Source organism: Callorhinus ursinus, unplaced genomic scaffold, assembly GCF_003265705.2.
Source record: "Callorhinus ursinus isolate GAN/ISIS: 27379988/994484 unplaced genomic scaffold, GSC_fseal_2.0 scaffold51, whole genome shotgun sequence".
Lineage (NCBI taxonomy): Eukaryota > Metazoa > Chordata > Mammalia > Carnivora > Otariidae > Callorhinus > Callorhinus ursinus.
In genome coordinates, this window is record NW_027397113.1 from 2,523,835 (window position 1) to 2,592,684 (window position 68,850).

At 54.6% G+C, this 68,850-nt stretch overlaps 2 protein-coding genes and 2 long non-coding RNA genes across 11 annotated transcripts; 2 read left to right on the plus strand and 2 right to left on the minus strand.

Annotated features, from left to right (window-relative positions):
• The first annotated feature begins 7,304 nt into the window (after positions 1 to 7,304).
• LTO1 (LTO1 maturation factor of ABCE1) lies at positions 7,305 to 25,325 on the plus strand. Of its 7 annotated transcripts, none has more exons than XM_073883348.1 (6): positions 7,305 to 7,498; positions 8,794 to 8,899; positions 10,312 to 10,382; positions 13,312 to 13,429; positions 13,738 to 13,850; positions 14,353 to 14,492. In XM_073883348.1, the coding sequence occupies exons 1-5, from the start codon at positions 7,392 to 7,394 to the stop codon at positions 13,804 to 13,806; spliced, it is 471 nt and encodes a 156-aa protein (XP_073739449.1). In that variant the 5' UTR covers positions 7,305 to 7,391; the 3' UTR covers positions 13,807 to 13,850; positions 14,353 to 14,492. The 7 variants fall into 7 exon arrangements, 6 of the variants coding, with proteins under 6 accessions (XP_073739449.1, XP_025734288.1, XP_073739450.1 ...); XM_025878503.2 differs by having other exon boundaries at positions 7,305 to 7,441; XM_073883349.1 differs by having other exon boundaries at positions 13,738 to 13,846; positions 14,353 to 14,490.
• A 24-nt stretch (positions 25,326 to 25,349) lies between these two features.
• CCND1 (cyclin D1) lies at positions 25,350 to 35,273 on the minus strand. The gene is made up of 5 exons (XM_025878501.2): positions 34,896 to 35,273; positions 33,133 to 33,348; positions 32,436 to 32,595; positions 28,553 to 28,701; positions 25,350 to 25,865 (listed from the first exon to the last, which is right to left on the minus strand). The coding sequence occupies exons 1-5, from the start codon at positions 35,091 to 35,093 to the stop codon at positions 25,701 to 25,703; spliced, it is 888 nt and encodes a 295-aa protein (XP_025734286.1). The 5' UTR covers positions 35,094 to 35,273; the 3' UTR covers positions 25,350 to 25,700.
• A 10,065-nt stretch (positions 35,274 to 45,338) lies between these two features.
• LOC141370934 (uncharacterized) lies at positions 45,339 to 48,893 on the plus strand. The gene is made up of 3 exons (XR_012375433.1): positions 45,339 to 45,436; positions 48,192 to 48,368; positions 48,764 to 48,893. It is a non-coding gene; the product is annotated as an uncharacterized lncRNA (long non-coding RNA).
• Positions 47,969 to 52,487, minus strand: LOC141370933 (uncharacterized). Of its 2 annotated transcripts, XR_012375432.1 has the most exons (4): positions 52,204 to 52,487; positions 50,845 to 50,896; positions 49,473 to 49,640; positions 49,261 to 49,376 (listed from the first exon to the last, which is right to left on the minus strand). It is a non-coding gene; the product is annotated as an uncharacterized lncRNA (long non-coding RNA). The 2 variants fall into 2 exon arrangements; XR_012375431.1 differs by lacking the exons at positions 49,261 to 49,376; positions 49,473 to 49,640 and adding an exon at positions 47,969 to 48,081.
• Positions 52,488 to 68,850: the final 16,363 nt, after the last annotated feature.

Here is a 68,850-nt window from a genome sequence, read left to right on the forward strand (position 1 = left end):
CCCGCCTCGCCTGGCACAGGATCCCATCCCCAGGGGACAGCGCTCAGCACCTCGGCCTGTCCCGTCCGAGGCCCTGGGTTGCCACTCCGTCGCCTCTTCCCAGCAGCGCTCCCCAAACATCCTGTGTTCAGTGCTCGCTTCGGCAGCACATATACCAAACATCCTGTGTTCATTTCTTAGGGCTCCCATCACAAATTACAAAGAACCGGGAAGCTTAAAACAAGAAAAAATTAATTCTGTCTGGAGTCCGGAAGTCCAAAATCAAGGTGTAGGCAGGGCCTCACTCCCTCCAGAGCCGTTAGGAGAGGATCCTTCCTGCCTCCTCCAGCTTCTGGGGGTGCCCAGGCATCCCTAGGCTATGGCTGCAGCCCTCCAGCATCTACCTCTGTCTTCATGTGGCCCCTCTGTGTGTCTGTTTTTCTGCGTTATAACATGACACCTGTCACTGGATGTAGGGCCCAGGTAGGTAATCCAGGATGACCTCGTCGCAAGAGCCTTACTTCTGCAAAGCTACTTTTCCCAACTAAGGTCACATTCCCTAGTTCTGGGGGTTAAGACTTGGACACATCTTCTTGGGGGCATCATTCAACCCATGACAGATGGAAAGACATGAGTGGTGTTGCTTTCTTGGAAAGGGTGTGCACGTTACAAATCTTCCCAGAGGCTGCCGGATTGCATGGTCAGTTTATCCAGAGGCAACTTTAATGCACACTAGGGCACAGTCAGTCCTCACAACCACCTCAACTGAATTTACCCATAGGGGAGACTGAGAGCTGATGGGGAGGGTGCCAGGTCAGGGTTTACCCCCCAATGACACCAGCCTGGGTCTGCTAGGGCCCTGGCAGGTGGGCTCGGGAGAGCCCCGAGGCAGGCTGGGGGTCACCTCCTTCCTTGTCAGCTGCTTTGTCCTGTGGTTCCTGAGCCCCAGGTGGAGTGCCTGCTGCCCAGGTAGTCGGGGGGGCGGGGAGCCCAGGCCCAGGTGAAGCCTGGATTCAACACCAGCCCTCGGGAGCTGGGCAGCTGGGCCCAGACGGAAGCAGGCTGATGGGGAAAAGCTCCAGAGCCTCTGTGCTCTTCCTGGGAGACCTGGAATGAAGTCTTCACGATCATGTTCCTCCATCAGAGCTGGGTAATGTCCGTTGGTCTGAGCGTGCATCCTCTATATGTGATCTGAGGGCTCAGAGCTGGACACGGGCACTGGGCCAGGACCTGCTCTAATGGGGCCTGGGTAGGTAGAGGCTGGGGCAGGTGGTAATGGAGGGCCATGTGGTCTGGGGCGGCCAACCCTGGGATGGCTGTAACATCTGCCCTTTGGAAGCCAAGTAGCGCCCCCCCGCCTCCCCCCACCAGCCAGCCTCTGTGTCCTCCACCCCGAGGAACTCTGATACATCAAATCCCTCTCCAAGGCACGTTTTTAAGGATTACGAATGATAACCTAAGAAAGGGTCTGACACACAGATAAGTGGGTCCTTATCATCGTTATTGCAGCCTGGCTGGGGAAATGGAAGTTCGGGATAAGAACGTTCCAGCCGGGTCGAAGGGCCGCCGGGAGGGATTTCCCGAGTCCGGGCGGCAGGTGGCTAGGAGCCGCGCTGGGAGGAGCGGCCGGAAGCGCAACGGCGCCCCCCAGTGGCGGGTGCCCTGGCACGGTCTCAGCCCTCCCGCAGACTTGCGCGGTGGAGACGAACCTCGGACGCTGGACCCCAGGAGTGCTGCGAAGGGAGGGGAAGGCTCCTTCCCTTCTGCGCCCCAACATCAGATATACACCAAGAAGTTACCATGTTGCTAATAGTCATTAATATATTTATTGCATCTCCTGCATGCCAGACACTCATTCTCTTATCAACCCTGCAAGAGGGTACGGGCTGTGTTCCTCCCAGCTGAGCAAACTGAGGCCCCGGGGGAGGTGAATTCCACTAATGCCCAGCTGCGAGACTGCACTTCAGATCCCCAGAAAAGCTGGTTTCCTGGAATAGCACTACACACTGAGCAGAGGAGGAAGTGGAAAAAGGGGTTCCCATACTGGGTGTCTCCCCCCACCCCTCAAGGATTACAGGGACCCCCAGCCTTGCCTTCCGATGTCACCGCCCTGTTGGGAGGGGCATAGTCAGGCCAGGAGAAGGAAGTGGCAAAGCTGGCCCCACAGCAATCCGGGCTGTGGGGACGGAGCCCAAGCAGGAATGCCGGCTCCACAGAGGCAGGAAAGGAGGGAGCTCTCCCAGGCGCGGGAGGGATGGAGGAAGCCAGGAGGGGCAGCGGGGAGGGAAAGCCCAGAGAGGGGTGCTGGGGCCAGAAGGGGCCACAGCCCTGGGAAGTCAGACACTGGAGGACCAGAGCTGAGGCCCTCTGAAGAAAGGAAGGGGTGTCACAACGCAGAGACCCTCTACAGCCTCTGCTAGGGGTTTGTGAGCCCTCACGCCTCCTCTCCAGGAACAGCAGGTTGGGGGTGGGCATCAGGGCTGGGTCCTGCCTTCACAGCCCCATGTGGCCTCAACAGGACCGCTCCCTCTCTGAGGGGCCACGGTGGAAGGCCACCCTCTATGGGGGTGACCCTGCACTCTGTGGTCAAACATGCCAGGCAAACAGCCCTGCTGGCCTCTGGCCTCTCCTCCCTCCCCTGGCCCCGGGGGGCCTTCCCAGAGAGCTGCCAGCCGAGTTCTTTCACTTACTCACTTAACACCATCTACAGAGCATCCACTCTGTCACAGGCCATTTGCAAAGGAAGCTTCGCAAGTTTGGCATCTGCTAATATTCAAACATTCATATGTTCTTTTAGAACTGTATTTACTTTGAAAATCACAGTTTTGGAGGCACCTCTGCCCAGCCCATACTGGAGTCTGTGTAAGCGGGAATGAGCCCTTCCTGGCAGAAACCACGAAGACGTCAAGGTGTGTGTTTGGGACTGCGGCACAGCCAAGCCTAAGCAAGGTGCATGGGAGAAGTTGGTGCTCTCTCAGTGAAAGGGCCGAAAGCAGATCTTTGTGCTACTTTCCCCCAAATAGTCTCTGCTTCTCCATAAGCATATGACTCCCCTGAGACCAACCGAGCATTACAGAACTCTGGTGGGGCCTACTTGCCCAGACTCACCTTTTCTCCTTCTTGCATTTGGAGGCACTGGTTAGGTCCCTGTGGGTCCCAGGGCAGTCAAGACCATGGAGTGATTAGGAGCTTGGGGGCACTGGGGTCACAGGCTCTGGCCCAAATCTCAGAGCTTGTCCCAGGGGTGGAGGCTGACCCCTGCTGGCTGGGGCCCTTCTGTGGGTGTGAGTGCTCCAAGAAGCCTCTTGGTCACCGGTCACAGCACCAGACCCTCAGTCCCATCGCAGGTCTCCTACCGTTTGGCTGCAAGAGATTCCTGAGCAGGCAGGTAGAAAATGGCCCTCCTGGGAAGGCACACTGGTCCAGCCACTGTGGACAACAGGATGGAGGTTCCTCCTCAAAAAGTTACAAATACAGCTACTTTGTTATCTAGTAATCACACTACTGGGTGTTTACCCCCAAAATACAAAAACACCAATTCAAAGGGATACTTTTGCACCCCAATGTTTAAAGCAGCATTATCTACAATAGCCAAATTATGGAAGCAGCCCAAGTGTCCATTGATTGATGAATGGATAAAGAAGAGGTGGTATATATACACAATGGAATATTACTCAGCCTTCAGAAAGAATGAAATCTTGCCATTTGCAGGGCGCCTGGGTGGCTCAATTGGTTAAGTGTCTGCCTTTGGCTCAGGTCACGATCCCAGGGTCCTGATGGAGCCCCGCATCGGGCTCCCTGCTCAGCAGGGGAGTCTGCTTCTCCCTCTCCTCCCGGCTTGGGCTCTCTCTCTCACTATCTCTGTCACTATCTCTCTCTCTCTCAAATAAATAAATAAAATCTTAAAAAAAAAAGAATTTGAAATCACTTTTTTTTCCTTCTGATTACGAAAGGCACTTTTGCTCCATGACTAAAAGAAACATCAAACACAGAAACACCTACGGGAGAAGAGAAAGATTACTTGTAATCTCATCAGTCCATTAGCCAGAAATGAGCACTCCAGCTCCGTAGCTAAGGACAGAATTAATCTGCAACAGGTTAGGGCTCCTACCCTTGCAGATTATTTTTAAACATATATCAAAACTGGTTGAGAGACCCGCAGTTTTCTTCTTTAACCACCATGGGAACAAATGACACTTTTTTTTTTTTAAGATTTTATTTATTTATTTGACAGAGAGAGAAACAGCGAGAGAGGGAACACAAGCAGAGGGAGCGGGAGAGGGAGAAGCAGGCTTCCTACGGAGCAGGGAGCCCGATGCGGGGCTTGATTCCAGGACCCCGGGATCACGACCTGAGCCGAAGGCAGATGCTTAATGACTGAGCCACCTAGGTGCCCCAGTGCATTTTGTTTTTAACTCGCTAATAAAACGGTTGTGATTCTGGGTTAGCAGTATAGATCTACATGTTCAGGTTTGGTTTGGTTAGTTTTGCACGCTGCCGAGTATTTTGTGGCAGATACATGTAGAATGTAAAAAAAGATCAATTCTAGTAAATGAATACTTTCCAATGAACTTTGAGGAATTTCGTTTTTCACTTTAGTGATATCGATTTGGTTCTCTTTGAACTTGAACAAGAATATGTGAAACATTACAATTTTTTGAAGTGTATTCTATTTGATATGGTAAATTCCTAGGAGTTGATTATATCATCCCCTTTATACCTTTTGTTATAAATTAGGTATTTAATAATAGTGTATTGAAGTCATTAGAATAAATACAATCAAGGCAGCTTTCAGAGATCCTAAATATGGAAGCTCTATACCTTTGAAAACCTTTTTAGTTTTCATTGTACCTATACAAATTTATCATTTTTTTAAAAGATTTTATTTATTTATTTATTTTGACAGAAAGAGACGGAACACAAGCAGGGGAAGTGGGAGAGGGAGAAGCAGGCTTCCCGCGGAGCAGGGAGCCCGATGTGGGGCTCCATCCCAGGACCCTGGATCATGACTGAGTCGAAGGCAGACGCTTAACAACTGAGCCACCCAGGTGCCCCCAAATTTATCATTTCTTATTCCATTCAATTAAATGCAGAAATTTCAGTTCCTAAGATCTCTACATGAGCAAATATCAGAATGTTTCCTCAAAAAACTAAGATAACAAGGAGAAATGCTAATTCGGAGTTTTTCTACCTACTTTTTAATGAATTCAGTTGCTAAAAAGGATGCTGAATTTGAAACTTATTTAAGGATTTTGAAATAAATTATATTTGTATGTTCAAATTCCCTTTTTCTACCCTGGAGGCTCTCTTTTTAAAGTCTGATTCCCTATTTGAAAATGAAGCAATTTGTGAACAAGTATTACAAATCCAAGGTAACACAACCAATCTTTTACCCTTTAATGTTAAAACAATCTGGGTTCAAGACAGTATTTTAGGAACATAAGCATGGAACACATGGCAGGGGAAGATCTTTCCAAAGCTTTATTTTCAAAACAATAGTTTGAATGAATAGTGTTGATTTTTGTTACACATATAATCTTTCAAAACTTTGCACAATTATTGAAAGTTTGAAATTAAAACTCGTACTCTATGTACTTTATTTTTATTTTTTTAGAAGATTTTATTTATTTATTTGAGAGAGTGAGAGCACAAGTGGGAGGGAGGAGCAGGCTCCCCGCTGAGCAGGGAGCCAGAGGATGATGCAGGGCTCATCCCAGGACCCAGGGATCATGACCTGAGCTGAAGGTAGACACTTAACCGACTGAGCCACCCAGGCGCCCCTGTATATGTCTTTATATCCACGGGTTTTATCCTATACCGGTCTGTTTCTCCACCACATACTGTTTTCCCATGCCAAAAGATGTAGCTTGTTTCATTTTCTTTCAGCTGTTGAGGTTTATGTCTAAAAAATCTATTTTATATATGTAATAATGAGAGAACCTTTCCCTTATTTGGGACATTTTTGTAATACAATGTTAACTTTCATTAACCCATTAATAGGTGGGGATAAGGGTATAACATTGTACATATATTATTATTTTTATGTGAAAATTTAAAGGGAAAAATGTAACAAAATTAGCAAAAATTAATTGGTGGCAGGGCGCCTGGGTGGTGCAGTTGGTTAAGCATTGGGCTCTTCTTCGTTTCAGCTCATGTCATGGTCTTGGGGTCCTGGGATGGAGCCCCTCATCTGCTCTGTGCTGAGCACTAAGTGGGTTTGGGATTCTCTCTCCCTCTCCCTCTGCCCCACCCCTGCACTCATGTGCTCTCTCGCACACACTCTCTCTCTAATAAATACATATATTTTTTAAAGAAATATGCCTGATCTTTAAAAAAAATTAGTTGGTGGCCAGAGTGGTGGGAAAGCAGATTTGTTTGCTTCCTAAAAACGAAAAGATATTTAATGAACAAAATATACAAAGTCTATTTAATTTCATCTTCTTAAAAAAAAAAGTTTTATGGGGCTTTTTTATGTTCCTAAGAGTAACTAAAGTTCACTGTGCAAACAGGGACTACTACTACTCAGAAAAAAATATAAAAGAGGACATTTAAAAAATTAATGTAATTCCAAAATCTAGGTCTAGTCACTGTGGACATTTTGGTGTGTTTTCATTCTTTTTACAAGCGTAATTGTTTAATGTAGTTGGGCTTGGAGGATACGTAGACTTTTTTTCCTTGAACATCAGGAGCATTTTCCATGATCTTACTTTCGCCTCAAACATGATTTTTGGCGGCTGCTGGAGTCCTCGGGGTGCATGTGCAGACCGTGCTGCAGCGAACATCAGAGTAAGTCCTGGAGGTTAAGTTCCAAGGTCACGGGCACAGACACCCCCTTCTCCACGCTGCCTGCCGCACCGGTGAATCTCGCACTCAAGCCTCTGGCCCATCTCTTCGTCCCTGTTAGGATGCACTCATTGCTTATCCTTTTTGGTAAGTTCTTTATAAACCAGACACATTATCCCCTTAGCTGTAATATTTAGGACAAACACACCTCCAGATTGCTCCTTAGCTTTAATGTTATCACCACTTTGGGCATGCGCGAGTTTGCATTTTCCCGTAGTAAAATACATTGGTTTTCCCTTCAAGATTTCCTCCAGGCTCTTCTTGTGGAAAAACTGCACCTGCACGCTCACCTGGATGTCCCACGTAGACTTTGAAGCTTTTATTTGGCAAAGGTTAAGTCTCGACTTCGCCGGCCCCGCCCCCGGCGCGCATGCGTCCGGGCCCTCGCCGCGCCGGCTGGGCCCTCGCGCGCGCCGTCCTTACCCGGCCTGCCCCGCGCCGCCGCCCCCGGAAGTGGCTTCCCCTCCGCAGCCGCGGTGAGTGCGTGCTCGAGCCTCGCGGGTGGCGGCGGCTGCGCGGGCCGGGGGAGCCCGAAGGGCCCGGCGAGCCGGGTCGGGCGGGGAGTCGCCATGGCCGGGAGTCAAGACATGTTCGACGCCATCGTGATGGCGGACGAGAGGTGGGTGGCGGGGCCGGGCCAGCGTCTTCCCTCGGGTGCGGAGGCAGCGCGGGCCTGGTGAGCCGCGGGCGCGGCTGGGGGGGCGCGTGGGGGGGCGCCCCGGGGCAGCGACGGCCGCGGACGCGTGTGGGGCCGAGGTGCTGGGGCCGCCGCTTTACTTCTGGGCGGCGCGCCACGTGCCCAGCTGCTGCCCCAGGCCCGCCTCCCGGTCCGGGCGGCCCCGAGCATCTGCTCGGCCTGCTGACTGCCCTCCTCTGGGGACGCGCGGTACTTGGGTGGGACGGACCTTTGCCATCTGGGCGCTGCCCCTTTCCCTTGTTCCTTAGTGGTGGGACATACGGCAGCATTCATGGACATGCTGATGAATGTGTCAGCCGTCATCCTTCTCCCTCCGGAGCCCCTGGGGAGTGCCCAGGGCCGTGACAGTGGGGACCCGCGAGTTGCCTTGTGGCCGTCTTCCAGTGCCCGGCCCACTTGAGACACCAGTAGACATCAGTCCTGGAAGAGAGCGAACATTTAACCCTCGGTCGCCGACATTTATTTAGAGCTTTGTGTGAACCCAACAGTGAGCTCAGGGTTGTATCCCCGTTAACTATTTTAGCCCTTTTTGTGAATTAGATCCTATTATTCACCGTGTTTTACGGATGAGGAGGCAAGATCACTCCCCAGGGTCACAGAGCCAATAAGTGGGAGCATACACTGCCTCACTGGGGACTCCAGCAATCTTCTGTTTTTGGTGATTGCAGGTTAAGATGGTCCCACTTCCACTGTTGAGCCCTCAAATCCCAGCTGTCCCTATATGCTGGGCACCTCTGCCTTCGTATATTTTGTGGTGATCCGATGGCGTTTCTCCCTTGTAGTGTGCTGAGTTATGACGGAAAGCCCTGTGAGTGTGGCAGAGAGTTTTGAAGCACTTGATGTAGTCGTGTAGGTTAGACTCCCAGAACTGTGGCTCGCTAACCTGGCTCCATACCAGAGTCACCTAGGAGGTTTCAAAAAAGTAGATTTCTGGGCCTTCCTCTAGACTCACTGAGTAGTATCAGGGGCCGAGGCCCTTGGATTCGTGTCTTTAAAACTTTCCTCTATGTTTCTGGTATCTTACCAGGTTTGGGATTCACGAATTTGGCCAGAGGCAGATGGGGCTTCGTGAGGTGTGGTGACTTGCTGGCAGAGACTGAGGGGTAGAGCTGGGATCGTGGCCTATGCCTTCAATTCGATACTGTTTCTACTGTACCGTGTCTTGTCTTGCAGAGTCTGGGTAATATGGGAGAGAAAATTCCTGGAAAAATTTTCTTCCAGGAAACACACTGTCTTCTCCCGTTTCTTTGATCAAGCTTGCTTTTCCATCACAGGTTTCACGGGGAAGGATACCAGGAAGGCTATGAAGAAGGCAACAGTTTGGGTATAATTGAAGGAAGGCAGTATGGCACGTTACATGGAGCCAAAATTGGATCTGAGGTAAGTGGGACCCCCCCTTATTTTTAGAAATGAATCCTTTTCACTCATAGTTTATAGTTTACTGTGATGATCAGTATGGTAGAGCCAGAACTTGAGGCCTGTTTAAATGGCAGTGGACTAGAGAATGTTGATGGAGCAACAGTCTTCATCCAGAAGGCCAGCGCATGTTGCCGTACCAGCACACCTCGTCTGTGCTCCACAGATACTGTGGTTTTTACACGTGGAAGGTCTGTGCACCCCCGTGCCAGGCAGGCCTGTCGGCACCATTTTTCCAGCAGTGTTTGCTCACTGCTTGTGTCTGTGTCACACTTCGGTAATTGTTGCATTTCAAACCTTTTCATTTTTATATTCGCTTCGGTGATCAGTAATCAGTGATTATGACTCACTGAGAGTCCGACGAGGGTTAGTGTTTTTTAGCAATAAAGTATTTTTTACTGAAGGTATGTACGTTATTTTGTAGACATATTGCTGTTGCACCCGTGGTAGAGTACGGTGTGGTGTAAACATAACTTTTCCTACGTGCTGGGAAACCAAGCAGTTCACTGTTGCGGTGGTCCGGAACCAAACCCGCATCTCTCTGAGGTGCGCCTGCGTAAGGAGGATGAAGGGGTACGGCCTGGGGAATGAGAAAGCCGGTGCTCGGCCACCTCAGTTTACGCCAGCGTATCATGGTGCTTCCGCCACCTGAGTCCTTACCCTGTGTCACCCCTTCCCATTGAAGTCATCTGAAATCCATAGTCGTCTTCTCTTCTGGCCTTTGCCCTCGCTGGGCCCTCGCTACGGAGGACCGGCCTCGCCACGGAGGGCCTGCTCTGAGTGACAGCCTGTGGCAGTCAGGACTGCAGTAGATGTCTGCCGGTGCAGAGCAGGACACCACAAACTGTGTGGGCCTCCGACAACAGACGCTGGGCTGGGTGGTTCTGGCTCCGGGCCTCATGGTGCTGGAGTCCGGCCTGCAGCCATGGGAAGGCTCGCCTGGGGCTGGGAGAGCCACTTCTGAGATGGCTCACTCACACAGCTGCTCTTGCCGCGTGGACCTCTCCCTAGCGCTGCTGGAGTGGCCTCGTGACGCTTGGGCCAGTGATGCAAGACAACCAGGCAGGAGTGACGTTGTCTGCTACGCCTGAATTCAGAAGCCACGCGCGGGGCCACCCTGCTGCAGTCAGAGGGGACCACACAGGACATGCAGACCCAGGGGTGGGGCTGGCGGCACCTTCTGGGAGGCTGTTGCCCCACTGAAGGCTCGGCCACCTGACTTCCGTGGTCTCATGTCCAGCAGGTGCTTCCAGAACCACAGCGTGAGAAGCACCACTGCCCTTCCTCCCCACCTTTAGTTTGGGGAGCTTGATAATTAGATACAGTGGAGCTTGTTGCTTATTAATTTCATGCTGAACTGTTTTGTGAATTCACAGATTGGGTGCTATCAAGGCTTTGCTTTTGCTTGGAGATGTCTCCTGCACAGTTGTACCACTGAGAAAGACAGGTAAAGTTTAAGACTTCTTTCTTTTTCATTGTGTGGAGCAGGAGTGTGGTTCCATAGCTTACTCTGACTTGGGGCAGTTCGTGCCTCAGTTTCCTCATCTGTCACATGGAGAAAATAGACCCACAGTCAGCTGCGAGCACCCTTGTCCTTGAATGTTGTCACATATTCACAGGAAATCGTAACTAGCGCAGAGCTCATTTTCAGTGTCTGGTGAACACGCGTTATTACTTGTCAAGCCTTCTTGGAGCCCTCTGCCTTTTCCCTGCAAGCATCAAAGCGCCAAGTGGATTTTAGATCTCCTGCCAGTAAAATAATGTTGAAGTGGATTCTTTCTTCTTGTTCATCTTTCCTCGGAGCTTCTAATAAACGCAGTACGGTAGCCTTGGTATGACTAGGGTCGGAAATGGTGACTCTGTTGTCACTAGGTTTTTAGTGCAGCCAACGAGGTGTGCAGGTGAGATAAGGTGGTGTGTTTTACATGTGTTTGGTTCTTGGAGGCACTGAGTAAATGCTAGCTATTTTTTGGATCATTTGTAGTCTTTTTAAACTGTTCTCGCCGTGTGCTACCCGCTGAAGCCCCCGGGACCCTGTTGCACATCTGCTTCATTCTTAACCTGGGAACGAACCCTGAGGTGAAAGGCACGGGCGGCCTGGCCGTCCGGCTGCTCCTGGGAGCCCAGAGTCCGCTTCGGCTGGTGCCCTGCCTCATTCTGATGTCTGCTGCTTTCGCCTGGTCTGGGAGGGGCCCAGGGAGAGTGGATGACAGCAGGGAAGGTGGCAGTCCCCTGTCCGAGTGACTCGTCTTACTTGAAATATTTTGAATTTCTAGAATTTGGGCGCCTCTGTATTCGAATGTGAGGACAAGGGTGCTCGCAGCTGACTGTGGGTGATGCTGAGATGGCCTGCCCTACCCTGATCGAGTCCCTGGGCCGCTCCGGCGGCATGACTCACTGGCAGTGGACCAGATGTACAAGGGAGCTGAGGCGCACCGGGCTGGGGATGGTCCTCTGAGGACTGCGAGAGCGGGGGATGGCGCTTGGCAACTTGGGGCACCACTGGGTGGCAGTCAAAGCTGAGCTTGGCTCTCCGCTCCGCGCTCCGGTCCACCAGAGGACAAGCAAGGCCGTCCTTGGAGCTCTCCCTCAGCCTCCCCTTCTCCGCGACTCCGACACATGCCGGCTCCTAGAGGAGCGCCATACCCTGCGCGGAGGGTCGTACACCCAGGGGCTGCCACCCCGGCCCCCCGAGCAGGGGCCCCCTAATTTCTTAAAGCTGCGCACTCTGTCTCAGCTAGAGGAGGACCCGCGCCGGTCGGCTGGGGGCTGGCAGAAGCTGTCCAGCGCACCTCGCTGCTGCCCCCTCCCCACCAGCGCAGCTCGAGGGTCTCCCTGAAACTCAACCTAGAAGCCTGTCTCTTAGGGCTGTGGGTCATGGTTTTTTGCATTCTTATGTTAGTACAGCTTTTAAATAATGGTAGAAGGCTGATAGAGGATCTTCTGCTTCTTTATCTTCAAGTAAGGAAAAACCCCTATCTGTGTTATCATTCAGTAAAATAAGGGGCTTTTAACGCCAGAGAAACCACGGAAGGCAGTATCTCAGACTGAAGGATGGTGCTTTATATCAGACGACCGTGGCTTCTTGATGGACTCGGAGGTGCCCCCCCGCCCAGCAGCCCGGTGGAGCCGTGTGCAGGCCAGCGTTTGGCCAGGGCTGAGCTCGAGCTCTGCTGTGTTGTTGGATCAGCCGGGAGCGGGCACACCCTCCTGACAGGCACCGACTTTGACAGTGTGACGGGCCGGGTGTGTTTCGAGTAGCTTCACTGACCAGAGAAGAATAAGTTGCTACTTGCCTAGTTAAAAGTGGGTGGTATTCTTATCATGCTGGAATACAGCCGTTTCCCACATGTCGGCATCTGCCTTCCATCGCCCTGGAAACCGAGTGCTTCATTGCTTTAATTTACTTCCTTTTGACCTTTTACAGTTTGTATTAGAGAGGTAGCCATCTTGTTCTCATAAACCGACTTGCCATCGGCAGACTTCCTCGTGTACCTAAAAACAGCAATTATGAGCAGGTATTTAGGAGATGTTGGTTGCTTTTGATTCATCCTGGGGAAGAGTTCTGTTGAATTTCCATTAATCAAATACCTAGCATCCTTCTGACTCTCAGATGACCCAGTGTGGTCTAGGGGAGGGTGCTTGTCAGGATGTGCACATCTGGGAATGGTCTCCCCCACCCCCAGGTGTGAGCCCCGGTAGCCAGGGTCCCATGGAAGCCAGGAGGCTTCATGCTTTTACTGAACACCTACCCTGTGCTAGGTTTTGGGCTTTACGGAGGTTACTTCTCTTGAAAGCCGTGAGGTGGCTGTTAAGTGTGCGTGTTACAGAGAAGTTAAATACCCGAGGGCCTGGGAACCACCTCACCTCCCAGCAGAGCTTTGCCTTCCTGGGAGAGGGAACGGGACCCAGATACCAGACGCCGATTCCTGCCCTTGGGAGGGAGGGGCTTGCTGGTCTACCTGCTGCTGAACTCCCCAGGGCTGTGAGCGCGACATTTCTGGGTCCCGGAAAATCCCAGGCCTACAGCAGGCTAGATCGTGCCCCAGCGCTCTTTTCTTGCCCGGTTTTGTCTGTTCCCACGTCTGTGACCCAGGCGAGGTCGTGGCGGGTCGCCTCAGTTGCTTGCTCCCTGGCTGGGGTACAGGTATATCCATAAGCTTGATGCGCACTTGATGTTGAGTGCGGGGTGTGGGCAAGGGCACGTTGCTAGGTAAATAAATACTGAGTGTAGTGAGAAAATTATGCACCCGGCTTCTGGACTCAGGCATGCTTAGCACGCCCATTGCTTTCAAGTAAGTGGTCAGCGTCGTTGTTACATAAGCAGAGCCCACTGTGGAGAAAGGACTAAAAGTTTTTATTTCTGTGCTTTACAGCAAAAAGATGAAGGCCTTAGAATCGTTGATTGGAATGATTGAGAAGTTCCCTTACGATGACCCTACTTACGATAAACTTCACGAGGACTTAGACAAAATTAGAGGGAAATTTAAACAGGTTTGTCCACTGCATGTCCCTCTCTGATAGGAGTGCCTTTCTCCGAGCCAGCCGCGCGCAGTCCCGCGCGCTCACATCGCTCGTGGTCTCGAGGCTGCTCGTGCCCTTTGCGTGGTCCACAGAAGCACATCATTTTTGTGTTTCTGTGTGAGAAAACTGAAGTTGGTCTAGAGAATGAACAGTCGTTAGAACTTTAGGGGTTGTGTAGACACGAAAAGCTGCAGGTAGAGAGAAAGTTTTGTTCTAATTTGTGAGTAGAAATATATAAGATTTAAAAAAAATACATCTTTTTTCTTCTGTGTTTTCAGCTTTGTTCATTACTAAATGTTCAGCCGGACTTTAAAATTAGTGCGGAAGGTTCTGGACTTTCATTTTGAGGATGACAGATGAACAAAGATGAAACATCAAGGAACAGATGTCCGTATGTTAAGTGTTTAAAAATGTGATTCAAGGCAAAACAATGATGGAGTATTCATTGTTCTGTGGGGAGGGTTCCAGTTTGGCCGGTGAAAGGGCTTCCTTCTCCCTGGGGGCTGCCTGTGTCGCCTGGGTGCCCCCTGTGGCCCCTCCACACAGGCTCAGCCTTTGTTGGGCCCTGTCTGCTCTGCAGTCTGAGTGAGTCCCTGCCAGAGCCCTCGTGGGGCTGCTCGCTCCCGGTCCAGGGTTGTTGGCCTGTGGTCCCCTCCAGCTGGGCAGGCCTGGCCGGTTCTAGACCGGGGGTGGCTCTGGCTAGGATTACCCCCCGAGCCTGGACTTGGCGCTCAGAAGAGCAGTTTTTTAGGAACTGAGAGCACCAGGGTTGATGTGACGTGAGTTGGGGGGCGGTGTGCCAGGACTGACATTCACTGGCCCCGAGGATGTGCAGGTGCTGGGCGCTGGGCTTCCCTGGTCTGTGTAATCCCTTCAGTGTTCCCACTTTACAGATGAGGAAACCGAGGCCCGCAGGGACTGCCCAGTCCAAGGGCATCAGCAGCAGAGCTCGGACTCCAATCCTGCGCCCGCCTGTCACCACCATCTTGTGCTGCCTGTCCTGGAACGTGCGGTCACAGCCATGGAGTGGGTCACTGCTCTCAGGCCCAGGGTGCACGGGTCCCCACTGTGCTCCGTGGAGCCACGGGGAGTCACTGTGGCCAGGTGACACGGCACCTGGCTGAGAGGGGCTTCAGAGGGAGCCTGGACATATACTTTGCAGTGTTTCCAGATGGGGGTGAGGCTTTGCAGCATTAAAATGGTTAAGGCGGGAAATACTTCAGGCTAAAGACAAAATGTTGGGCTGCTGCTATCTCTGCAGAGTTTGGGAGCCTTGTGTTGAGGACACTGTGCATCTCCTGTAACACGACTTCTCTTGTCTTCTGCCCGTACTTCGCAGGCATCTGTATCCACGGGGAGGTACTGGGGGGTGTAGGAGGTTCCATCAGTGGTTCTTGAGCATCTCTCTCTGCCTGTCCCTGTGTGCACCCTCCAGGGGGGCGCCCCCAGCATCACTGGCAGGTCCCGCCTGCTCCCGTCTGAGGCAGTGTGTCTGAAAGTCACGCGTGAGATGAATAAAGGGGTAACCGGGAATCTGTTCCAGTTTGTAACATCATCCTGGGTCGTCTGAGTGGCTGTTGCTGTGCTGCCCAAGCCAGTGGTCCTGAGGCCCCACCGGGAGACTCAGGGCTGGGGGCCCCGCAGGAGCGGGTGTGGGTGTTTGCTTCCCTCTCGTCCGCTTCCCCTGGCCAGTGTGCTGAGGGAGAGACCGGGCACGCCGCCGCTGGCGTGTGCGTCCCTGAGCGCGGCCCTGGCCTCGGCCGCCGGAGCTCCTGGGAGCTGGCGTGCTCACGGCCGCAGAGAGCGCCTGCCCGCGGCCTGAGCCCACGGCCACCAAGGCCAGCAGCGGGCCTCCCTTGCTGGTGGGACGGGTCAGGGGGTGAGGAGGGGGCGACTGTGGTGGTTTTCCTTGGCGGATTGTTGTTTTCTAAGTTCTCTATTGTGGTAATATGTTATTTTACAAGTGGAGAGAAAAATAAATAGCCAGTTTTAAAGCAACAGGCTGTCTGTGGGAGCGTTTATAACGTGATATCCAGCAAATTCATTCCTTACTCCAAGGTATCTGGGATCCAGGTCCGAGGGCAGGCGCGCATTGGGTGGGCAGACCGCTGCTTCCTGTTGCGTTTCTGTCCACCCGTCTCATTAAAACGTGTTGTAGACACGGTTCCTGCGAGAGAATGGTGCCCCGTGATGAACGTTAGAGGAGGGGTTCATTCCTCCTCAAGGACCCTGGCTCAGCCACCTGTCAGCGGTTGTAACTGATCCCTCCTGCCCAGACTCCCTCTCTGTCCCCCACAGTCTCGGCCTCCCGTTCCAGGGGAGAGCTTCCTTGGAGCTCTCTGGAGTGGGTTTTGTTCCTTTATGATGGAACAAAAACATTGGTTTCCCAAAGCTTTGGCCTGCTCTCTCCTTGTTGGAAACTCCCAGCATATTCTGTGCCACTGTTGGTCCACTCAGGCCACCATAACAGACACCACAGATGAGGCTCACTCAACAGACAAGTACCATCTCCTGGTGCTGGAGGCCAAAGCCCGAGGTCCAGGCGCGGTCAGGGCAGGGTCCTCCTGAGGCCTCTCTCCTTGTGTGTGGACGGCCATGCTCTCCCTGTGTCCTCACGGGGTTATCCCACCGTGTGTGTGTCCTGTAAGGACCTCAGTCAACACTGGATCAGGGCACACCCCGGTGACCTCATGTTACCTTGATTACCTCTTTAAAGACCCCCATCTCCAGATATGGTGATGTTATGAGGTGCTGGGGGTCAGGATTTCAACATTGGAATTTTGGGGACACAGCCCGTAGCAGCCACCCTGAGCAGCTGCTGGGAAAGAATGTTGACCTAGGACTTAGGAGAGGAGAAAACATTTCACGTGGAGCTGCTTCATCGAATTCTGGAATGTGAGTCATCGGGACCAAGGGCAGTCTGTGTACAGGCCAAAGTGTCCTAGGAGAGGGCCATGGTTTACTTTTTATTTCATATTCATCATGCTTTTTCTCCACCCAGGGTGAGAAAAGGATTTGGAGGCACTTGGGGAGCCTGTAAGTGGTGTGTTCAGAATGAGGGAAGGGGAAGGTGGGCAGGGAGGGCTTCCTAGAGGAGGTACCCTTCACCCTGCTGCTTTGTGAGCTCTCATGTGACCTCAACCCCACAGACCATTTCCCATCCTATCTGAGAACAGCAGTGTAATTTGGAGAGATCGAAAACTGTAATTACCCTGTGAGGTCCTCCTAATTCCTACAGTAATTCCAGTCCTGAATGAATGAAGTGGGGAGCTGGTCTTTGACTCAGGAAACTGAAGTCACCAAGCGGGGATGGTTGACCAGAGACAAGTGGGCACAGTGTCCAATTCCTACAGGATTGGAGTCCTATAGTTGAGGGCCCTGCCACGGAAGGCTGGATGGCTTGTCCAAGTCCATGTGACTTAGTGGCCCAGCTGGGGCTTTGCAGATTCCTTGTCCGAGAAGGAAAGTCACTCCTAACTCTTCGGGGACTTCTAACTCCTTTCTGATTAAAATCTTCCTTCCTTGGCATCAAGGTCCTTGCTGGTCTGTCCCTCGGGGGCCCTGCGGAGACAGCGCTTTGGCCTCGTCTCTCTAGGGCCCTGCTAGATCAGCTGGGCCTTGGGTGGCAGGGCTAGAGGTTCTGTCTTGGGTGGTACCCAAGCATGACCTCATTTCCGCTGCTCAAGAGTGATGTGCTGGGGAGCGCAAGCACCGTGGACATGCTCGCTCACTGAAGCCTTATTGATGGGTTGGTTCCATCTTTTATACAAGGATTTACTGAGCACCTGCTGTTCCCTGTGGGGGAGTGCCCCTGGGATGGCGGGGTGCTCACTGAACCCCCCCCCAGCTTGAGAGCTCAAATTCACCTGTTTCAGGTTGAATTGTTCCCCCCTCCCCCCAAAAAAGCCATATTGCACACCTAGCCCCTGAATGCGACCTCATTCAGAAGTAGGGTCTTTGCCGATGTGATTTAGGCATAAGTTAAGATGGGTCGTATTTGCGTGGGGGAGCGTGACTGTTCTCGTAAGGAGAGGAGACGCATACAGGGAGGGGATGCCGTGCGAAGGCGGAAGCGCAGGCAGGGCTGAGATGGGAGTGATGCAGCTACAAGCCAGAAGGGGTGCTAACCAGCAGCCACTGGAGGCTGGGAGAGCGTGGCCCTGCCCACACCTTGATTTCAGACTTCCAGCCTCCAGAACTCAGCCCCATCGTTTATATTGGGATTATACTGTTAAATCTGGAGAAGGTAGAAAACACATACACATTGTTACAGTTAAGAATCTTTGAGCACCAAACGACAGGAAGCCCCTATCAATGGACTTAAACAGAAGGACAACAGTTGTCTCCTGGAACAAAAGGGGGGATCTCCCTTCAGGAGAGGCTTGATCCAGCAGTTTGTCCAGAGAGCTGGTACCTTCTTTCTGCTCTGCTGCAGGACTGGCCTCAAGCTCAGAGTCCACCCCGTGGCCTACAGCAGCCCCGTCAGGGTGGTGGAAGAGCCACACTGGTCCCTGGAGTCTTGAGGGGGAGAGGGGAAGGCTGTCTTTTTCAGAAGCCTCAGAAAATGTCTCTCCCTGTCTCGTTGGCTCTGTTAGATTTCACATTCACCCTTGAGCCTGCCACCCTTCAACCTTCCCACCCCTGGGGGGCGGATGTGCTGTTGGGTTTGAGCCCGTCAGCGCCTGTCCTGGAGCTGGGGATGGGGTCATTCCCACCCAAGCCACAGAGCAGAATGGTCAGCACCAGGCAGGGGATTGGGGCTGGCCCGAAGAACAAGAACTCTCTGCTTCGTGAGCCCAAAGAGGGAAGGAAGTATGGCCTTGGCCCTGCCACCCGGAGAGCCGCTGGTTTGGGGGCCTCTCTTTCCACACCTGGATGACGCATGGGGTGATGCTGGCCTTTATTGAGTGGTGACTGTAGGGCGCCGTGCTAAGTAACGCACACACTCGGGCTGTGTAGCCCTCACCCCTGAAAGCGCGCACTGAACTGAGGTTACTGAGCCCCTGTTCTGGGCTGGGTCAGGTCAGAGAGTCCAAGCGAGATGCAGACAGTGCCCTGCCCTCCTCCGAGGCTCCCTTCTTGTAGACACAATTACCCCCATTTTTCAGATGAGAAAATCAAGGTGCAGAGAGGTAAAGACACACAGCCGGAAGGTGGCGGGGCCGAGATCCAACCCCTGGGTCTTTTCCACCAAAACACGTATGTGTACTGCATGCACGTATGTGTGTGAGCTTTCTTTCTACGTGGCGGTCACCTCACACCCCCGCTGCCAGCGGGCCTGGCTGTCCTTCTCCAGGCCCACCGGCCAAGACACCGGCCTGACTTCGGGGACTGCTGACTTGAAGCCTGGGACATTGGTGGACCTGACCTCGCCCCGCTGGGCTTCCTGGCAAAGCTGGGCCCCAAGTGCATGCACTGGCCTGTGGGTGAAAAGAGCCGCGTGGAGGCTTCGTGCGTTTTACTTATTTATTTATTGAATTAAAATAACGTTTTTTAAAGATTTTATTTATTTATTTGAAAAACAAGACAGAGCACGAGCCGGGGTGGTGGTGGTGGGGGGGGCGGTGAGGGGCAGAAGGACAAGCAGCCACGCCGACAGATAGGAGGACAGGCTCTAGACACAAATCTGGCCCTGGGCCCGGCCCTGGCAGTTTCCTGGCTGTGTGATCCTGGCCCAGTTACTGTCCCCTGTCTGGGCTCTGGTTTCCGCAACTACCACAGGAGGCTGAAACCGCCACCCTCAGCCCCTGTGCGGCCCACTGCCCATTTGGGCACACAAGGCCCGACCGGCTCGCGGCTGTGCTCATTCGTTTGCCGTCGTCCGGGGCTGCTTTTGCCCCAGGGCGCAGTTGAGCAGGATGAGAGCCTGTGGCCAGCAGATCCTCGGCCCCTCGCTCTGACCCTTTTCTGTAGAATCTGCCCGCCCTTGGCCTAGAAGGCAGAGATTGCAGCCCTGACAACACAGGGCCCACTCACCAGGTGGTTTCAGGATTTAGGGGGAGACTGTGTGTTGAGCCCTGAGCACAATGCCTGGTCCCCTGTTTGTGCTCGGTGAGCAGGGGCTGTGACTCTCCTGAGCTGGACGAAGGCCAGAGCTCCAGGGGTTGGGGACTGGGACGCCCCGCTCAGAGGGAGGCCATGCGGGGACAGCTGCCCGCCCCCACCGCCCGTACCGAAAGGGGGAAGGGTGGGTGGTCCCAGCCTCCCTGAGAGGCTCAGGGCTGCCTGAAGCGCCCTCAGGAGGGCTCTGCATTCCTCTCCCCCACCCTCCTTGCATGCCCCTGTGAGTGGCCGTGACAATGCCCCGGATGTGGGCCCCAAGGCCCAGGCCGGAGCTGCCCGCCCACCGTCCGCTGGCTATTGTCTGCCCCGGGCCTCAGTGTGGCTCAGGGCTGGGGGCCAGCGGGCCAGGGGGCTGTGGGAACGGATTAGAAGCCCTGGGCTGCGGCCCCCTCTGCATAAACTCCTGATCAAAGGCATTCCTGGGATGACAGAGCCCTGTGCGCTGCAGAGGCCTGTCCGGCGCGCGGGGCGCACGCCCCACACCGTCAGTCCGCCAGGCACATGTGTCCCTCGCGAGCCCATGCTGCGGTGCCCGCCGTTGGGAGTGGTCTGTGGTGTGACTCTCCCCCACCAAACGCAGAGCCAAGGCGTGCAGGCAGCGAGGCTTCCAGGAGGCTCCGGGGGCCACAGGCTCGGATGAGTTCTGGGAACCTGACATGGTGGCTGTGGCCGTGGCCCCTAGGAGCCCGGCAGTGCCCACCTCTGCAGATCTGACTCACCTTCCAGCTCGGCGCCGTGTCCTCATGACACGGGGATCTGCCCACCGCACCCGGGGTCAGGCAGGGCTGCCGCTCTACAGCTCACAAAGCAAGCTGGGCCTGGCCGGTGGGCCAGGTGGGCCATGCTGCCCTTTCCATTCTGGTCCCGTTCCCGCTTCTGAGCACCTACCATTTGCCAGGCTGGGAGTAGGGCCACAGAGAAGGAACAGCAAGGCACCTGTCCTCCAGGGTTCATAGCCCAGAGTGGGGAACACCCAGCTGTCATGATTCCTGGACCTCCCAGAGCCACCTGCCAGGGCCAGGGGTAGGAACGCCTGCAGGGTGCCCCCCGAGGGGAGGGGGGGGCACTTCAGGCACAGAACTGGAGGCAGGAAGTAGTTTGGTGTGCCTGTAGTCCCATGGGTGCAGACTCGGGGCTGGAGAGCCCGAGGCTGGGGGGAACATGAGCGAGGGGGGAGAGACGGGGGTGAAAGGGAGAAGTGAGGTGAGGGGAGAGGTGGGGGGTGGACGGGGGTGAAGGGGAGAGCTGGCTCAGGTCTCAGGACCATGGATGGAGCTGGAAGGAGCGAGAAGCCCCTGAGCGTTTGGGCACAGGTGGTTGGGAGGTAGGGCAGGCCCCAGGTGAGGCAGTGGGGCCCAGCGAGGACAGGCTTTCGGGCTTGAGAGAGGGGCAGCAGGGGGTGACTTCCTCCCAGAAGTCCCTCAAAGGCTGTTTATTTTCTCTCACAGATGCTTGGGGCAGCCAGACCTCCCACCATGGGACAGGGTGGGTGCTTCGCCAGGTCAGGCCTACAGAGTCCTTTCCTGGGATCTTCCAGAAAGACCCGAGGCAGGGTATGGGGGACTCCAGAGCTCTCCTCCCCACTCCCCACTGCCCTCTGCACTGCACGGGGGCTCCGGCTCTCTGCCCACCCCCCATGCCTCTCTGCCTTCCCACTGAACCCGCAGACCAGTTCTGCAGGCCTGGCTCCCCCACTTGCCCGCCCCGATTTCTGCTTGAACCTGATGCAGTGAGATTGTTACCTCTGCTCCCCTGAAACCGCTCCTCAGGATACCCCTGGCCTGCCCCTGGGGCTGGGGGCCTCCCCCGGCTCTGACCGCCCCTTGGTCTGCTGTGCCAGAGGCCCTTTCGGCGTACCTGCCCAGTGTGGGGCTGCTGTGGGGAAAGCAGCAATCCCAGTCCGAGTGCATCCACCCTGCTCCCAGGCACTCCAGTGCGTAGCCCATCCGGAGGTTTCCCGCTGGGAGGAGGGGCACCCTGTGGAGCAGGGCTGTATACAGCAGGAGCTTCATAAAGGCCCCAGCAAATTGACCTGACAAGGAGTGATATCCTTGGCATGTGACCTGGCTTCCCTTCTGAGCACTCACCACCCGACAGCCCGGGGTGGGGGGGTGAAGACACACTGGGGACCCCAGACTCTGGGAAGAGGCCCAGGCCCCATGGAGCCGGCCCTGAGGCCTGCTGCTGCCTTCCCTGTCCACTCCCCACCTTGGGCTGGAAACGAGGCCGGCCACGTGCATCTGAAGCCGAGGCGGACGTCACAGGTGTCCACTAGGTCTCCCAGGTCACTGGGTCCGTGTGAAAGGCCACCGGACTGAAGCCCAAACATGCGCTCTGCTGTCCTCCCCAGGCTGGGGGTGCCTCGGGGACCGGGACCGTGATTCACCAAGAGCAAACAGCAAGTTTGCGCCAGAGGGTTAGGGAAAGCTGGCTTGTTTATTTTCTTATCTGCAAATAGCCGGGGGGCGGGGGGGCTGCTGGGGAGACGTGGGCTGGGAGCCCATCCTGATCTTGCCACTGAGGTGGTGGGAGCCGCCTCTGCAAGGCGTCCTGACCTCTTCCCAGCCCTTCCCCCCATTTCCTCGAAGCCAAGAGCATCACATACTCCCTCTGTATCCCAGGGGACCTCTGGCAAAGTCAGGAGTCATTTTCAGTTGACAGTGAAACAACCAGAGACAGTCCTGTCATCTGGTGGGTGGAGGCCAGGGGTGTGGCTCAATGCCTCACAGCGCACAGGACAGCTCCCCGTGACAGAGGAGGATCTGGCCCCAAACATCGGCAGTGCCAAAGCGGGCACCCCCGGCTGCCTGCCACCCCCCCGGCCCAGGACCCAGCAGCTCGGGCCCTGTTCCTCTGCCCCGCGCCCCAGGAAGCAGGCAGGCACCGTACTGGGGTTTTACCAATTTTATTTCTAGACTTTTCACGTTTGTCTTTTGTTTTCTGCTGGAAACGTGCCGGTTACATGTCTGTGCCACAGTGTGCAACCAAAACACACACAGACCAAAAGCGCCCACCCACCAGAGACCCTCGCAGACTTGCTGGTCACAGGACAGACTCCGCTGTGCTCCCCAGACCTGCCACCGGCCTTTGGCCTTTGAGCACACACAATGTTCACCCCCCCCACCCCCCCACGAGGACAGACCGTCCCTCAAGGACCCCGTTTGGTTCAGACAGAGATGCCGCAGCCAGAACGGATGAGGTAAGCAGAAGCAGTGTTCCTGCAGGGGCGGGGCGGGGCGGGGCCAGGGCCTGCCAATGGCCAGGGAGCACCCAGGCTGACCCAGCTGGGGGCAGGGGCCGCCCGTGGTGCAAATCCTTTTGGTTCGGCAGCGTGCTGGGCAACTCGGGCACACAGCACTGTTAGCTGGCTTCACTGAGATCTGGAGTCTTTTTTAAATTAGCATTATGCTGCAATGAGGAGAACCAACAGAACACTAGTACATAACGACAGATGCAGCACCCGGAACTTTCACCAAGTCCAGAAGTGATTCCGCTCATCCCGAGTGACCGAGTCCTGCAGCACAGCACCGTGGTGGCACGTGACGACACACTTGTTACCATAATAATAATATAATAATGCAACTTTCATAGCTACACGTAAAGAACAATACAGCTGTAGAAACTAGGACGGTGGCACGCCCCAGTCGGGTGGACAGCCCAGGGTTACAGGCGCAGGGAGAAGGAAGCGGTCGCGGCCCCAGGGGCGCCAGGCTGCGTGCTCGCTCGCGGCCCGGAGCCCACCCCACCAGGCCCGTTTCGCGATCCCGGTCCGCGTGTCCTGGGGAGCAGGAGGCCGCGGGTCAGAAGGAGCCTGACCGCCTGGTCTACACATGGCTAAGAGAAGCATGAGGTATCGTGAAACAGGAACCTTTTTGGAATAGAGCAGTAAATCACATTAAGTCAAAACTGATCACATAAAAAAAAAATCTACAAAAAAAAGGCATCCTTAATACATTTTTCTATGAGAAAATTAAAACTAGAACATGGCAGTATATGACATTGTAAAACAAAAACAAAAAAACTGATCTTCCAATAGCAGCAAAACAATGTGAAAGAGATACAGAAAAGCAATGTGAATCGGTTTCCAAACTGTGCCGGGAAGTCATCGGTAGCAGCGAATCGGGAAACTGAGCCGCAGCCTGCCCGCCGCTTGGTCCCGCCGTCGGCCCTCCGCACGCCCACACGCCCCCCTGCGTCCCCCGCCAAGCACCAGCCCTGTGCTCTCGCCGCCTTCGACTCTCCCTACGTAGTCATTCCGAAAAGGTACACAGCCAAGATGTGCAAGTTGTCTACTGGTTGCTAAAATTTTTTCAAAAGGGGACAATATGTTGGGGCTGGACTTGTTTTTGGGTACCCTAACCTTCTGTGGAACCCCGAGGCCTCTCAGATGGGGTTCCCATTGGAACACCACCAAGACGGGCTGAATCAGCCAAATCCATGCTCTCTGTGTTGTTCCTCAGGATCTTTTCCTCTCTCCTATGAAAAAGGACCTAACTTTGACAAACTGTATGAAACCTGCAACATCAAAGGCAAAAAAGTGTGTGTGTGTGTGTGTAGGTGTGTGTGTGTGTGTGTGTGTGTGTATGTGTGTGTAGGTGTGGGTGTGGGTGGGTGTGTATGTGTGTGTGTGGGGGGTGTGGGTGTGTGGGTGGGTGGGTGTGTATGTGTATGTGGGTGTGTGGGTGTGGGTGTATGTGTGTGGGTGGGTGTAAATCAAGGGGAGATTGCATTACTTTATAAATCATACTGGCCTTACGAACATCCTCTGCAATCCTCTGCAATAAATATTCTTTTTAGCCTTAACTATAAATTATATATTTTAGTGTTTAAAAACCTTCCTAACCCTTAAACTACGCGTTCTCTAGGTCAACCTTTAAAGGCCCCCTACGCTTTCAAACACCAGTTGGCACCAAGGACTCCCGAACTTCCACTGCTCTACAGAGAAAGGAATGCATCATCCTGGCAATCTAAGAATGCACTTCTTGACCGGAAGCTCGCCTTCAAGAACATCCCCTTCCGCTAACTCCTTAAGTGACATGCACTTGCCTCGCCATCCTGTCTGCACACAAGGACGTGAATATTCCCAAACCATTCCATTAAGAAACTGCCCCCCCACCCGCCCTCCACACACAACAGAAACAAGAGAGATTCCCTATAACCACTGGATTGAAAGTGCTTTGAAATGGAATGGTTCTAGAATATTGAGAAGGAAAAAAGAAAAAAAAAAAGGAGCTGTGGATTTCACCTGGATGTGAGCAGGCTGCAGGTCTGTGGGGGTGAAAAACCAGCATCTCATCAACAGGCAACTACAAAAATAGGAAGATTATAAAAATAGAATATATTACGTCGCTATGGCGGGTTCTCTTTACCAGCAGCGCGGGCCGGGAGTCGGAGCTGGTTTTCCGTGTCCACTGTGCCACCAGCCGGGGCCCTGGCCACCCGCTCGGGTCGGGCCGCGGGCGGAAAGAGGGGCCAGCACGCGACCACGCTGAGCTCTACGCTACGCTAACTGAGGTTACATCAGCCACGGACAGGTGAAGAGGTTACACACCTATCTACAGAATAAAATAAAACACGCGCAAAGGACTGATAAAGTGACTACATGCACGAGCAAGCGAGATGCAGGGTACCTAGGACCACCTTAAAGCCGTGCTCCTCGGGGACGGCACACGAGCGCGTTTGCTACCTAAAAATCCTCTTCTACTCCAAAAATGGTTGGTTGGCTTTTTTCTACTTTTTAAAATGTTTTTATGCTTTTTTTTTTTTCCATTTTGTTTTAAACACGTAATCAAATCTAATCCTCCCCTGCAGACTCGTTCCTTGTGTTAATGCCTATCCTTAACAACACAGAGACACAAACACATCCATATAAAATCTAGTTGATTATGGGGTATAAGATCCTCTATTTTTGTAGCAAACCTCCCCCCACCCCCCAGCTCAGGGTTATGCAAATACTATTTCTTTTTTCTTCTCTTTTTGTTTGTTTTTTTTTTTTTTTAAGGACAGTTTTTCTTCTTTTGCTTAAGTCAGAGACGGAAGGGAGGAAAGAGCAAAGGAAACAAACCGACAGTAAAGGAGAAGGAAAGCTTTCCCTTCTGGTGGTGACCGGTCCTGGCAAGGAACACGGTCCTGTCAGGGGAGCACCTGGGGCCGGCCCCTCCCGCGCACGCGCGCGCCCTCAAATGTTCACATCTCGCACATCGGTGGGCGTGCATGCCAGGTCGGCCTCCTCCTCCTCCTCCTCCTCCGCCGCCGCCTTGGGGTCCAGGCTCTGCTGCTGGGCCTGGCGCAAGCTGGACTCCAGCAGGGCTTCAATCTGCTCCTGGCACGCCCGGAGACAGTCCTGGCCGGAGGGGAGACAGGGGTCCTCAGATGGAGCCTGCCGGCTGGGCCCTCCCCCAAACACCAGCACTTCGTCCATTTTAGGGAAAGCGAGGCTCATCTAAAGCACTGCTTCCCCCAAATCGGGTGAAGGACAATGTGGAGCCACTGCCCAAACCCCAGGACCAACCAGCACGGGCTCCCCGCTTGGCCACCTACTGCCCCCCCCCGCTGGAGAAGCACACACACCTACTTAGGACCAAAGGCCCCACGCAGGCCATCTTCCGGGCACCAGGACACCCTTGGGCTCTCGCCCGGTGTCTCCCTAACTTGCCCTGAGGCCCCCGGGGCCCGAGCCCCCGCTAGAATTCCTCTGCCAGCTTCTGATCCCGGCTCGCTGTTCCCACCGGCCCCGCCGCTGCCCTCAGCGGATTCGGTGCCATTTGATCCAGGCCAGGGAGGCCCCCTGAGCCCTGCTTTTCGGACTTAACCTCTGCCATGTCAGCCCTCGCGGTGAACCCAGCCTTCCGTGATGAATGGCCGTCAAAAGGGTTAGGCTGTGCATGACTGAGAATGAACGCTGGGTGGCCTGGGGGGGGGGGGCGGACCCTTTGTCCCCCTCCGTCCTCGCCCGATTGGCCTGCACCCTGGGAGAACGCACTGGCCTCGCCTGGCGCCCTCCCCGAGGTCTCAATGCCCAAGATGAATCTTGGGAGTCCAGGGGCCTCCCCTGGTCTCACGGGAGCAAAGCTCCCGGCAGCTCGGAGGTGCCGGTGTCAGGTGGCCCGTCCTAACTCCTGGGATGCCACACTGGGCTTCTATTCTAGAACGAGGTAGAGTCTCCAGGCCAGCTTGGAAAACAGACCTGCGCCTTTCCCATAGGAACAGGGAACCATGGGCGCACCTGGGGAAGGTGCCGCTGAGCTCCCAACCACGTGGGGCTGGAAACGGGTGTTCACTGCCTAAAAGGAGTGTATCCAGGCCAGCAAGGCTTCCGAGCGAGTCCCTGGGGCTCGGCCATGTTTGCAGAGCTCTACGTTTTCACATGGAGGGCCTTCCTACCCAACCCCTTCCCTTAGCCAGTTTTACAGATGAGGAAACTGAGGCCCAGAAGGCCTGGTGTGGAACGAAGGACTCCTGAGAGCTTCCCCAACCCCCAGCTCAGCCCCCCAGTCCCACCCCCGAGGCCCGGCGGCGCCCGCCCACCTGCCCACCTGCAGTGGCTCTCGGCAGGCAGCTCTTGGGGGGCGTTGGTGTTCCTGCCCCTGGGCACTCGGGATGGGGGGCTGTGTGGCGGAGGGGTGTAGGAAGGGGCTCCCCACGGCCGCATGGCCCTAACTTCTTCCTCATGGCCACTGAGACCTGCAGCCTTAGCCCGGGAAGAGCCGCGACAACGACCGCGACCGCGACGGCTCTGGGGCAGGGCGGACGCAGCCTGCGGCCCGAGGACACGTGGGGCTCCGGGGCCCAGGCTGTTCTGTGTCTGGGCCCCGCTGCGTTGGTCGCCGGGAAGCCGGACTAGCGGGTCTCAGTCTCTCAGCTGATTTCCCCGCCCCTCAGCTGCGACCCTGGTTCCCATCTGCAGCTCTGTGCCCAGACTGTGGTGTGTCTCCCTTGCCGAGGGTGAGCCACAGGGTGACGCCGGCCAGGACACCCCACCGCTCCGGGAGGCCCAGTAAGCACAGAGACTGAGAGGGGAGCCCCCCGCTCCAGGGACAGCCTGCTCCCAGCAGGGGGAGAAGCAAGAACGTGGTCCGCTCCGGGCAGCCGGCAGCGCTGGGCAGGGGACGGGGAGGGGGCGGGCAGGCTTCTGCCCACAGCCCGGCTTTCCTTCCGCCCACGGCGCCGTGAGGCAGCAGCTGCTAGGGCCTACAGGGCCTCCGGGGCCCTCGAGGGCGGACCACCAGAAGGCAGCCCGAGCCCGAGCTGGACCGGGGTCAGGGCGGTCACTCGCTCCCACTCGGCACGCCAGCGGAGGCTGAGGGCTGACCCGCCCACCTCGCTGGTCTAACCCGGCAAAGGCCACAAACCCCCAGAACTGTGATTTCCATTCTTCCTCTAAGACAAGAAAGGAATCGGGAATCCCACAATGGCGTTTGGAAGAAGGAAGACACAACCGGCCCCGGCTCGGGGCCCCGAAGGCCGCAGCCTCTCAAAGGGGCCGTAAAACATGAGGTTGTCTCCACGGGCCATTGTTGTGTCTGCAGACCTCACAGAAGCCTTTTCAAGCCCCCATTTACGAGCCATCCGCATTGTGGCCCAGACAAAGCCCAACTGGGCCCCAACTCCACATGCCATTAGGGCACGGATCATTGACGGGCCTGCCTTGTGGCCCCTCTTCCTGGACGGCTCCCCGGGAGGGCCGTATGGCTCCCGCCTGCTCCTGGGAGCCCCGGGGGCGCCAGAAGCCCGAGGACCCTCCTGGCCCACCCACAAGTTCTGGGAGATGCTTCTCCTTCCAAAGGAGCCCCGGGAGAGTGGGGTGAGGCTCGCACCCCATGAGCCTGGGCCCTGGTCCCATGCCTCTGAACACGGCACCTGGCCCCTCCCCCACATGGTCGCCCCCATCATCTCTGGGGGCCTTGGCACGAGCCACGGCATTTCCCATCAGTGAATTTGCAGCTTTGGGCCCCCAGGCACTAGAGGTTTCTAGCAGAAGAGAAGGATAGAAGCCAAGCCAGCACGGGGGCGGTGCGCTCAATCACTTACCGCGTCACACTTAATCACTTTGGAAAGGAACCGAGTGAGGCGGTGGTAGGACAGGAAGCTGCTGGAACTCCCCAGGTGCAGGCCTTGCACGGCGGCCACCACACTCCCAGCTGCCACCATGGAGGGCGGGTTGGAGATGAACTTCACGTCTGTGGCAGAGAGGGAGAGAGGCAAGGGGGCCGTGAGCTGGGGACCCTCCACAGGACCTGCGGTCCCGGCAATCCCAAGCACCAGCCCCACATCAGGGCGCGTCCCCGCCGACGGCTGGCCTGGGCTGTGGGTTCTGAGGGCCGCTGAGGAGGTGCTGCGGCTCCCGGCACCACCCGGCCCCGGACAGCAGAAGCCAGGCCTGGGATTCACCTGACTCGAGCTTGTGACGTTCACTTGAAAACAAAAAAGGCAAACTGAGGAAACCGCCATTGGCAGCAACAAACCGCAAAGGCCTCTGGGGAAGGGACGAGGGACATTGCTGTACTTGAGCCTTGGCAGCGTGTTGCTTAGTCACAAAAATTTAAAAAGGTGACAGACTACAAGGGACAAGACGTGCTGCCGGGCCGCAGGGACCGGGGGCAGCCCGTCAGGTCTGCACTCTGGGAGGGGCACACGGGTCTCGCTGTCCCCCAGGGCGGCCCTCCAGGAGTGCGCACGGGACGGCACTCCCCGTCGTGGCATGGGATGCTTACCCCCACTGTATCTTCCTCCTGGGACCAGCGATCACCTGCCAGTCACCAGCACGCCCTCCCCTCTGCCCTGAGGCACAGCTCAGATGGGGGGGGGGACTCCTGCCTTTGTTCCTGGGCTGAGCCCCAGCACCTCCCGCACTTGTCATGAAAAGGTGGGGAAGCGGGAAGGACGTGTAAGTGGCCACATGGGGCCTGTGGGCTGCCATTCTGTGGTACCCAGTGAGGAATTCTTGGTCGGGGAGGTCGCTGATTTCTGCATCTCGATGGCGGGGGGGCACTGATGTGGCACCTTTGTCAGCCCTTTCGTCAGTCCCCTCTTCAGCGCATGGAGGGCCAGGACCAGGCTGGGGGAGCGGAGCGGGAGGGGCCTCGTGGGCCCGGGGCTGCGTCCCCAGTAGCACAGCGGAGGCTACGTCCGGGGAGCAGACCGCAGGCCTGGCCGAAGGAGCGTGGCCAGGCAGGGGGCCGAGGGGAAGGGCAGCCACCCTGGAGGGGTGAGAGAGCCCACTGCCAGGCGCCGTGAAAGAGAAATCCCTCAAGAGGCAGCCACCTCTTTCCCTCTTTAAATGAAAGAGCAGTGCCACCCAGTCTATGAGCCGGGAGCCACGAATGACAAGCTTTTCGTTGAGACACATCAGGGTTGCCGACAGAAACTGCTGCCGTCCCAACAACAGTTTGGCTGGACCTTGGGACTGAGAGGGATGGTGTAGTGGTGGCAGGCTCGCTTCCGAAGCCCGCCTCCCCAAGAAGGGTGTGTGCGCGTGCACGTGTGTGCAGGGCTCACACGTGTAGATGTGTGTGCGCGTGTATGTGCGTGTGCGCGGTGCAGGCTTACACGTGTAGATGACTGTGTGCGCGTGTATGTGCGTGTGCGCGGTGCAGGCTTACACGTGTAGATGAGGAGAAACCCCACTGCATCCCCAAAGCTCCAACACTTGCTTCCACTCTGCCTAGTGCTGAGAGCCTGGGGCCGCGGCTGGAGGAAACACCGGGGCCATCGCTGACCCTCGCTAAGACCTACTCACTAGCTTTGATGATTGGTCAGCTTCCCACCAGCCCTGGTCATTTGCTTACTTAACCCACTGCAGCACCCCGAAAAGCTCCCGTGTACACGGATGTACATACACATTCACAGAAGAGCAAAACCCAACCCTGGTATATGGGGGATGTGTGCACTTGCGTGGGAGACCCAGTTTGAACACCCCCCACCCCGGCACCATCAAGCGGGACCCTTGCTCTGTGGAGGACAAAAATATCTTCCGGGGTTTTTGCTCATACCTCCACCTCACTACCGTCTCTGCCAACCTGTTTCTGAGCTGCCATCACGTCACTCAAAAGTGAGAGGCCCCCTTGTGACCAAGGGTACGCTGAGTCTTAGGTATATTTGAACCGTGCAGGCGAGGATTCGGAGGGCCCTGGGGGTGCGGGTGACCCTCTCCTCCTCCTGTTCCCTGTGGGGCCCTGCCAGCCATCCCCCCACCTTCCCTCCAGGGAGGCCCAGGCCTTTGGGCGCAGGCTGCAGCCTGCAGACGGGGGGTGCTTGCCGGGCCCAGTCTCAGACAGAGGCCCGCCCGGCACTCAGGCACACCGACCCGTGGCAGCTGGGAAGTCAGCGCCGAAGCCCATTTACGGCCTCTGTGCCAGGCCTGCTCCCCGCACTGCCAGGCACTGCACGCCGCTACACACCCCGCTTCTCTGGGGTTCTGGGGGAGGGGGAGCTCCCGACCGCCCCCGCCATCCTGGGGGCGGGAGGGTGTGCAAGAACCGTTCCTTGCATTATCTCCAGGAAACTCTGCTGTTTCTCTGAACCACTTTTAGCTCCATAAAAGGCTGCCTGGAAGTCTCCAGAGGCCTCTGTCTTCCGAGGCGCCCCAGCCAGAGAATGCCTCCCTGCCTGCTTGCCGGGCTGGCCCCTGGAGGCCGCGGGGATGGCCAGTGGGAGGCTCCCTGCCCCGGGGCCAGAGCTGCCAGCCCTCAGATCCATCCAGGCCCACCGTGTCCCCCTACCCCTCTCACTTGGAAGGGATCGGAGGAGAGGGTCATGCCTTGAGCAGGAGGCGGAGGATGGGGGAGCCGGCAGAATCTTTCCGACGCTCGCCTGACCCAGAAATAGCAGCCATCGGAGCACCCCGACATCAGGAGGGTGCCAGGAGATGCCAGACTAGGGGTTCTACCGCTTGTGGGAAGGGAGTGATAGACGCCAACTTCGCCCTTGGATGCCGTGTGGCCCTCCGGTTGCCCACAGTGAGCCCCAAACACACATGACAGCTGAGGCCTGACCAGGGGCCGAGGTGACCCACTGCAGAGCTGGCTGGGATGAGGGCATGGGTCCCCAGGCAGGGTTCTCCACATCTCCTGGGCCCTGCCCATGCGATCGGAGGGAGAGACGAGGAGGTCACGGGGTGTCAGGGTTAGGGCTGGGGGAAATGGGGGGCGACACAGGGCATGTGTATGTGGGTGTCTGCGACGAGGGCTGAAACGCTCGCTGCCCAGGGGCTGGGGCCAGGGCGGTGTCAGGGAGCGGCCTCCAGGGACCATCCAGAGCCCTGCCAGGGGGAGGGAGGGCTGGCCCCCTGCTGCCAACCGCAGCAGCCCAACCCCAGGCTGCTCTGAAGCCCCTCCCAGGACTCAGCTGAGCTGCGCCGGCCTGAGACACCCCTTGGCGGGGCCTCAGGCGGCCAAGCTCCTCTACTGGCCGCCCCCGCACAAGGGCTGCTGCCGGCCGCCCAGAGCACGTGGTGCAGGCACTGCGGGCCGTCGCTCCCCACCCCTGTAGGCGCCCCTGGCAGGTGGCCCAGCCCGGGAGAGGCCAGAAGGGGGCCCCTTGAGGACATGGGGAAGGACTGGTGGGGGGGGCGGAGAGAAGGACCGGAGTGGGGAAGGCAGGCTGGGCAGCCAAGGTAAACCCCTTTCAGCGTGGAGTGGCCACAGCCTGGCGGACCACCCACCCCCATCCCCAAGGTACCGTATGGTGGCCGTGGCCAGCCTCAGCTGCCTGGCCCAGAAAGGGACACCCCCCCCCCCCACCCAGCCCCAGAACTCAGTCCAAGGGAAGAGGAGCACCTCCGAGAGCAGGAGGGGCCTGGGGCCCAGCTCTTCAGACGGGGAAACCGAGGCAAAGGGTAAGATGCTCCTCCACCAGGGGCAAGGGGCACCCATGGAGCCCGGGGTGGGGGACCAGCAGGACCCAGCCGCCCTACCTGTGGCACAGAGGGCGACGAAGGTCTGTGCGTGCTTGCGGATGATCTGTCTGTTCTCTTCCGCCACGGGCATCTTAGAGAGGAAGTGCTCGATGAAATCATGCGGGGTCATCGCGGCCAGGTTCCACTTGAGTTTGTTCACCAGGAACAGCTCCATTTGCTGTGGAAGCGGGGTGAACCAGCATAAAGTGAGGTGAGGGGGGCAGCTCCGGCCCCCCCCACTCGGTGGGACACGGCCCAGAAGAGAAGGGATAGGGCATACTGGGGGTCCAGGAAATGGAAGACAGCATGCCACCCCAAAAGAAGTCCTAAAAGAGGATGCCGTAGAAGAGGCCGAGGGTTGGTTCCCAAGCGGGGACAAAAGAGACCCACACCTGAAAAGCAAACCCTTGTAAGCAGCGCGGGCTGCCCCCGCAGCTGTCGCTAGAGGGCGCGCGCCGCCCACTTTTCGGCCGCGCTAGGGGCGCAGACGGGGTGGGAGTCCGAGCGACAGTGTGTGGTGGGGCGCGCTGGGGATGGGGGGCGGCGGGGGTCCCGCCCGCTCCTCGAGAAGGGCCCCGCCGGTGTGGCCGCCGGTCCTCGGGGCGTGGGGTGTGCCGGCGGCCTGCAGGGGGCCGCCCGTCCTCAGCACCTCCCCCACCCCCGGGGGGTCCTGGGGCTCAAAGGGCGTCGGTGGGCGGTGGGGGTCCCAGGTTACCAGCAGCTCGTCAGGCCGGATGGAGTTGTCAGTGTAGATGCACAGCTTCTCGGCCGTCAGGGGGATGGTCTCCTTCATCTTCGAGGCCACGAACATGCAGGTGGCCCCCAGCAGCTGCAGGCGGCTCTTTTTCACCGGCTCCAGCGACAGGAAGCGGTCCAGGTAGTTCATGGCCAGCGGGAAGACCTCCTCCTCGCACTTCTGCTCCTCGCAGACCTGCCAGGGCACGGGGACCGTGACCGACGCCGCCGGGCCCCTCCGCTGAGACCCCGCGCCCCCCACCCCTGCTCGCGCACGGGCGGCGGGTCCCGAGCGCGCGGCGGGGTCGGGCGTGGGGGGCGGCAGAAGCACCCGCTGCCGCGCCCCCTCCCCCGCATGTCCCCAATGCCCACCCACCCCGAAACTGAAAGGGAAAGTCCCCGGGAGGCTGGCACGGTGGGGGCAGGAGTGGGCACGGCTGGCAGCGTGCGCCGCGCGCGGGCTGCCCGCCCCGGGGACCCCGGCCCGTGTGGGTGCTCCGGGGCCCGCCGGGCCGGGGCTCGCCCCAAATGGGGTGCGGGGCCGCGGGGCGGGCCGCGGGGCTGGGCGCCGCGCTCACAGCGCCTGCGAGACACAAAGGTGGCGTCCCAGGCCGCCGCGCCGCATTTCCCCAGACGTCATCTTTTCAAAAAATATTTAAAAATATAAAAAAAATAACTGGGTACATAAAAAACCCCTGAAAATGACCCTCGGGCGGCCCTTTACCCAGGCCGGGGGTCGAGAGCTCGTTGCAAGCTCTGGGGAGAGCCCCAGGAATTCAAACTCGGGGCACCCCCCTTCCCCCTGGGCGCGGGCGCCGTTTCCCTCTCGCAAGGGCACCACGCCGTACTTTCAAAAATTATTTTAAAATATCTGCGGGCTCCCCGGGCGCCCGCCGAAGGCCTGAAAGTGTGCCCCGGGCCGCCGGCTCGTTCCAGAAAGGTCCCCCAAGCTGAGACCCCTGCAAACCAGGGTCAATCCCCAGCGTCTTGGGGGCCACGCGACCTTGCAGCTCGGCGTGCTCTCCGGCCCAGGCTGGCCGTGCGGGGCGCCCCGGGACTTGCAGCTTGAACAAAGGGGCCCCTCTCCCCGAGCGGGGTCCCCCCCAAGCTGCCCGCGCTCCGTCCCCGCGCCCCTCCCTCCGGTTCCCGGCGGCCGCTCGGCCCCTCGCGGCGGCCCCAGCGCCTCGCCGGCCGCTCCCCGCCCCCACCCTGCCCCCAATTATTAATAAACACTTTTGCTTTGCAATAAAAGAACAAAGATGGCGCATAATACTGGCACGAGCGGCCCTTGCATACGTGTCCATGGATATTAATTTAAAAATCAAATCTATGCCCCCTCCCCCTGGAGCAGGCGGCTCGCGGCAGTGCAGCCGGAGAGGAGGCGCAGCGGGGTTCGGGCGCAGGCGGGGGCCACAAAGGGCGCCCAGGCCGCCGGCCCGCACCCTCGAGCCAACTGGGGTGCCCCTGGCAACTGGCTTTCCCCGAAGGGTCCTCTCCCCGACCGCTCCCCCCCCTACTAACCCCGCCAGGATAGGGAATTTCAAACGACCCCACCCCCACCCCTTTTTCGTTCAAAAAATACCCACAATATCTATATATTTTGAAAATGCGATTCCTAGCAGCACCCCGGCAAACTTCAAAGTTGGGGTGGGAGAGAAGGGAGGGAGACGAGCGGCAAAGAAATGTGGGTTTGGGCAACAAGTTGCAGGAAAAGCCCTAAGAGAGCCGCCCGAAGCCCCGCACCTCCAGCATCCAGGTGGCCACGATCTTCCGCATGGACGGCAGGATCTCCTTCTGCACACACTTGAAGTAGGACACGGAGGGTGCGCAGGTCTCCTCCGCCTTGAGCATGGCCCGCAGCACCCGGTCGTTGAGGAGGTTGGCATCGGGGTACGCCCGGCGGATGGTCTCCACCTCGCAGCATAAGAGTTGGTGTGCCATGGCTGGGGCTCTACTGAGCGGCCTGGGGACGGCGGCGGGTCCCGGGTCGGTGCGCGCTCGGCTCTAGCTCCCGCTACCCCGCGCTCCCTCGAGCTCGTCTGCCCCTCGCCGGAGCGCGCGGACGCTGCTGCTCGCTGCTACTGCGCCGACAGCCCTCTGGAGGCTCCAGGACTTTGCAACTTCCAACAAAACTCCCCTGTAGTCCGTGTGACGTTACTGTTGTTAAGCAGAGATCAAAGCCGGGCAGAGAATGGGAGCGGGCGGGGGGGGGGGGGGGGGGCGGGGGGGCGCGGGGGGAGGGGGCGCGGGCTGCGAGCGCCGGGGAGCGGAGAGGGGCAGAGCCCAAAAGCCATCCCCGAGGCGCCGCGCCTGCCCCGCGGCGGAGTTGTCCCCGAAGCCTGGTTTTCATAGAAATGCAAATCGCCCAAGGCTGCCTTTCTCCCCGCCGGGAAAGAGGGGTGCAGGGGTGTCTGCCCTCCCCGAGTGGGTCCCCCGGGATTTGGGGGGGTGGGTGGAGGTGGCTCTGCAGGGGGGAACAACTGGGGTGGGGGGGGACCGCATTGGGGGGGGACTCTGGGGCTCGGCGACACCCTATATCCGAGCCGGGAGAATGGGCGCATTTCCGAAAACGCCACGAGGGCACCCACGGGCGGAGAGGCGGCCAAGGGACCTCAGCGTCTACATCTTCTTTCATTTTCATTAACACGTGTAAGTTTCAGGAACCACTTAGCACTCGGGGACGCGAAGCAGAGTCCGCGACCCTGGTGGAGGCTTCGTTCCCGCGTCAGGGGGGGTCGTTGCAAATGCCCGAGGGGGTATCCCTAAGCCATAAAGGGATTTCAGCCTAGCATGTGCTCGCTCAAAAAATAAAATAAATAAAATAAATGCCCGAAAATTCCAGCAGCAGCCCAAGATGGTGGCCAGCATTTCCTCCTGCCTGGGGGATCTGCGGGTTGTCTTCCTACCTTGGCCAATACCTCCTTTCAGGGATCCCCAATCCCCCCTCAACCCCCCACGCCCATCCCAGCAATTTAAGAACTAGGAAAACGCCCTGAATGGAAGGCTACAAAATAGTGGTCTCTGTCCTGACTTATTTTTTAATTAAAAAAAATAAATAAATCGCTGGAAATATTAGTCGCTTCTCTTGCCTGTGACAAGACCACCGGAAGCTTCCTATTTGGTTTTTTGGGGGTGTGGACATCTCTGCACCTTTACAATTAGCCCGGGGCTGCATTCGTGAGCCTGTGGGGGGGGGGATGGCAGGGGCTGGCAGAAATTAGAACAATTGTTAAGTTAAAGAAATGGGTGTATTGATCTGCTTTTAAACAAAATCTAGATATATTAGTGGTTATACGAGAGGGAACGCAATGTTATCGCTATCTTAAGAGCCATATAAAAGAATATAAAAAAGTGGGTTTTTAAAAATTTTTGTTCAGATTTAGTCTTTTTGGTGCCTTTTTTTTTTAAAAAAATAAAAGGACATTTTGCCAAATCTTAAGTTTTTTTGAGAAGTTTTCACACTACTTGCTCCCAACTAAGAAAACTGTTCATTTACTTCCCTCTGAATATAGTTTAGTGTCATCAAACCGCCGTATCCCCTAACATTACAGGCTCAGAGAAAACGGATGAAAAAGCCCCCTCCCCTTCGCAAGGGTGCACGCAGTGAGACTAGACACCCCCCCCCCCTCAGGGCTGAATCTTCGCGTTCCCCTCCCCCGCCGGGAATTAGGGTTACTAATATTCCGGGTCCAGGAGGGTAATTACCCCCGGCTCACGCCTCGGAAGCGGTGGGTGGCCCGAGCAGGGAGCGCCCACCGCCTTGTCCCCCTCCCCGGGCACCCACGCTCGCGTCGGCCCCGGGCACGCCGGTGCCTCGCAGTAGCAGCAGCCCGCGCACGAGGGCGGCCCGGCTGCTTTTTCATTCATAAAATCCCAACCGGGCGGCTGCCCCGATGATTTATGGGGCTGCGCGCTATTACCGGGCGGCTGCTGCCCCGCGGGGCGAGGGGTCCGAGCCCCGCGGGCGCCCCGGCCCGGCCCGAGGAGGCCGGCGACGGCGAGGGGCAGCGGGTCATAAAGAGGCTCGCCCACTACGGCAAAACGGGCTCCGGGTCCAGGAGGGAGCTTCCCCCTAACCCAGGAGAAAGACAGAGGAAACTGGAATTAGCATGAGCCAATGGGGGCGCGGCGCTGTTACTAGGCGGACCGGGCAGATCTCAACTAGGAACTTCGTTGATTTCCCCGCTCAGGGACGGGCGCAAAAGTGCAAGCCCGGCCGACGAGCGTGAAGAGCCGTCCAGGAACCCGCGGGGGAGGCGCAGGAATTTGGGGCCTGGCGGGGAGCGCGAGTGGCCCAGCCCCCACCCCGGGGCGCCCAGATACGCGTCCCTGGAGCTATAGAGGGGTCCGCCAGCCCTGGGCCCTTGAGGGCGGCTGCTTCTAGGAGAGCCGAGGACGCGTTTTTATTTTAATTTTTTTCCCCAAAGAGAATAGCAACTCTTAACAACTTTTCTGTTGCAGTTTTAATCTTGCACTGCCTTTTAAAAACCCACCACGAGGCAGGAACTGCGAGTTCTGGGCTCGTTTAAAGTGCTCTGCTATTATTTCTCGGTGACTATTCGGAGACAAAGGGCCAGCGACCCGATAGGGAAGGCACTACGTTGGCTGGAAAAAAAATCCAAAAGTAACTTAAATCACCTTCCCGCTTTCCTTGACGCCCACCCGCCCGCAGGGGAGACTGCGGCGGGCCCGAGCGGATCTCCGGCCCCGAGAGGGCGAATTCCGCGGCAGGCGCGTTTGCCACCGTCCCTGGCTGTGGGAACCTTCATTCAGGCGGGGGAAGGGAGCGCGTTCATTCAGGAACCGGCCCGCCGCGGCGCCGACCCCTGCACGCACTGCGGCTGCGCGCCGCCCAGAGCGGCGCTTTGGGGAGGGGGCGCAGGGCCCGGTGGAGATCTACTTCTGGCATCGACCTCCCGCAGCCGCCCACCCTACACGGGACCGAAGGGGGCGCACCCAGGTGGGGTCACCTGCAGCGGCATATACCTGGCGGCGACTTGAAAGGACTAAACCCTTAAGTCGCTCAGGAAAATGCTTCCGAATGCAGGCCGCGGGGTACCGGGGCAGTGGGGCCCCCCCTTCCCCCACCCTGGTCACCTCCGAAGCTCCTAGAGGTGCACGCGCTGCAGCAGCTCCGCCAGGGCTACACGGTGCGGACTCTTGGCGCTCCAAAGCTGCGGGGAGCGCCGGGACGAACTCTGGATCCGGCACCCACCTAGGACAGCCACACGCTGGGAGCAGGGGCAGCCGCACCTCCCACCGTCCCAAGCCACGGACTTGTTTCCGCCCCTGATCAATTAATTTTTGCCACACACAGACCAACCCCCTCCCCGAGCCCCAGTCGTCGGTCTGGCAGGATGCGGGGACGGGACACTCCTCCCCCAGGTCTGAAGGCCGTGAGCAAGGTGTGCCCGGAGTTAAAAAGCAAACCCCAACAGGTGGTGCGGGGGGGGGGGGGGGGGCCCCCAACGCCCCCGGTTTCCCTAGGGAGAAGGTGCACTCTTAAGGGTGAAAGCATCTTAACTCCTTGAACTTCGTCCCTCAAAAAGCATCGCCTGGTGCCCTGAGCAATATGAAACCCCCAAATTCGCTAGGAATTCCTTGGCCTCTTGACTCAGGCCCCTGGCCCGTCTCTAGCCAAGTGCCGCGGAGTGGGCGCCCAGACTGAGCAGGTAACCACCTCCAACCGAAGCAAAGAGATCGGTCGGGGGGCGGGGGTAATGACCTGGGAGCCCAAGTCCCATCCGCTTCTCCCTTGGCCAAGCTGGGCTGCGGCCTACCCGAGGCGGAGCAGACCCCGCCCCTGGCGAGCGCGCGGAGCACCCCTACGGAGACTCGCGGGGGGGTGGGGGGGGGGGGGGGGGGGGGGGTGGGGGGAGGGGCTCGGTACCCAGCCGGCCGGCTCGCTGGAGCCGGACCTTCTTGGAGGAGGACCAGTGCTAAGACCTGTGGGCTCCCGCAATGTTCTCTGCCCCCCCTCCCGGTGAGGGCTCGACGCCCCCTCATTCGCCTGGAGGATTGGTCACTGGCTCCCCATCCCTGCGCTTTCCCAGAGACCGTGTTCGGGATGTGACCACATCCTCGTGCCTGTTTCTTTGTGCCCTTGGAATGCCCGAGAGCGAAAGCGTTTCCACGCTTCGCTTTGGCCTTGGGGGTGGGTGGAGGGATGGCCGAGGTCTTTATTATGGGGAACCTCCGAGTTCTGGGGCTCCAGACACTTGCCAAGAGGGGAAAAGGAAAGGAAATTCTTTTCCAGGTGCAGGGAGAGGGGTTGCATACCCAACGCCCTACACCCCTGCTCTTGGGTTCCCTGGCCTCGTGCGGTCGGGGCTGGTGGCGGCGGTCACGGGATTGGACCCTTTGGGGAGTTCTGGGCGTGCGGAGTCCGAGGAGCCCGATGGGCCGCGCTCTGTCCCCAAACGCCGCCACGGTGCTTGCGCGGGGCTCGACCTACTCCTGCGAGTCTCGGGAGATCGGGGGGGGGGGCTCCGATTGAGGAGAGATGGGAGGCGAGGGCGCGCGCCGCGGGAACCGGGGCCTTGGCTCCGGAGCAGCGCGGGGCCGCGCTGCGCATTCCGCACATTCCCGCCCGGCCTCGGTTCCGCCGCCACGTGGTTGCTCTGCGCGCCGCGCTTACCGTAAGTCTTGGAGAACGCGCGCACCCGCCGCTCCGGAGCGCGTGCGGACATCCCAGGGTGCGGGACGGGGAGGCATGTATAGATTGTTTTTTTGTTTTTTAAACGCAATAAGGAGAGTTGTCCTGCTGGAGTAATGACATTGATTTGTAAAGGCAGACAGGAAGAGTCTCGGGCCCTGTTGGTTATTTGTAATTGGGTGACTGTCCTTTTGAGGAACAGGAGTGACCATTAGGCATTCCCAGCGGTGACAGAGCTCAGAAGAGGAACTGCAGCTTCTGATCGTTTTCTTCTACTTTTCCTTATTATTCAAAAGCAGTGGGCAGCACAGCCCAATGCCCTGCACAGTTGGGAAGCCCAATTTGGGAAGTGCTTAGCCCATAGGAAAAGACCCAATAAGCTGGCTACAACTATTTTTTTTGGTAAAGTCCTGAAGGGTCTTTTTCTGAAGATTGGTTCAAGATAAAGAGTTGAGCACATTCCGGGATCCTGAGCAGCTGACCTTAACCAACAGGATGCTTGCCTCTACCTCTGGGTCCCACTGGCGCCCACAGGACCCCCGCTAGGCCGAGGTCCCCCAGGCTGGGAAGCGTGGGAGGAATTCCAAAAGCTGTCCAGATATTGCCACCTCTCCCAAACCTTGAGTGGACAGAGGGCTCACCCCGCAATATCCGAAGCAGGGATGGGTGGGAAGGGGGGAGGAAAAGGCTACTGGAAACAGGTTAGTACCAGCGGCCCTCCCCCCTGCCCCGTGAGACATGACCATTTGCTCAGAATCTGGGCTACTGCAGGGTTGGAGAGCAAGCCTCCACTCACGGACGCATCCTCATTCCTCACTTCTCCTGCAAGGTACCCCACCCCCAAGCTCATGGCTGTCATGCATTTAATCTTCAAAACAAACCCCAAGAACACACTTGGTGGGTGGGGAAACTGAGGCATCTTATCCAGGCTCACACTCCTGGCGACTGTGATGTCCTGCTCTCTAAGCCCTTAGGCTGTGCCTCCCTCAGTGTTCATGGACACTGTCAGAACCATTTCAGGGCCCTTTGATGCTGATAAGGATAATAATCTACTTTTTCAAGAATTCCTGCAAAACCAAGCCATTTTTTCAAGATGTCAGGGAGTTTGCAACCATATTTCTGAAACTGCCAAGAGTATCACCTACAGACCTGCCTCTGCCAGGAGCTGTACGGTCTCGGGTGAATCTTTGTCTTCATCTGTAAAATGGGGTATGACTTCACTCTTCCCAAGGCCACGGAGCAGAGTAATTAAGGTAATATGTGTGAAGCAGTTAGCAGGAAGGCCTGGTGTATGTCAAGTCCTGTTCAGCGTATTCATTCATGTATTTGTTCTTGTGCAGAATGAAGTTCCATGTGATGCACCGTGTATGTGGACTTGATTAAGCATTTCAGTTTCTATCCAGAAAGAGGATTTTAAAAAAATGGCTTTCTAGTCTATAAACTTGCTTTTATTTGCTGACTTCTCCTGAGCTGTCTGTGGACATGAGATTTAAATCCTAGAATGCATTTTCAAATTAAAAAAAAAAAAAGTTGAACCACATTAAGCTTCGCTTCTTCCTTCTTACCCTGGAAAAGGAGTAAAAAGGTTTATATATAAAATAAATACACTGGGGCGCCTGCGTGGCTCAGTTGGTTGAGCATCAGAGTCTTGATTTTGGCTCAGGTCATGATCTCAGGGTCGTAAGATCCAGCAGCCCATCGGGGCTCCATGCTGAGCATGGAGTCTGCTTGAGATTCTCTCTCTCCCTCTCCTGCTGCCCCTCCCCTATCCACGCGCATGTGCCCTCTCTCTCCAAAAAAAAAAAAAAAAAGTTAAGCACATTAATTAAGGGCACAAGTATCAATGCAAGGAGGGGGGACAGATATAAAAGTGGGGGGTTTCTTCTGGGTCCAAGAGAGCCGCTACCCTACGGTGCTGCTCAGGTCTTTGGATGCACAGAGCTTGTGCTTGTCTTCCTGCCACATATAAGGAGCCACTCTGTACTCAAGGGCAAGGGGGAAAGGCAGTCCCAAGTGAAACTGGCCAAAGGTGTGGGTCAATGACATGGCTGGAAGAGAGGCACAAGTCTCAGGAAGCCATGAACCTGACCGTGGGAGCCCGTGGCCAGGGCACAGCCTGGCCTCCAGGTCTTGCTGCAGTGAGGGGAAGGTGGGGAGGGTGGGGAAGGCCGGCTTAAATGTTTAGCTGTGGTTGGAGCCTCGTGGGGAGAGAGGGCTCTGGGACCCGCCAGCCTGAAGGTGGAGTCTCTACCCGCGAGGTACTGGTGGGGCAGGGGGCCTGACTCATGGGGGCACCTGGGCCTCCACATGACTTGGGAGCCCATAGGGAGACCTGGAGAGGCTGAGAGCCTGAAGGACAGGCTCCTAAGCCCTTGGGGGGTAAGCATCGCGATTAGGACCCCGAGCTGAGTCCTAAGTAAAGAACTCGGTATTATATCCAGCCCTGATGGCCACAGAAGATTTACCAATACCAGAGAGAAGGGGTGAAGCGGAGTGGGCCAGCCGAGTGCTCACCCTCCACCTGGAGCCTGAACCCCTCCTCGGGCCTGATGAGACCCTGTGACAAAGGACCACGTGTGGGGGCGGGGCTTAAAATGACAGATATTTGTTCTGTTACAGTCTGTAGGTCAGAGTCCAAAATCGAGATGTAGGACTGTGCTCCCTCCGGAGGCGCTAGGGGGAGGATCCTCCCTGGCTCCTCCAGCTTCTGGGGGCCCTGGGCTTCCCTGGGCTGGTGGACGCACCCCTCCAACCCCTGCCTCTGTCTTCATGTGGCAGCTCCCCTCTGTGTTCTCTCTTCTTCTGACTCTTAAAAGGACACTTGCTATTGGGTTTAGGGCCCACATGGATAACCCAAGATGATTTCATCTCAAGATCCTTCACTTGATTACATCTGCAAGGACCTTTTTTTCTAAATAAGATCAAATTCACAGGCTCTGGTGGTTAGGAGGTGGACACAGCTTTTTGGAGGACACTGTTCAGCCCCCTAGGGCTAGGGAGAGGGAGAAACTTGGGATGTGCTTTGTAGCAGCTTAGAACAGGCAATCAAATTCCTGTGTTTGGTCTGAGTCAGACCTTATTAGCTGTTTAGGGGCAAGGAGACAGGCCCCAAACACGACTGAGTTATGGTCTCTGTCCTCCAGGGCTTCCCGTGGACACCTGAGAAATAATGCATGGAAAGCTGCTTTTACATGGGAATTCATGGCCAAATTGGCAGGTGCCTTCTGCAAGGTACTCTCATCCTTGTCTTGCTCACTGCTCGCCGGAGGTAGACAGGTGGAAGTCCCGAGCAGTCCGATTGCCATTAGCTTTCTGACGGGGGTGAAGAGAAAGGCTTCACCCAAGAATGAGGAAGCGTAGAGAATGAACAGGCGAAGAGGGAGGAGAGAATGTTCTAGATGTTTGGACAGCACAAGAGAAAACCCTGAAGGGAGACAGTGCAGGGTCTACACTTCCCTCAGTAGCGAAGAGTCTGAACTCTCCCAGGGTTTCAACTAGCTCGAAAGCAAAGTGGCTTTGCTTCACTAGCCCTTCCGATCCCAGCTCCTCCATGGCCCATGCACGTGACCTCCCCCTCTCTGAGCCTCCGTTCCCTCACCTGTAAAAGGCACATAATGATAGTGCAGACCTCGCAGGGTCTCCAGAGATTAAACAAATCGGGGGAGCTAAATCCGGCGGGTGCCGCCGTCATTAGCAAAGACCCACCCTGAATCCTGCACCCCGAGGACTTGAGTGGGGTGAGGCACACCACCTTTGTTAGGTCCCAAGCAACTCGCCTTCCCATTTATTTTAAAAACCAAAGGCTTCTATAAGCAGGGTTGATATTCTTCCAGCCAAAGGGGAAACTATATGTGAGGTTTTCCTTTCATTGCCCCGTCCTGGGCGAGGGTCTTTTTCCTCTGTTCCTCTGTGCTTTTGGAGTTGTCGAAAAGCAACCGGTCTCGAATGACCTGTGGTTTCCCAGGTGAGAATCACAGCTGCAAGGGGGAAGCCCCCAAGGGTGGGCTTCACAGTCACTCTGGGGACAGTCCCTTTATCCCCATTTTACAGATGGGGAAGTCGAGGCCAGCAGGGTCCTGTGGCCATGGTGGAGCTGGGATGCCTGCTGGCTCTGACTCTAAAATCGGGGGGTGGGGGGAAGAGGTAAATGACAAAACACCTAGAGATTGCAAGTTTCACTTTGTAAAAAACAGCTTTACTGAGATATAGTTTACATAGCATGTGGTTTCCCCATCTAGAGGCAAGCCAGTGGTTTTCAGTATATTCGCAGAGCTGTGCAACCATCTCCAAGATCTAACTGTAAAACATTTCCATCACCGCCGAGCGAAGCCCTGTGCCCGCTGGCAGTCAGGAGATCTTCCTCCCATTCCCTGGAATCACGCTGTTGTGAGCGCTGGTGAGCGAGGTTTCGTGTGGACGCGTTCTCACGTCCCCTGTGTGGCCGGGCCCATCCTGAGCGAGCCTCCAGCGGTGGGGGAGACAGACGTTGGGGCTTTAGCTCTCTGGGACCCAGGAGGCGCTTTCAGAGAGGATCTCAGCCGTTTCCCGCCTCCTGACTTGCCCTTGTCTGTCCTTCTGTCACAGCCTGTGAAAGGAGAAAATAATCTTAGCCATGCTTCCAGACTCTTTCCCCTTTTCCGTCCTCGCAGGAACCCCAGGGTAGCTGACTAGCCCTGGGACAGAGCCCTTACGGCCACACACCCTCTGCGGTTAGGGAGTTGGGGGTGTGTTGTTCCTGTCGGCCCCCTGATGTGTGTCCTCTACCCCAGCCAAGGGCTGGGCTGCCCCAGAGCAGGCAATAAGAGCTGGTACCACGACATCGGAAAGCTAGGGATGTTCTTACACCTCAGTGGGGAGAGGAGCCCAATCTCCTCCCTTCCCTCTAGCATCCCTTACCCAGTCGGGGACCTGAGTCTCCTCTTTTGCCAAGGGGGGCAGCTGGAGAAGGTGGTCCCTCCCAGGGCCAGTAGAGGATTAGAGCGAACCTGCCATGTGCCTGTGTCCCCGTTCCTGGGGCTTCTGCTCAGAACAGGCACCATCCCTGCTCCAAAGGAGCCTGCCTTCCAGCAGGACAGGTGGACATGCCCCCCAGGCCCCCCCGGCGCTGAGTCCTGTAACAGGGCAATGGCTGATGGCTGGGAGCAGGACACCCCCCCGCCCCCCACCAGGAACCCGCTGCAGGCTGTTGACAGGTGTATTATCCACTGCTCCGTAACAAAGGAATGGGACAGTCAGCATCAAACAAGCAGCGTGTCCCTCATGCAGTGTTTGCTTGACGGTGGTAACTTTGTCTGAAGTCAAGGGAATGTGCAAGTGTGGGTCTGTTTCTGTTCCGTCCCACTGGGCTAGGGTTAGGGTTTAGGGTTTTCAGTCTGAGGTCACAGGGTCTGGTGACAGGGTCTGGGCCATGGCAGTCATGCTGCAGAGTCTGGTGGGAGCGGCCCAGGGGCCTCCTGAGGCAGGATGTGGGGCGTGGTGTGGTTGTGTTTCAGGCTGTCTTACCTCCCTTATTTTTGCTGTTTTCTCTGTCTAGGTTTTCTTTCCTACTTAAATCCACCAATGCTGGGTCGTGGCCTTAAAACGCACGGGCACGTGGCAGAGTTGTGGGCTGTGAGTTTGATGTACAAAGGTCAGTTGCTTTTCTATATCCCAGCAGTGAACAAGTGGAATTTGAGATTAAAAACACAATCCCACTTACATTAGTGCCCCCAAAAGTGAAATACTTAGGGGTAAGTCTAATAAGACACGTACGGAAGATCTACTTGGCGAAAAGCCCCAAACTCTGATGTGTGAAATGAGAGAACTAAAGAAATGAACAGAGATTCACGTCCATGCATGGGCAGACGCCTCAGTGTCCAGATGCTGGCTCTCCCCAGCGTGGTCTGCAGATCCGGTGCAGTGACAATCCAAGTCCCAGCAAGTTATTTTGTGGATGCTGACAAACGGATTCTGTAGTTTGTCTGCAGGCAGAAGACCCAGAATAGCCAACACAATACTGAAGGAGAACCAAGCTGGAACACTGACATCACTCAACGTCAAGATACTCTACAGCCACATCCTAGAGCCGAGCCCCCGGTTACTCTAACGGTCACGGGGCTCTGGGTGTGACTGCTCCCTTCCCCCACCCGCCTTGCCTGACGCATTTGAGGACTCTCCCTCGTGATGCCACTCCGTGCTCAGGTGCCCTCAAAGGCTCTTCAAGGCCTCCTGAAGACATCCTGCAATCACGGCTCAGCATTCCCGGACCATGTGCCTGAGTCAGCTTCTCCCTTGCCTCCCACTCACCTCCCACTCATCCCTGTAAAACGTCGTTACATGCCCACCGCCCCCCTATTTCTGCCCTTGACCTTCAGCTGCCCCGTGCAGTGGTGTCCCCTGTCCCCAAGTGCATCGCACCTTGGCCCTCAAAGCAAGACTCTTCCACACGCCTGCTCTGTGCTCAGCTACAGCACCTATCAGCTCCCATTGTGGGCACCTCTCACTCCGCTGGTTGCTTTGGGTAGGACTCATGTCCTACAGAGTGACCACCCTGTCGCCTCCCACCACCCTCCCAGCCTTCCCAGGAGCTCGTGGACAGGAGAGACCCCACGTGGCTGGCCTCCCAGGGAAGACCTCTCTTGGGAGTCTTTGGAGTTTGGAAAACCAGCTCTGAGCTCTGACACAGAGGTGGGCTGTGGGACCGGGGCCGGGGCCGGCGGGGGAAGGGGGGGGTCTGTCTGCGAAGGCAGCTCTTGGAAGTCAGGAAAGCACAGAGGCTCCTCCTGCCAAGGGGCCCCACACCGGAGCACCGGGGCCACCAGAGAGCCCACTCGCAGTGCCCGCCGGCCGCCAGGGGGGAGGGGCAGCCAGCCTCTGGCCAGCGCTGTCAGCACGGGTATTTGGTGTTGTAGACTCGGGTTTTCGATGCACACAGCCTCCCTCCTCAAAAGAATAGGGAGAGGAAAATTACAGGGAGACTGCCCAGGAACTTTGCAAAATTGGGAAAATGGGCGTGCTCCCCGTAGCAGAGCGCGTTGGCCCATCCCCTCGACCTTGATTAAGGGGAACTGGTGTTTGTGGGGGCGTTCAGCAAGAGGCCTCTGATGGGGAGACAATTTTGTGGCTTCGGCCTGTAATTTGGATTCGAGGGCTCAGGCACTGTTAATGTGATAAACTTGCAAACCTCCGCCTGCGACCAGACTTAGAGCGCAGCCCACTCAGACAGCCATCCATCCCCGCCAGCGGGGCAAACGCTCTGCTCCAGAGTCCACGCACGGCCAGGGAGGCTGGGCCCTTTCATGGCCGCCTTTGAAAATCTGGAAATACAAGTCACTGGTCTTGTGTATCACCTAATTCTAAATGCACACTGCTGTCGACTTTCATTTTTGCTAGACATTGGTGTTTGAGATTATCTGCGTCCTAGGCAGGACGGGAACTCTCCCTACCTTACCCTGGGGTCCTGCACCCTGTAGGGGCTTTGCACGGGTATATTGGACCAAGGAATGAAGGAATCAGCAGAGCTGAGGGTGAAAAAGACCCGTTTTGGGCTTGAAGAGAGAGTGGTGGCTACAGGCCAGTCCAGGTCGGGCATTTGCCCCAAGAGATCTCCCTGACTGTTAGGGTCATTTGAATGTCACTGGGAACACATGGGCTCTTTCTGGCTAGTGACCACTTCAAAATGTTTCTCTTGCTTCCTAAATCACCAAGGTCAGGCTGCTGAGTGTGTGTGTGTGTGTGTGTGTGTGTGTGTGTGTGTGTGTGTGTGAGAGAGAGAGAGAGAGAGAGAGAGAGAGAAATGTTGCAGGGGGAATTGGGAGGAGGGAGGAAATGGTTGGGGAGGGAGAGGAAGAAGGTGGGGTGGGGTGGAGAAATCAATATCCAGCCGTGGGTCCCCACCCTCGCTCTGTCCCTGCAGGCTCCCTTGAGCCTGCATTCACCCCCGTTGCCCTCGAGAACATCCATCATCCGTTGGCATCTGTTTAGTCTCTGATGCTCTGGTTTTTATACCTGTGTGTCTCTGGTTCAGCCCCCCGCTGCCTCACGATGGGACCAATGTGGGGTGAATTCCCTGGTGCCCTCCTTTGGGCTGGGAGAAGATCAAAAATATTTAAGCAGGAATGCTTCCTAGGAAACAGAAGGCAAACAAGCCAGCAGCACAGGAGACTGAAAAAGACACGAGTGAGTTTATTTGGTGCAAATTTCTGGTCCCGACTCACAGTCAGATCTAATCAGGGGTTGGTTGGTTAGCTGAGCTGACACCATCGATGGGGAACTAGGCTCCTCTTCTTCCCCTTCCTAAAGGTTAACAAAGATACGCGAAAATCTAATGCTAAGTATACTTTCCGGTTTGACTTCGGTGGGGCATGTGATTTTTGATAAGATCTCTGGTTTTCCCAATCAAACAGGGACCCTGCGCAATGGCAACAGGGAAACAGGGCTCCGGTGAATGACCACAGCTCCATCTCCTCCTGTTCAACTCTGCAGAACGACTTCAAGAAGAAGTGGAAAAAGCCTGCTTAGCTACCTGGCCAATGAGAGAGGACTTAGCCTCAAAGGATTCTTACTAAATACAGCTGAATTGGGTAAGCCTTCCTACGCTGGGGTAAATTCAGGTGGTTTCAAAGTTTTGCTCTTATAAATAACATCTTTATACAAAACACATCTTATTCTCAGTCTGATTCCCAGCAGCCTTGTGCTCCGCGAGATATCAGTAGTTATCATAAAAGGATTCTGAGGCCAAATCCATTGGGTAAAGGCTACCTGCTCTTGGAGATTCTCAGGGCACGTTCCACGTAAAGGCACTGAGAAGTCCTGCAGTACAAAGCCATGCTTGCCTATGACCAGAGCGCTCTTTTTGTGTCACATCTACTGACAACCTGGGGCAGGGTTCCAAAAAGTTTACTTGGGAAACAGTACCTTGGATCATATTTTTGAAAGTCATATAAAAGAGTATAAATAGCTTGTCTTTTCTCCTCAGTAGGACGAAAAGTGCACTCAGAGGACTTGCCAGACAGAAGCAGATTATGGCAGGCACCACCAGCATGTGGAGGGGCACGGTTTTCCCGCCACTCCCCCCACGCAGGGTCCCGCCACTTGGTTTCTTTTTGGCTGGATTAAAAGCCCAAATAATGAGACTTCCATATTTGGTGTTTTATTTCTTTAATTGTTTGGTGTTTTATTTCTTTAATTGCTAGCAAAGAAGCTTTGCATTTTCCCGTGTGCCTATTTGTTTTCTGAATTTTCTGGTGTAGACATTGTATTTTCTTCTTCGATCACTTGTTAAGTTGAAGCTGGATATTGATTTCGTATATTTTATAGTGATTGTTTCTTCATAGACCTGGAGAGTTAGCCATATTTATTTATGTTTATTACTTACTTTCCACACGCCTGTTGCTCTTTTTGCATTTTATCACCCATATGATTATGTAAGAAGTTATTTTATTTTATTTTATTTTTTTTTTACATATTCAAGCCTCTCCATCTTGTCTCCAATGAGATGCTCCCCACCCCCTTTCCTTTGGTCAGAATTCATCTCCTTTGCATGGATGGGAAAATGCTATTCTGTTTTCTTCTTGCTTGTTAAAGCAAATCTGAAAAGATAAAACATGTGTTTTCCCAACATACAAGTAATACACGTTTCTAATGGAAAATAAAAATAAGAAAAAATAAGGTACAAAAAAACCCACCTGCAATCTCACCACCCAGATCCATTGGTAATATTTTTGTAGCTCTTTCCAGACTTTTCTCGTGTTTATATACACGTTTACAAATCACTCGAACTTTAATTTCTTCAAGCGAGCACACCCGTGTGCGTGCACACACACTTCTCCCTCTGCAGTCCTTTCTTCTGACTGCTTCAAGAGGAATTTCAGAATTTCAAGGGCAATTTTAGAATTTCACTGTGAATTTATCATATTCCTAAAAGTACCAGTAAAAAAAGCTCTGGGCTTTACTCAATCTGATGGTGTGCAGGGAAACTGGCTTTTAGGGAAGAAAAGCCCCGATTTGTGGCTTTTGCTGATCTCTGTGGTGTAGATGCCCCCACTGGGCTGAGCTCAGGCTCTGCATGATGTCACCAAGGGCTTGTGAATTTCCTGGATTTTTAGCCATCAGCTCGCACCTGTTGACAGGGACCCCCTCGTTACCGTTACTATGCTTCTGCTTCTCATCAGGAGCACCGTAAAGTTCTGCTTTTGTTTTCCGGTTTTCCTCTTATTAGGGTCTTATCATGGCCTTTGAATAAGCGTTTTGTGTTCCCCAAGTAAATGGATACTCAATTATTTGATTTTTAATTGCTCTTGAAATCTCTTTTATGTTACATGTGTATTCTAGTTGTGTGATATTTATGTGAGACAGGGTTGATACACATTTTTTTAGGTACCGTATCTTCCAGAATTAATTTACTAGCCCTTCTGATGGCTTTCCTAGGTTTATACTCATGACCCCAACAAAACTGACGTTTTTATGCCTTCTATTCCTATATTTAAATGTTCTTTCTTTTTCTTATTAGTTCTCACCGACATTTCCGGCTTTACATTAAAATAGGATCCGTCCCTGGATGGGGCACACTACAGGATGATTTCGATTTTCAGGGCTAATGAATTATTAATTCAGGAATACTGGCTTTTGGTTTTGAAATTCATAATTGTCATCATGTTCAGAATAAAACCTGTCACAGGGATTTTGAAATGGTGAATTTTTTTTCAAATGCCCCTTGACATCTATTGAGATAATTAAATGACATTTTACTGCTCCTCATGCTAATATGATAGATGGTGTTCCTGCTTTATTGCCACTCAGTCTTTGAGATAAACCCTGCTTGCTTGCTGGGGACACTCCTCTTTTTTTTAAGTGCTGAGAGTTTCTGCTTGTGTTTGGAATTTTTTTAAATACATTTTTTGGTGTGGGGGATGGGCCAAATAGGGGAAGGGGGACTAAGAGGTACAAACTTCCAGTTAAAAAACAAGTAAGTCGCAGGGCTGTAAAGTATAACATAGGGAATACAGTTATGCTATTGTAGATAACAGTGTGTGGTCACCACATGGTGACCACGCTTACCATGGCGAGCGTTTGGTAATGCATATAAGTGTCGAATCACTCTGTTGTGCACCTGAAAGTAAATACTATTGTATGTCAGATTCAGTTTAGAAATAAAATAAAATAAAATAGAAGAGGGGAGCCTGGGTGGCTCAGTCGGTTAAGCGTCTGCCTTGGGCTCAGGTCATGATCCCAGGGTCCTGGGATCGAGTCCCAGTCGGGCCCCCTGCTCCGCGGGGAGTCTGCTTCTCCCTCTCCCTCTGTGCTGGCTCGCTCTCTATCTCTCTTTCTCTCTCAAATAAATAAATAGATAGGTAAAATTAAAAACAAAAATAAAATAAAGTAAGTGTTTTGTTTAGGAATGACTTTTGATGGCGCAGGCTTTCCATCCACCCCTCACGCAGGCTCCCCTCTTGTTAATGTCTTATGTGACCGTGCGCTCAGCGGAGGTGAGACCTGGCAGTGTTGTTTACTAAAACAACACTAAACACTAAAACACTGTTGTTTACTAAACCCCAGGCTGCATGGGCTCTGGCTGGTTTTCCTACTTGTGTTTGGATTTCTGAGTCTCCGTTTTGTGAATGAGGCTAGTCTACACGTTTTCATTGTCCTTTTCATTTGATCCGAAACTGTTGTGTGGTCCCCCTACAGCGTGCCCCATTTTCATGTGTTTTTACGATCGTTTATGCAATGGAAGAATTATTTATTCCTGGAAGGATATGATCTTCCCTGATTGGGGCAGGTGGGTAAACGTAGGTAGAAGGTTAAGGTGTTGTGATAATAATCTGCGTTCTCTCCTAGAAGGAATGAGAGCCATCTTTCCCTTCCCCGTCTCTCCTTCCAGAGGCCTTGTGAGTCCTGGAGGTGGGGAGACCGGGGCTTCTCTGCCCCCCCCAAGTCCGGGGCTCATTTACTCTGGTTTTAGGAAAGGGTTGAAATGGCTCAAGAGCGGGTGAGGCTCAGGTTTGCGTCCGGTGGCTGGACCTGGTCAGCAAGACGGGGGACTTATTTAAAGGGGGGCATTCTGAGAGTGGAGACAAACCTTGCCCTGTCCCCCTGCACACCCAGGAAAGTGGCAGGCCTCTGACAGGATGGCACTTGAAGGCCAGGGTCGGGGAGGGACAAGGGGGTTTGGGGTGAGACTCAGGTGGTCCACACCTGGCACGGCAGGATGGAGCTCCCTCTCAAGCAGCCAGCGAGGGCAGCTCGCAGGTGACCCAGATGGCCCAAAGACCAGCGGCCCCCTCCCCCACCCCAGAATCATGTAATCTGACCACCGCAGGTGGACCTGTCCAGCTGGGACTTGGCCCTGGACCCCCACATTCATGGATGGCGCACCCATTGGATACCTGCCCCGGTCCCCTAGTCCAAGGTACAGACCTAACATTTCCGAGATGTCTCCAACGTGTCCAGGCTTCTGACACCTCACCTGCAGCCTCCCCATCGGGGCGGGTCCTGAGTCTATCCCTCCAGCTGAAGCAAAAACCTTGCGGTCAACCTTGACCTGTGTTTCCACTCACACCCGTGTCCAGCCCATCAGCAAGGCCTTTCAGCTCTGCCGTCCAAATAGGTCTTGACACTGGTGACCCCTCCCACCTCCCCTGCTATTTTCCTGCCCAAGCCGCTGTGGCCTCTGGCATGGGTCTTGGCGATGCACTCCTGCACGGCCCCTCCATCCCTGGGTCAGGCTGCGTCCTGCTGTGGGAATAAAATCTCCAGCCTCAGTGTCAGAGGTAACACAGGCTTCTTGTTTGTTCACCAAGCGGGTCAGCAAGGGGCTCGGCCCAAGGCAATCCCAGGGGCCCAGGCACCACTGTCCCAGGCCAGGCTGGTCACGAGGGAGCACAAGGTGGGGGAATAAGGGGGCACCTCCCTGGCAAAACATGCTCTGGATTTAAAACCTTCCGCTTAGCAGGGTTGCTGGCATTCCACTGGCCTTCAGGTGGGGAGACAGTGCCGTCCTATCATGTGCCTGGAAGGAGACGGAGCTGGAACATTTGTGGCTGGTTCCGATCCCCCTGCAGCCTCTCCAGACAATTCCCCATGTCACTCAGAGAAGAGCCAGAGTCCCTCCAATGCCCCCAGGTCCTGCCCCACTTCACCTTTCCCACTCACTTGTCCTTCCCTGCTATGATTTCCTATGGCCTTGCTGGCCTCCTGGCTGGTCCCCCAACACACCAGACATGCTCCTGCCTCAGGGCCTTTGCACTGGCTGCTTCCCCGAGCTATGCTGGCTCTCTTACGGGCTTGAACTCTTCAGATGCGATGCTCTCAGTGCAGCCTGCCCTGCCCACCCAATGCATCCCCTCTGCCCAGCAGGAGCCCCCCCACCGGCCCTCTGCTTTTTTCTAGTATGCATTGCTTTTTTTTAAAAAAAGATTTTATTTATTTATTTGACAGAGAGGGTAGCAGGGGTAGGAGCAGAGGGAGAGGGAGAAGCAGGCTTCCCGCTGAGCAGCGAGCGCAACGTGGGGCTCGATCCCAGGACCCCGAGATCATGACCTGAGCTGAAGGCAGATGCTTAACCGACTAAGCCACCCAGGCGCCCCTATGTATCGCCTTTTGACCTGCTCTGCAATTCACTTATTTATGGTATTTGCTTGGATGTGAGTTCTGCGGGGCAGGACCTGGGTTTTTTCAAGGACCCACCTCGGGCTGCCTCTGCATCCCAGAGCAGTGCCTGGCTCAGGGGACGGCTTCCTGCCTGCTTGTTGGGTGGACAGATGCGCTGAGCACTGATGCATCAGCCATTTCACTGTTATATTTTACATGTGTCTTCAAGAAGGACCCCTGCCTGGAATATTAGTCTTGAGACCGAATGTCTTGCCCCTGCAGGTTCAAAGTTAGACCTAATTCAATTTGGAAAGAACACGTGGCCCAGGAATGATGGCTGGGGAGCAGCTGGGCAGTTCCAAAGACCCAGAGTTGAGAGAGGAGGGGAAGCCGGGCGGGGCCCACGGAGAGCCCTGGGCTGGGCTTTAATGAGCCTGCTGGTCATCAGGTCGGGGGAGATGGTAAAGTTCGAGAGTCCACTGGCTGGCCGCCTTCTTGCCATGTGCTCACGTGACGGAGAGAGCGAGCGAGCGCTGGTCTGCCTCTCACAAGGGCGCGCATCCCGGCTCATGACTTCATCTGACCCTGAGCACTTCCCCAAAAGCCGGCTCCAGATACTGCACCTGGGGGGGGGTGGGTTTCAACACAGCAGTTTTGGGGGGACACAAACATGAATTCCACAGCAACCCACCTAGGCTCACATGGCTCAGTGGTGCCCACAGGTTCCTCCTCACCCTCTCACCTCTGTGCTGGGTCGGGGATGGGCAGAGGTGCGGACAGACCGCCGAGCCATCAGAGAGAACACAAGGGCTGTACGCCGCCTTAGGTCTTCCATCAACGCCTCCTGGGCCCCTCGGGGATTCGATTATCATCCAGTGGCTTCTGCAGATCGGCATCAAGCCATCTTAGAATCACCGAGCCGTCCTCTGGGAAACCAGCCTCCCCATCTGTGCATCGGGAGGTGGAGCCTCCCCGGGCGCAGGGCAAAATCATGGTTCAGGAACCGAAAATAATGTGGTTAACAGTAATTTAGAAGGCTTTTCACGGAGCAAGATTTAAAACAAGGCGGGGGAATGAAAAAAAAAACAGCTTGTAAAAATCTGTTTTAAAAAACTTCAATGGAAGTCATTGCTCTAAAACGCTACCGTTGTTTCTAAATAAATTCAGTTAAAAATTTTATTAACTTAATTATCCCCCCCCGTCCTGTTTTTGCACTCAATAAAAATATCTAAACAACTTTTTCAAATGGTCACGAATCAAGCCTTTTATCTTCACAGGGCAAATTCCACCTGCCAATTTGCAAATGGGCTTGTTTTGGTCAATAGACCACAGCGTTTCCCTCGGCAAAGTTTCCACTGGTAGCTGGTCCAGGCCTCTGCAAGAGGTGAGGTCACGTATTCAAGTAGGACTTTTTTTTTTAATTGACTGAGGGTATGCATGGTGGGGGACCAGAACACAGACGCACCAAGCTTCTTTTTGTCTTATTTAATGGCTTTCATAGCTTTGGAGGTTTTGAGGGAGGGAGGGCTTGCCTGAGAAAGGCAGGTCCATCCTCGGGGACCCCCTACTGCCGGGCTCCAGACCTCAGAGGGGCTGTTGTGTGTCGGCTGCCCTCTGGCTGCCCTTTCTCTCCTTGCTCAGGGGGGCCCTTCAGATGCCCCCCGCCCCTCCCCCCATCTCTGTGCCACAGTCTGCCAACAACCCCGGGGGCAAGTACTCACCTAAGAGCTACTCAGCATCTTCCTGCGTCCTGTGCTGGGCGGGGTGGGGTATCCTCTCCCCTGCCTGGAGCTTCCAGCCAGGTGGGGACCAGCATCTCTACAAACCATCACAAAACAACAGGCAATGATTGAGAGGTGGGGGGCTGCGCAGTGGAAAGGGCAGGCTGGATTCGGGGTTTGGGCACGTCGTCGTCATCATGTGAGGGCATTTGGAAGCTACAGGGGGGCAAGAGTCCCGGGGGGGGGGTGGGGAGGGCAAGGAGGGTGGAGGAGTTGGAGGAGGAGGCGTGACTTGCAGGAGTGGGCTGGGCCAGAGCAGAGAAGATGGGGCCCCGGGTCAGGGAGCCTGGGATTCATTTCAGGGACGCTGAGCGGATGCCCAGGGTTCTTCTTATGGGGTGGATGGGGCTAAAGACAGGAAATCCTGTTGGGAACGGGGAGGGATTCTGACCCAGCAGGAGAAGGCCAGGCTCCCAGCCCAGGTTGGCTGCCTCTCTGGATCCTCATGGGAGGATCACACTCCTTAAACAGTAAAATGAGAACCTTCTTAAGAAGAGAAGCATCTCCGGGGGCCTGGGCGGCTCAGCAGTTAAGCATCTGCCTTCGGCTCAGGTCATCAGGTCCTAGAATCAAGTCCTGCATCAGGATCCCCACTGGGCAGGGAGTCTGCTTCTCCCTCTCCCTCTGCCGCTCCCCCTACTCATGCTCTCTTGCTCTCTCTCTGTCAAATAAATAAAAAAAATTTTTTTTTTAAAGAAGGGGAGCGTCTCATTCATTTTGTGTCCTTCCTAGGAGCAAATGTCCTCTGTGTGTCAGGCTGGCCTCTGTTAGCCACTGTCGATTACAGGGACCCCAAGTTCCAACACAGAGTGCCATTCTCATGATGCTAAACCAGACTAGAGCTCTGTCCTGTGCAGACACCTTTCCGCCTCGGGGCGTCTTCCCAGCTGGCGGAGTTCATCCTGAGTCCCAAGGCATGAGATGATGGTCCTTTTGGCACCACCACCTGCTAACTCCGGAGCAGTGTCTCCCAGCTCGTGAAGAACAACACAGCCCTTCTGCGGCAGGGGTCCCTCGCCTGGGGTCCGTGAACTTGGAGGGGACAACCTCTGACTGCAGTGGGGCATTTTGAAGGTGGGCAGCAGACAACAGTGGAAATGGTAGAATGAGGGGCTTTCTCCTGATAGAAATCATGGATGTTTTGGGGGGCACCTGGATGGTGCAGTCTGTTGAGCGTCTGACTCTTGGTTTTAGCTCAGGGCATGATCTCAGGGTCGTGAGATCGAGCCCCATGGTGGGCTCCGTGCTCAGCAGGGAGTCTGTTTGAGATTCCCCCTGCCCCCCGTCCCTCCCCATCTGAGCTCGCTCTCTCTCTCAAAAAAAAAATCCCATGTTTTTAAAATCACATCATAGCTGTTGCATATGTCTTGAGACATATGTTTGTTTGTTTGTTTGTTTTGCTCAGCATCCTTCAAAATTGTGGAAATTTCTAGACCTGCTCTTGGGTTTATTTTATGTACAGTGAAGCAGAGCCATTTCTATATCACAAATTAATTTAAAAGAGTATTTGGTTAACCAATTTCGGTGCTGTTTGGTTTTTTTTGTAACCCTATACATGTCATGTTTTGCATTTACAAGTGTTATTCTGAGATTCCCGCAGCATTTTACACCCTGCCGAAAATCCCACGTTGCTGAAAAGGCTCCGAGCCCCTGCCCTGGCTATCTCTTCACTCCCAAGCAGCGAGAAGCACAAACCTGAGCCCTGAAAGCAGAAGCATTCCAGATGGTTCTGTGTGGGTGTCATGTGTGGGGGGCATGGTCACTAGAATGAGTGCAACACTGAAAACCCTCGCAGAGAAATCGTGGATAGTCACTCCTCCAGGATACGTCTGACGGGACAGGCTCACCCGGGGTCCTCAGCACTACCCCACCCTCGCCCGCCGATCCAAATGTTGCGTATCCTTCAGAGCCCTGCTGGGCCTCACCTCCTCCAGGAAGGCTGTTTGGACCCATGGAGGCCATGGGAACCCACCTCGCTGCCGAGGGCCCTGATCTCTCAGGCAGGGCTCCCCGGACTTCACTGCTGGTTCTGCCGGAGCCTCGAGGCCTGTTCTGGCCAGTGAACCCTGGAGAGGGGGGTCCTCCTCGGGGTCCCAGCGCCTAGCCCTCTGCTGGAAGCCTGCGGGACCACCCGAGCAACAGGTTGGGGGAAAGCTGGCCCATGCTCAGGAGCACCTGAGGAGTCAGGACAGACGGGACACAGCCAATCTGCAGGCACTGAGAAGTAGAAGTGCTCGCTTCCCAGGCTGCACCGCCAGCGACCCCCTCTTTGGGGGTGTTGCCTGCCCCCCCACCCCCCGGCCTTGCTCACCATTCCTGAGCCGGTCCCGTTAGGGTTTCAGTCTGAGTGTGAAGTGCCTTGTGGCTATGAGCAAGCATGGGATGTCCCACTGGGAACCGAGTCTGGGGCACAAGCCCTGAATCCCCAGACCTCCCTGGGGCCCCCCAAACCCTCTGAGGTCTCCCAGACCCCCTGAGGCCTCCAGACTTCTGTGGTCCCCCAGGCCCCTCAAGGACCCCAATCCCCCAAGGACCCCCCAGGCCCCCTGCCGGAGCAGGTTGTTAGGAGCAGCCTGGCTGAGGACCCCTTTCCATTCATGAGCCCTTCAGCCAGGGGGTTCCCGTTGCTTTCAGCCATGTCCTCTGGCGGTCAGCAATCTTCGCTGGGCCAGTGTGGAGCAGAGACGAGGCAGGGGATTTGGGGTCCCAAGAGCTGGCTTTGAGCTTGAGCCCTGTCCCTTCCACACGGTGCCACCTCTCTGAGCCTCACTTCTTCACTAATGGACGTAGCCAAAGGCCAGTGACCCCCCCAGTGTGTGAGCCTCAAGGGCTGGACTTAGGACAGGCGCGTCATGTTTACGATATGAGCCCCTCTCTCTGGGAGGGCTCCCCAGCCGGGCTGGTGGCCTGTGCATACCAGGAGCCTGCCTCTGGGAAAGGCCAAGGGCACTGGCGTCAGGAGGACGAGCTGACAGAGCCCAACAGAGCTGTTTGGCTCCCAGAGCAGGGAGATGCAACCAACTCCCCTCTTTCCGTTCCCTTCTAGGAGAGTGGGCAGAGAATTCGCAACTTCCCTCCTGCCCCAGATGTCTAAATGTGTTTCTTCCAAAATGCTCATGTTTAGCAAGTTGTACCATCAAAGAGGAAAATCCCAAAGAATGAAGGAAGAGGAGGAAGAAGGAGGAGGAGGGGGAGGAGGGAGAGGGAGGAAGGGAGGGAGAAGGAGCTGGAGCTGTATTTACACTCCAGAAAACAACCCCTTGCCGAAAGCAACCTTCCCAGCCACAAAGGCTTCTGATGAGCTAGTGTGTGATTTCAGACTCGTGAATCCACTGATTTAATGGGCACCTTCCCTTAAACCACCTGGAGCCTCACTGACCCTACCTGAATCATTGTTCAGGTACTTGGGGCCTGTGTCGGCTGGTGGTCCTGGATTCTCAGAACAAAATCTTGGGGCGTGGTCTAGCGGGCAGAGCAAGTGGTTTGGAATCGGGGAGACTCCAGTGTGCATTTCAGAACTTCTGATGGATTCTCGTCTATCCTTAGATCTTCCGTGTTCTTATAATACGGGGCAACATTTTGTCTGATGATGTCAATTCCTCGTCCTCACTTACACAAAAAACCCAGGTGCACAGTGTTTTGGCAGGCTGGCTGGGTCAAGGTCGACATCATGGCAGGGTGAGTGGGCTCCTCTGGGATGCAGGACGGGAGGGAGCTGGGGAACGCTGCTCCTCCCGACTCCCCTGAACCCTCCACCCCAGCAGAAGCGACCTCCTTACTACCCTTGACAGAGGGGAGATGTCCCTTTGCCGAGAGATCCCCTAAAGCCTCACCCACGGTGCTTGACACTTTTCCTGGCCATCGCCCCTCCAGACATCGAGGCTGATAAGGCTGACATCTAGGATGGGTCCTCAGCAAGGTCCCAGGGGAGAGAGACGTTTCCTGCTCTGGGAGGAAGGAGCCTATGCCGGGGGAGCACAGGAGAGAATGCTCATGGGAATCAAGAAAATATTCAGGGCAGAGGGTCTAGCTCAGATCACAGACCCAGACCCCATTGACTCATTACCTAACTGATTAAAAGGGAAGTTGGGTCCCCTTGAGGAAGGACCCTGTAATGTCAGTGCCGGTTTATTCAGCATTTTCCTGACCCTTCCCCAAAGTGACATGTGGCTGTTTGCTGGGGTGCCCGTGCACGGAGGAAAGGGCACTGCTGGATGTTGGATGTCGGGTCTGAAACCAGGAGGCCTGAGGCTCCATCACTTACAGTGGGGGGGGCTTGTGGAGGTCAGGTGAGAGATGGGGTTCCTGCCCAGGGCCATCTCACGGTGGATCCGAGGACTCAGCCTGTGGGCATTTCCATGGCCCCTTATTGTGTCATTGGACTAGCTAGACCTCTGCGTCAGAGGGTCCTGACTTGGATTCCCCCACTTGTGGAAAAAGAGCCTCTTGGTGGGAAAAGTCAAATGGAATTTGCCCCCTCCTGGTAAAGATGGTAAATCGGAAGGAATGCCACAACCAGGAGGAATTCTAAAGATTTCGTTCACCACAAAGAACTTAAGGAGGCAGGGGTGCTGCCTCATCCCTGGTCCCTGCAAACACCAGGTAGATCATGGTGCGTGAGGCTCTCATAAGCTTAACCCCCACAGCAGCTGCTGAGCCAGATGTGGGGTATCCGCTCTCTGACACTGGCACGTGGCTATCTCCCCCCCTGACTTACCAGATCAGACACTCCTCATTCCTTCTGACTGGTGCAGCTTCAGCTTGAAGAACATCCTGGTAGCAAAGATCTGCTGGTAATAAATTTTCTCAGGCATTTTTGACCTGGAAATGCCTTATTTCAATTCTCTTATTTAAAAAAAAATTGTCGCTGGATATAACATTCTGAATTGACAAGTCTTTTCTTTCAACCCTTGAAGTATCTTTTATCTCTTTCCACTGTCCTCTGATCTCTACTATTTCTGATGAGACACCAACCATCATTTGTTCTGTGTGTGTAATGTGCTTTTTTATCGGTGGCTGCTTTTAAGATTTTCTCTTAATCTTTGGCTTTCCATGATTTTACTGTAATGCACCTAGGTGTGGTTTGTGTGTTTTTTGGGTTTTGTTCTGTAATTATCTTGTTTGGGATAAAAGTGAGTTTCTTGGATCTGTAAGTAGCTTTTTCCTCCCTATTATGTAGAAATCATCAATTTTGGGACATTTTTTACTTGATTTCTTCAAACATTTTTCTCTGCCTCATGTCCAGCTTTTTCTTTCTGGGACTGTAATTACACATAAGCCAGGCCATTTGGTTTTGTTGATTAGGTCTTTGAACTCTGCTAATTTTCTTTTAATTTTTTTGATCTGTTTTTTTTTTAGATTGGATAGTAGTTTCTATTAATCTGTCTTTAGATCATTCCTTCTGTCATTTCTAATCTTCTTTTAAGTAAATCCATTTACTTTTTCATTTATTATTGTGCTTTTGAGTTCAAAATTTCCTTGAGTTGTCTTTTCAAGTTCTGATTTCTCTGCTGAGTTTCCTAGCCATTCATTCATTAGGACCATACTTTCCTTTAAGTCCTTGAACATATTTATAATAATTGCTTTAAAGTCTGTATCTCCTAATTCTAACATCTGGGACATCTCAGGATCACTTTCAATTGACTGCTTTTGCCCTTGAGTCTGAGTCACATTTTCTTGTTGTTTGGCATATCTAGAATTTTTTCTGTTATATGGAGCTGCATTTTGTATATGGCATTGCCTATGACACATTGGAGATATTTGGGATTCTTATACCTGCCTCTGAGTAGTGCTGGTTTTTATTCTAGTGAGTGGTTGGATTCTTGGCTGATAACGTGAACTTGCATAGACTTGGATCTGGTGTTTCCCCTCTAAGTTGACTTGACTCATCCCCCAGATTCTGCTTTCCAGCCACATGAAAGGCCCTTGTTGAGACTTGGTTTAGAGACTTAGACCAAACCTCACTCTACATTATGGTCTTTACTCCTAAGGCATGACTTTTCTGATGTCTCTTATGTCTAGAATTTAAAGGGAATCTCTCCTTTCTGGCTGGCCTGGAACTCCAGTATGTCTCAATGCCATTTGGCCTCCTAACCCCAGGGCAGCTGGTCTCGTATAATTCTTGGGTATCTTTCTCTGCATGTGCACAACCCCATCCTTGGCCAAGGATTTGCAGGTAACCACACAAATGTCTGAGGTGCCCCCGCTTGGCACAGCTTCCTCCACTGGTGTCCTAACCACAGATTTGAGTTATTTTGGCAGCCTCTTCAGCTCGGTAAGGTTGCCATACTCTGCTCTTCTCCAGCCACCACAGTCAGGAAATTTCCCATCAGCAGAGGACCAGGGAAATTGGTGGGATCACAGTCTTTGCTCCCTGTTGTCCAAAGCCCAAACACAACTGTTTCATATCCCCTCCCCCCCCAACTTTGTAGTTGTTTATAGCAGGAAGGTAACTCTGGTAGTGACTTTTGGAGCCAGGAATGGAAGTTGGATGAAATGACTCTATTGATAGAGTGAATGTGTTCTTCTCCATCTCCATCAGTGAGGAGCGTAAGAAGCAACTTGTCATTATATGGGAAAGACAGCAGGACACATTCACTGTCTTACTCCAAATCCAGATGAATCTCCTGTTCTCCAAACAAGATACCTCGCAGGGACCATAGTCATCTTGATATTCTGTAGATAATACCACTCTGTTAGGGTGATAACATGTGCTAACTAGAGCTGGTGGGCAACGAGCAGCGAGTACCCTACGAGCCCCAGTAAGATCCATGTGTGCCCAGGAAGTGGGAGACAAACTCATGAAAACGTAAGGGCCTGCATATCAATGAAATGATTAGGGATTCAGCGTTGGGGGCATGCTGGGACAGCCCCTCCAAGGCAAAGAACAATCTGTTGCCTATCTCGCATCTCTTACTACTAAGAAAGGAGTACAACACTTAATGTCTTTGGATTTGGGGAAGGGTGCAATATATATCACACTTCAAAATTCTGTTTTAACCAGTTTCTTGAGTGATCTGAAAAGCATTCTGTGGGCCCAGGGCAATAGAGGGCTCTGCAGCTGGTGGAAGCTGCGGTTCGAGCCTCCCTGCCAATCGGGACATGTGATTCATCAGACAGATGGTGCCAACTGTATCCACAAGTGGAGCATGCAGAAAGCCTCTCTAAGAGAGTGTCTGCGGGGACCTATAGAGTTCTGGACCAGGCATGCTTTTTACAATAGAAATGACTTGCATTTGAAGAACAGCTCAGGCCATGCCATTAGGCTGCCGTAGTGATCAAGCCCCTGGCTGTGGGATCCCAAGTGACTGTGCATCTGGAGCTGTCCATCATGAGCAATATGTTACGTGATAGGCTTGGCACATCAGGGATTGGATAGATGTAAGTAGGTCTGGAAGGCATGAGTAAGTGACACAGACAAGTATGTAGACTTCCATGTTGCCTGCCCCTGATGCACCTATATTTCTCCCTCAACACACACCTATGATCTTATGAGGGTATCCTCTGCAACAAACTGATGGAAAAGGGGAAAGCTCAGACCAGGTTCACAGAAGGTTGCCCAGTATCTTGGTGCTAGCTGAAAACATTTTTTTTCTTTCCAAGTTTTTATTTAAATTCCAGTTGGTTAACATAGAGTGTAATATTAGTAATATTAGTTCCAGATGTATAATATATAATGTATACAATCTCGTATGTATGCTGACTTCTTTTATATTACATCCGCACTGAGGAGTAGCCTTCAAAGAGAGTGGGGTGGAGAAATCTGTAGGCGGCACACTTGTCGTCCACTCGGCATGAGAGAGAGATGTCCGAAGTAAGAGCCTGCATAGACTCCTGGACATGGGGAGACGGTTTGGCTGACTGGACAGGAGTCTGGAGGGAACGAAATTAGAAGATGATGAACAAGCTAGTCTGGAGAAAAGGCACGTAGAGGGACTTATGGGAGTGGACAAATGTGTGTGCATCTTGAGTGCCCAGCAGAGGGCTGTCCCACAAAGCAGGCTCTCGATGACCAGGTGAGTCGGATGACTTGTCAGTCTTTCTCCAACCCCGCCAATACTCACACTGGATATCCACCCTTTCAGAAGCACAGACAAATGACAAACCTTCAACAAGTCTCCATTCCTTGAGGGCACCAGCTAACCACCGAGTGGCAAGTGGGTTACATCAGACCCCTTATAATCTCGAGGGGAGAGCTATTTGTCTTCTCTGGAATTGACACTACTCTAGATATGGATTTACCTTCTCTGCTCACAGTGCTTTGCCAGCATCAAAGAGCTTACAGAATCTATCACAAGGTATTATGGCATGCCTTGGACCAAGCACTTGTTTTATAGCTGGAGACATACAACAGTGAGTACATGATCACGGGATCTACTGCTCTGATGATAAACCTCCATCAGCCAGAAGCAGACAGCCTGAGAGAATGCTGGAGCGTCCTGTTAAACATTCAGCTAAGGGGGCAACACCCAGAGGCATCGGGACCTTGTCTTCGTTCCTTCCATTTACCCCATGTGGTGAATGCACCTGACCAGTGGCGGTTCTATGATGTGTGCCCCGCGGTTGGAATGCATGGGTTCAAGAGCAAAGGCTAGAGTAGGAGAGTAGAGTAGGACACTGCTCATCATCACGTCTGCCTGTGCACCTTGTTAGAGGCACCCACGGCACGTGTTCCTTGCTTCCCGCCCCGTGGCTTCTCTGAGGAGCCCTGTAGGCCTGTGGGCACTTGGCACTCGCACATCACAATCTGGAAGTGCTAGGAAGTCAACAGTTGGTGGGCTGACTCTGTCCAGCGGAAGGTGGGAACTGCCACACAAAGGTGGGATTGGTGCTTTCCCTTCTCCAGATGAAGGTCCCAGAATGCATTTCACACAGCCCCGCCGGGAATGCCTTGGTTGAGCAACCAGTGACCACAGCAATAGCAGTCCCAGTACTCTTTGTATTGGCTCTCTCTCCTTCCCAGCCTTGCTCACTGTCCCCTAGATCATGCTCCTCCATAAGGGACTCACACTGAAGCCTCTTTTCCAGTCTCTACTTTCTGGGGACCCGGAGCTAAGAAAGATGGAGATAGCATTCTATGCCACTGGATGGCTGAGGCCAACCCTCTACCAGTATTGCCTGAGTTCTTACTATGTACAAGGTAGTATTTTAGGGCTAGGGACACGGCAATGAATTAGACAGCCCCCACGCGCACCCCATGGACACTGCGCTGTAGGGTGGCAGATGGACAATGACATGTGCCAGAACAGATCACCATACAAAGGAAACAACGCTGGGTAAGAGACTGAGAGTGACAGTGGCTGAGGGTGAGGGGGAAGCTGGAGGGGCCGGGGGCATTTGTGTGGAGCCCGAGTCAGGCAGAGGAGGGAGCCAAGTGACCTTCGGGAGTAAAGTGTCCTCTGCAGGGGGGACAGCAGAAACCCCACCAGGGAGATGAGGGTCACTTTCATTCCAGCCTGTTCGGTGTTTAGAACTGAAAAATATTCAACTTCACATAATACTCCTGAGAAAGTGGCTTAGCAGGATTACACAACCACCTCGAGTACCGGTGAGCCTGGGAGCTTCCAACCACACATGATCCGCCATCTGTTTTTCTTGCCAAGTGGACACAACCTGAGCAAGAAAACCATGTTTCCAAGATGGCAGAACGAAAGGCAAAACAAAACTTCGTGCGTCCCAAATCCCTTCATTAGAGCCCAAATTTAGTTCAAATCAGTCAAGTCTTTCTCCTTTATTATGGTACAGGAGAATACATAGAAGACGCTGCCCCCAAGACCTCGCCTTGGCTGCTCGTTAAGAAAGACCGTTGTGATATTTTAAGAAAAAAGGAAAAGAAGAAGATAACAGGAGAGGAAGAAAAGGGGAGTATGTCAGAGGGGGAGACGAACCATGAGAGATGATGGACTCTGAAAAACAAACTGAGGGTTCTAGAGGGTAGGGGGGTGGGGGGATGGGTTAGCCTGGTGATGGGTATTGAGGAGGGCACGTTCTGCATGGAGCACTGGGTGTTATGAACAAACAATCAATCATGGAACACTGCATCAAAAACTAATGATGTAATATATGGTGATTAACATAACAATAAAAAAATTTGAAAAAAAAAAGAAAGACCGTTGTGTTTTTGAGCAATCTAAGCCAGGTGTGGTGGGTACCACAGTCATCACAGAACGATGCTGTCGGGGATGCAGAAATGAACACGAATCCGTGGGAGACAGCCAAGATACGTTTTCCTTCCTGGAAATGATGTTGTGAAGGAGTGTGTTCAGACCTAATGACTATTGTCTTGGAACGTGGCAAGTGGCCCGTGGAAATCAAAGGGCTTTGCAAGGGTTCAAAAGCAGGTGTATCGGAGAGAGGGACACCGTAGGAAGCGCCATGGCTGGAAGGGACAAAGTTCAGATAACGCCCACAGCGTTTTATTGCAGAAAGGAAAGCATCGATTGGGTCCCATAATCACACTCTGCGTTTGTGGTCTGTTTTCATCTGAGGATCTCAAAACATTTTCAAGCATTAATTAAGCTTCACAACAATCCGAGGCAGTGGGTGTAATTAGACCCATTTCTTAGCCGGGGCATCTGAGGCCCATTAAGAGGAGCTGACTTGCTTAGGGCCTTTGGGGCTGACCTTCCCGTGTTCAACTCCACCTCGCCTTGTTTGTCTGAATGTCTCCAAATCCGAGAGGGATGTAAACATTTAAAGAACTCTTCTTGGAAACCAGTTGCTGGACAAATTCTTGGGCGGGCCCTCGGTGGGTGTCCATGGCTGCTGCGCGATCATGCTCTTTCATCACGGTGGATTACCCGAGGTATTTCTTACACAGCTTTCGGACAAGCCGATGTGCAGAAATATTGGAAAGTGGAAGGATGGTCCCCAGGAGCCATGCAAAGTGCCCCTTTCCCATGGCCTGACACAGACTCCCTCCCAGGGGAGCAGGAACCGCAGGTATGCCGCTAATTTCCCGTCATTCTACCGTGAGGCTATAAAATGTCTTTTCATCTTGAGTTACATACGTATCCAACACATAAGAAGACTTATTACAAAGGCAACCACACAGGGGGAAGAAAAGGTTTTGTGTATTCTGAATATCTACACCAAACACTTTGGATGCCTTTGAAGGGACTCCTAAGTACTGAGAAGGGAAAAAGGCACCCAAGGCCTTTTAAAAAATGCAACCTGGCTGTGGCTGACGTTGGGTCTGGTGAGAACGCTATTGTCCATCATCGGGCGAGGGCTGTGCGATCATAATCCATCCTGTGATATTTGCATTGGTTTCCCCTTCTGGCCAACAGGGCAGCTTATGCAAAGCAGCTAGCCGTATTCTTATGGAGGCTGGGGGGCAGGGACGGAGGCTTGTTCGATTACTTCAAAAACTCTGCTCCCGACAATGGAGAGCATTTGCAGTAAATATGTCATGCTCTGGATGTTTTCTCCCTGCTTCTTCAGGAAAACAAATGGGTAGTTTCTCTGACAGGGAGATTTATAGGTAACCGAAGGAAGTGTGTGGTAAAAGAGTGAATTCTCTGTTTTTAATGTTCCCCATAATCAAGGGCCTCTTTCACTGAGGTACCCCACCGCACTCCGTCTCTTCACATTCTTTCCTCTTGACTGACTCTCAAAAGATCCATTTCAACGAGGAAGAAAACCCCCAGCATCTTGGATGATGGTTGCGGATTCTGACACGGAGATCCGTTGTCTGTTAAACAGATAGCTTTGGTTCGGCCATATCGGACCGCTGACCTCGGGGGTGAGCGGATGCGCGGACGTGCAGCCTCGCTCCCGGAGGGGGGGATCTGAGGTGGGGGGAGCCAGCCCCTAGCTTAGGAACCCCCTGGGGTGGGGAGCCCATATGGATTCAGGTGCTCAGTTTTGTCTCTAATCTTTTGGGTGACATGTGTTCCGCCAGTGACTTCTTAGGAAGCCTTGAGCTGCGTGGAAAGAAATGTAAGTTCCCAGTCTCTGTCCCCAGGGCCACCCGGATGGACGGAGCCAGTGCTGAGAGCCCTCCACGCTCCCACCAGTGCCCAGACAGGGTGTGACACCATCTATACCATCTACCGGGGAGGAGAAAAAAAATCTCTGCTGGGAGGGACAGGAATGCATATGACTAATGTAAGGCAACATCATAGGTGTATATATTGAGAGAGGCACAAGAATGTTCCAGGTAACTAATTCATTCTGTCTCGGAGACCCCGGAATGATAACTACCTAGATTATGAAGGAAACAGTCCACATCAGTGAGGGGAAGGCTGGATGCGTTGGCTGCCGTCCAAAGTGCCACAGACGGGGGGCTTAAACATTCACTGTCTCCCAGGCCTGGAGGCTGGAAGTCAGCAGGGCACCCCCCGCCCCAGGCCTCTCTCCTCGTGTGTGGACAGCCATGCTCTCTCTGGGTCCAGACGGGGTTGTCCCTCTGTGTGTGTCTGTATCCTGATTCCCTCTTCTTAGAAGTTATACAGGAATACTGCCTACCTTAATGACTTCCTTTTACCTTAATTACCTCTGTAAAGGACTCCAAATAAGGTCACATTCTGAGGTACTGAGAGTTAGAACTTAAACATACGAATATTTAGGGGACACAACTTAGTCCGTAACATGGGAGAAGGAGGTCTTTCCCCTCAGGACATAGATACAAAAGTTGGGTGAAGTTTCTTGGACACAGAGCCTGAGGCAAGGGTTGGGATCCACATGATTTATTGAGGGAGGGCTCTCAAGAGTAAGGAAGTGAAGGAAGCAGGAAGGGGCAGGTGGGAAAGCTCACCAAGATGGTGGTCCTAGGCAGAGACTGCCCTCGGCCGGATCCCTCAGGGGGTTCTGGAGTGTCCACTGTTCCATAGACTTGGTCCCACCTTGAGGGCCACCACAGGGGTCTTTTGTACCCCTGGGTGAATCAGACATTGGGCTGTGGTTCTCCCAGCCAGGGTGACTGCTGTGTGATATTGAGGCTCCCATGCAGTTGAGGAAGCTCTCTGGACAGTTGAGGACTTGCCCATCGGTCCTCAGCGGCCCACATCCAAGGCTGGGGGTGCTCCTGGTGGCCAAGCCCATAGGGAGAAGTGGGCAAGCACCACGACTTCCAGAAGCACAGTGAGCTTGGGGCTGAGAGAGCGGCTGCCCTCATGGTTTGACCACAGGGGCCTGACGTGGCAGAGTCCCACTCCATACAGTGGATCTGGACAGACTTGAACTGTAGGAGGGGAATTCCTGTCTGACCTGTGTCAGCCATCCCGCATCTGGTGTCCTCTCCATAAACACACAGCCTGCCCGGCTGAGTCAGGAACAGGAAGCTGCCCCCCCCCCCCCCCCAATTCAGGCTTTCCCCTGGCCCGGCTGGCCTGGGAAGCCGGAGACGAAGCAACACTGTCTCCTGAGGTCTCTCTGCCCTGCCACCCTCGCCCAGTGGCCTAACGCGTGGCAGGGACCCTGCAAGGGGGTTAAGAGAAAGCACGTGTGGACCAGCCATGGACCAGCTTCTGCATCCAAAGACCTGTTTCCACCCTCATTCTTTGGGCTCTTATCAAAAAGAGACGATTTAAATCTGATGAATAAATCAAAATGGATTGAATAAATAAACGGATCCAAGCTTCTCTGCGGAGGAACCGGCTGCCCAGCAAAGAGACAGCAAGATGACAGCCACGGCCCTGCGGGAGGGCGGATTCTGAGCCAAAAGCCAGCACAGATCTCCTCTTCATGTAAG

Coding starts and splice junctions, on each gene's coding strand:
- LTO1 (XM_073883346.1), top strand. CDS start 7,392: ATGGCCGGGAGTCAAGACATGTTCGACGCCATCGTGATGGCGGACGAG. Junction 7,499..8,793: donor GCGGAGGCAGCGCGGGCCTG/GTGAGCCGCGGG, acceptor TTTCCATCACAG/GTTTCACGGGGAAGGATACC. Junction 8,900..10,311: donor GAGCCAAAATTGGATCTGAG/GTAAGTGGGACC, acceptor GTGAATTCACAG/ATTGGGTGCTATCAAGGCTT.
- CCND1 (XM_025878501.2), bottom strand. CDS start 35,093: ATGGCACACCAACTCTTATGCTGCGAGGTGGAGACCATCCGCCGGGCG. Junction 28,702..32,435: donor CGTCGCCCTCTGTGCCACAG/GTAGGGCGGCTG, acceptor TCTCTGCCACAG/ACGTGAAGTTCATCTCCAAC. Junction 25,866..28,552: donor AAGTGATTAAGTGTGACGCG/GTAAGTGATTGA, acceptor CCCTCCGGCCAG/GACTGTCTCCGGGCGTGCCA.